Below are 72,089 nucleotides of genomic sequence, written 5' to 3' on the forward strand. Positions count from 1 at the left end.
CATTAACTGTTTCTCCTTTTTTATCACAATACTTCGTTTTTCTTCACACACATCCCATCTTTAGACATAGTTTGTGCGAGAGTATGTAAGTAGAATGAAAAAGAATATTATTTGTTATTAAATTTTACGTAATACTTATTATTCTAATTTATGGATTATATTTTTTAAGTAATCATTTTATGGGAAAACACTTTTGAAAGATTGTGCATCAATCTAATATAGTTATTTCTAAAAAATTGCATATATTGACAAAAAAAATTATTGATGTTATAATTAAAATTATTGTTGGATCGGTCCTAGAAATGATTTTTTAATCAGTTTCTTTTTTTTTTTATCGGTCATATATATTTTTTTTACCATTCAACGGTACTTCAGTCCTACGGTCCTTTTTATTTTCTTCCCTCCTACCTAGGGTTGAAGAATATAAAAACGAAGAAAATAATGGAGGATAGCTAGAAGGTATAATACTTATAGCCACATATATCCTACTTCAAACTTCAGGTATCTTGTCTCTGAAAAAAACTATGCTGAAGAGCTGAAATGAAGTAGTTAGTAATTAGTTATTTCAGCTGTTGTAGTTTCTATAAAAGACTCATAAGGACAGGTCCAAGGGCTAACAAATTTTATTAGCACCGAATTGATAAGACTCCAAATTTGTTGGGCTTTTTTAAAACCATCCCAAAACTATCCATAATACATTTATATTTACATATTTAATTACCTTTTCTCCCCAAAAACATGTTAATAGAAGTCAACAAAATCTGCTTGCTCCAAAATATTTAAAATTTCTTATTGAATTCTAGTAGTACTTGATGTATCTATAATTAATTTTTTTTTATGAAATCTGTTTTTTTTATTATTATTATTTTTTTTTTTTTAAATATTTTTATAGGTTTAATCCAACTGGGGAGTAGGAACTACATCAGTAATCCACATAAAAGTTAGTTTAGTCTTTGCTAAATTCTCTGTTCACTTTCAAAGTGTGTTTATATTTTTATATGTAATCATCCAATCCGGATAAAATACCATGTAAAGGTTAAAAGCCACCTGATTTTAAGGCTTTTGCTTGAAAAAGAAATAACTTTAAGGTTATCAAAAAAAAAAAAAAAAATACACGAAGTGAGTTCATTCGAAGCAAAAATTATTAAGTTTTCAAATGCAGAAGAGTACTTGGTTATGAAAAGTCAAGTTAAGCTGAAATACTGGTTTGTTTTCATTATTATTGAGGACATAATCAATAAGAGGTTTCCTTTTTTAGACAATATTATATCGTAATATTAAAAACTCGAACAGTTAAACTAGAAGAAAAATTTCTGCTTCAGTGCAACAACATCTGACCAATAAAAGGAACATTAAAATATACTTATATTACCACTAGAATGGAATATGGAATTAAAAAGATTTTTTTTGTTGCCTTGTTTAATCGAACAAAGCCAATGTAGGACATTTTAAGAGTATCAGTGGTTTAGGTAGTTAAGACGATATTTATTTTTTTTCAATTAACTAAAACTTGTCCAAAATATCTTTTCAAAACTCGACATAGTTTGAACTGGAAGTACGCAAACTCAAAATATTTATGTTAGTCTCGAGCAGTCAAGAACCAAGTTATTTTATTTCGATATCAAGGAATATCTCATTATTCCTGCAAAATACAAATTTATGATTACTATTTGTAATTAAGGATACTGTTGAAGACAAATTCTCAAATATTTTGTATCTAATTATTCATAACAAAGGATTATAATGTCACCATAACCTACAAATTATAAGAATGATACCACTTATACTAGTTGTTAGGCTCGCTACACTCTTAAGGCGGTTAACACATCTATCGTGCGTGTACACGTCTAAATGTATATATTATATAAAGGATATCGGGAGAAGAGTTGCTCTCACAAAAATATCATTAATATCGCCGATTTTTGGAAACTTGATGTAAAATATGAATAAAATCGAACTCAACTCAACATGATTTCAATCATCAAAATATCGAACTTGACTGAACTCGAGACTTATAACTCGAATCTAACTCTAGTGATTACATATATACATAAATAAAAGAAAGAAAAATGTGCCCTTGGTCGTTCATGAACAAGCTTCATGGACCAGATTATGATGTGAAAGCATTTGTTGAAAAATATGTAACACACTTACTAATATTTTTTTTATGTAATACTTAAGTAGGGCTACCACATTTATCATGTATGAACACGTATATGTGTATAGGCAATTTATTTTTAAACCAATTGCATATAGTTAAATTCAAACATCAACAACTCCCCTACCACAATGAGAGGTGTTGTGATTTAAAAGTGTCTTGTTTGTAGGAGTGAAAATACCATTAAGTTTTGGGAGAACTAAAATTTCAGGGGTGGCATAACCACGCCTGAAATAAAACTTATCTTGGGTTTTTTATCTAATGTAATCACCAGAGAGGCAAACTTTGTGATGCACTATTTATAAGAAGTACATAAGTAGTAACATATTCATTCATTAATGTCATTGTCAGTAATTTGTGATATAAACATTCTCTTCCTACAAAAATTCAATAACAATCTATATTTAGTTCCCTCCTTTCTTATGATGCTATTTCTGATAATTTTCTTGAATACTAATATGATACAGATATTACATATTTTGCCTGATATATCGGTTTTCCCATTTCGATCCAATATATCAACCCACTTCCAGTCATTATTATTTAGCTTATGAGTAGTAACCTCCCTTTTCTATGACATTTAATTATCTTTTAAATCTGTTTGAACGTTCGTGTGTGCTCATAAAAGATGCAGATTAACCTTGAAGATTTGTCGCAGAGTTATAGATTGTGAGTCCTTGTTGGACTCAGAGTATAATTGAGGATTGACATCGGAATCATTCTTGCGAATGTTCTTGTTCATTTACTTATCCCCTCCTCTATTGGCACAGCTGATGTAATGAAACGCCTTGACATACACAGTATTTTCATCACTATATGAATAGTTACAATTTCCAAAATAGGGAGGAATAATTAATAAGATCACTCATAATTTGCTAGGTGACTATACTAACAAATACTTTTAATAATTATTACTATAATGTTCTTATCTTACTCTCTATATTTATTTATTTTTATGCTCACTGCAATGTAGCCAATATTCACATCCCTAGTAAAACAATACCCGTGAGTTCAAGTGTTTTTAAGGCAGTGCAACTTTTGTAATAGTATTTAGTGGGGCTGGTATGGTACAGGCTTGTACTGGGGTTCGGTTTGGTACATTTTTATCCTTGGCGCAGTACGTATATGCATAATCATATATTAAATATTTTATATAATAAAATATTGCCTATTTCTTTATTATTATTGATTAGATCTATAAAGGAGAAGAGGCTACTTGATTACATTCCACCAGTTCCCACAAGATGCATTATATAAAAGTATAAATAATTGAAAAAATCACTCCAAATACGAAAGTGATGAGATTGACCAGAGAGGAAAAGTGGATTCGGGAATTCAACACCAAGAGAGCAGAATTAAATAGAAAATCGTGGAAAAACTAGAACCACTATTGTATATCCTTTTTATTTTCTTAATTAAAATATTTAATTGTCAGATTATGTATTTCTTTTATTTATAATTATTATAATCTGTTACAATTGAAAAGGCTCCTAAGAAGGAGTGAAATATTTTTGCAATCTGAAAAAAATGTGTTTTTTCTACTAAGCCCAACTAGGAGAATTGATGGTTGTCTTACTCAAAAATTAATCTCGAGTTTTTTTATTATTATTCTTTATTTTGTTTATATTTCATATATATATATATATAAACCGGAGTAATTGCGTTGGTTATTATTTTTTTACGAAATCGAACATATATTTTGCGTCATAAATATGAATATGATACCTACAAATCTGAGTCAAAAGAAATAAAACATTATCCAAAGGAAATAAAAAAAAAGGGAATGACTTACAAAATGATAAAAGGCATCACAATTGTCAAAACACCATGATATGGTGAGGGAAAAATTTAGATAAATTTCCCAATGTTTCAATATTAGCTTCACGATACCTTGCAACTAGAGGTGGATCAATGATGAGAAAAAAAAAATTTCGACAGCTGGCGATATCATGACTACAAATTATTCTGGGTTATTACCGGAAAATCTACATAAGCTTATCTCTTTGTAAAAAAAATTATAAATACATTAATAATGGTATTATATAACCTCAGTATATTTTATATCAACCTTAGTTTGTTAAATAAGTTTAGGAATAATATACATATATCTACAGAAAAAAAATTATTACAGAACAAAATATCGAAAAAACTTGAAAAACAACATTCATTCTATTAAAAAAAATATTACTATACCATAATGAACCGCTTACAGTCAAGTAAGTACCATGGTTCATGCCAAACCATGTATTTAGCGTACCAACCCAGCCTTAGTACTTAGTGCGCAGGTTGAATTTGTTTACTTGTTGCATTTATATTCAAATTCTGCTTATTTTATTCATTGAACATGCAACAATGTGTTGTATTTATAAAAAGTATGGAAACTTAAAAGCGTTAAAACTATGAAAAATCTACCCAGCAGGTTATAGTCTTTTACAGTATATTTAAAACCAAAGCATACTTTTGGCCCAAAATGTATTTTTTTATTCATTTTTTGGTAAAGTCTATTATTGCGTAGGAAAATATTTATCTGAGCACTCTTGTCTTTTTCCTATTTTCAAAATATTTTTTGCGGGGCTACGGCGAAGGGTACATCCTCTCCCTCCCAAATTGTGAATTAATGTAACTTTTACATATAAGGTTGAAAAATATATTTTGATCTTAACCCCACCAATCTAAAAGCTTGTTCTTAAAATTGTCAGAAGTAAGTCACGTATTTTGTTTACTTCAAATGGAAACATTTTCAATATTCAGTTATTTTGATTATAAAACGCAAACTCAATGGATTACTTTAATATTAAGATTAGCTCCCTTTAATTAATTTTAACTTAATGACGATATGCACAGGGTTTGGATGCAAAAAATGTACTGAATTACTGATTTTAGAAAAATTTCAATAAATTTATTTCTTGAGAAATAATTTTGAAATTTTTTGACAAAACTTTGAAACACGACCTTTGTGAACATGTTCACTTAATATGGTCGCCTGCAGAAGCAATCACAGTCACCACACGGCGGTGGAAAGCCTTACAGGAGTTGATGAACAACTTCTCCGACAAGTTGTTCCACTCCTTCACAATGGCGGCCTTCAGGGAGTCCACGTTCGAATGAGATGTCCTTTAGGTCTCCCTTTCCAAAGTGCCCCACACAACAAAGTCCAACGGGCTCAAATCCGGTGAAAATAATGGTCACATGACCTTGGGACAAAAATTAGCCATGTTGTAGGCACAGAACTTTTGGCATTCGGCGATATGTGAGAGGGTGCACCATCTTGGGGCCACACATAGTTGTCCTCTGGGTAGGTAGCCTTAAGCCATGGTAGTATGGTGAACCTCACCACCTTGTAGTAGGCCTCCTGACCAATTTTCTCTCCAGCTTTAAAAAAGAAGGGAAGCATCTTCTTGCCATCGGACGCCACGACCCCCAGGACCATTGTTTGGACCAGATATTTTGTACAGAACATCCCCATGACCCCCTTTGGTGATTTCCCAAGCCAACGGTCGTTCCAACGGTTTAAGACCTGGTCCATAGTCAAAAACTTCTCGTCAGAACTTTTTTTTTACTTTGGATGTATTTCCCTTGATCCACGCGCGAACTTTCATGCACCTCTGCAGTCTCCTTTCCTTCAGAGTGTCCGTCAGCAGGTAGCATGGGGTCCTTGTGTAAGAGGACAGCCCAAGTCCTCCTTCACATCCCTCCTTATTGTCTCCTCGTCCACCACAAACTCGTTATAGAAGCGATTCAGGGATTTTGTGGGGTTCTCCTTGGTCTTCTTCTTCAGGTCCATAGAAACTCAGAATCCCTTTTCAAGTTGTTTCCTCTACTTCCTTCTTTGCTTGAGAGGTGTCTTTTCTATCCTTTTTCATTTTGGCTACCTTGAAAATGAGACTCCTGGAGCACTTCCCAAATGTCCATAATCTCTGCCACCTCAATTTTGGCATCCAGAAGGTCTGAGATCCTCTACTTTTTTGCTTCTTGCTTACTCAGGATGAAACATTTGAGAAATGTTTATTTTTGTTTACTTATGGAGAAAAGACAGGAGATTCGGAACATGCAGGAAAAAAATCAAAAAAACTTTCTATTTTAGTTACATAATTAATATTTATTAACAGTCCACGTTTTGCTTCCAAACCCTGTAATATTTAACAAAACTATTAAATATTTTACATCATTAAAGCACCTTTGCATATTCTAATTACACTCAAATATTGTAAATCCAGAACTGCAAAAAATATGCCACTTTTTGTAGTGGCAACCTGAAGAGTAATATTTATTTTCAAATTATCTTATCATTATTTTTTATTCTTAAAGAGAGAGTAAATCCAAGTATACAATAATCTGTAGGGCGTGAAAGACGGAGAGTATCACTGAAAATTTGTTGGGAAGTTATTAAAGTATGTCTTTGTTGGTCTTAGAGTAGTATTGAGGATCAAAGACAATCTACTGAAACGTCATGAAATCTTATTTTCTCTCCTCCAAAAGCAATATTCAAACTGTCAGGATTACCATTTTGATTTACGATTTCTTTTATTAGTCAATTTTTCTACAACTCTACGCTTAATCTTTTAAAAACTTTTCGATTCATGTTACGACATAGTGCAATTAATGAAGATAAAAGCAAGTACATTGAACTCATATTTGATGTCAACATGAACGATAGAGAACGTCTCCTCATACCAATTAATGATGTGTGAGGGTAAAGACTCCATAATGGTACAGCGAGCATAATGAACTAACTAAGTGCTTTAAGCATTAACAAAAATCAAGTATCATTAATATTTATATTGATATGTGTATTTATGGATGATTGATGAATGATTCGTTTTTAATGAGTGTTGAAGTAAGAGATATGATCAATTTGGCTGTTTATATATACTTAGTTATCTGTCATTGACAAGATTAACATGCATTAAGCTATAAAAAATGTATTTAGGGATCCAATTATATTTTTATTTGATGAAAAATTGCATTTACAGTACTTAAATCTTTCCATATGAAGTATGACCAGTGATACTCATGCGTAGAATTTTGGCATGTTAAAAAAATAAACCGAAAAACAACATGGTCACTTTTACTATTTGAAGAATATTTTGAAGGAGAACAGCTTAGCCGTCTTTACATCTTAACAATGACCAATTTCCTCCTTTATCACAAAATTCGCCAACAATGTTCCCTATTAATGGCTGTGAAACGAAGACTAAATAATGTGGCGTCCTCAAACTTGCAATATATGTATTTTAGATTTGCAGTAATTTTTAAAACAACTGCATGCTAAATTACCTCCTTCGAAATTTTTTTTCAGACACGTATTCCCTACAAAGTTCAAACTTTTTCTATTTGTAGTAAATGTATATATTTTTTTGTAAATCTCACCTACCTCCTGGAGATTCTCCACGTACCATTTGAGAATCACTTTCCTATAGACAACTAAAATTGGTTCTACATAATTTGTATAACCCCACCAATAAATAAAGAATAAAAAAGTATATTGGAAGGACACAATTAATAAATAACTTTTTCATTTATTCTTATGTTGCATGTCTTATATATCATTATTGCTTATTTAAAGATATACCTCTTCAAATACATCCAGGTTAGGATAATAAAGTATGAAGATATATTTCAAGTGTCTAAAGCTAGTAAAAATAAATAAATTTATAATAATCAAATAATTTTATTTTGTTTTAATGCCAAAAATCTGTTCGAATTAAAAACTGATTATCAAGAGATAATTTATTTCAATATTTGTGTGGTGGGATAGAATAGCTTCAAATATTCTTGCAATTTTCCTCTTTTTGAAAGTGTTTGGGACTTAAGCAAGGCTCATCTGCAAGATATGAAGATGTGATCATGTGCGTTTTATGGCATAAGATGAAATCTAAATCCTTAATATAAAAAAGAACCTTTTGTGGCAGGAATAAGTAAAATTGTAGCTATTTATGTCATAAATATCTACCAAACAGCTTCAATCCGTAACAGCTGTGGAAAAAGAGTAGAAGATCAGATAGATAATCATTTCAACAAGCAATTACCAAGAAAAGATTGATTCATTTATGAATGATTCACATACTATGTTTGATATGTCATCCTACAAATCTATAAATTTGTATCATGTTAATGTCCATTGACTAAGAAAATTCCTTTTATGGCACAATGCTTCCTTCCGATCAAAGAAAGAAAAGAAAAATGTTTATTAGTGTCGTAGACAAGAAAGCAACCGTTACTCTGCAAGAAAGAGATAATTAAGAAAAAATGACAAATAATGACAAAATAAAATCTTTATCTTCATATACAGAACCCTATGGCACGGTAAGTGTGTCAGATAGAGGGGCTTTATTACTAGTACGTCTCTTTTAGATTTTAATGGACGATAAATGCAACGCAAAAAATATCATGGACAATGAGAATTAGAAGAAGAGAAGAATGTGCTGCAAATATTCCTTTGACATTTGCAGGTATTTATTTTGATTCAAAATGAGATTATTCATTTAATAATTTAAAATTAGCTGATAAGCTCTACTAAAGAAAATAAATAGAAAAACATGTATCCTTAATTTTGGAATAGATTAACAAGTATTTAGAATATTTTAGTCCAAATACTGGAAAAGCTCGTTGATTGACTGGACCAAAGTAGAGGGAGCCCCCATTACAAAATATTTATCCAATTCGTAAATTGAGAACAATATCATAAGTTTACTTTGATTTATTCTCATCAAAAGACATGTCGTCAGGCCTGGTCTTACATTGAGTGGAACCTTAAATAAAGATAAGATGCGAGGCTCCTATAGTATCTGTAAAAGTACGAGGCCTAAGGAAAGTGTTCCTTAAAACCGGCACTCGATGTAGTAATTCTTGTTAAAAAATAACTCAAATTCTTCTTGTCAAAACAAATACAGGGTTTACAATATAAAGTCAGAAATTTATTCATTTTCGGATTTATTTTGGTTTAAAACCTCTATCGTTTTTTATTATATTTGTTACTCAAATAAAACAATTTTATATCAAACTACTTATCAATATGATTAGAAATAAGTCCTGCAGTGTCCGTCATCCAAACACCTAGACCCTAAAGCCACAGTCAACCAGCGCTGGAACACCATGACAGGATACTTCATCCAAACTGGGAGCTAAACCTTCCACCGACGCCTGGAATCCATCATTGCCGCCAAGGGTGGATACTAGAATGATTGAAAGGTATATCTATTTATAGTATTAATTTTATGGATTTTTTTTTTTATTCATAAATAATATCATGTCGAAGTTCAAGCTTAAAAATGTTCAAATTTTAATAGACCACTCGGTAAGCATCTTCAATCTACATAAATTTAATGATTTTTTCATTCATTTTAATCTTATAATGCGAAAAAATAACACTAAATCATGTAATGTTGTAAAAACATATTTTTCAAAAAGAATACTGTTAAGGAAATACAAGCCGATAATTTAGATTAATAAGGTAAAGAAACCCCAATCACATACATCCTATCTAAATCCAAGAAAAAAAAGTTGAAATTTAATGGACAAGTTTAATTGGACATTAGAATTAAAAAATTTTGACCCATAGTTTAAATCATATACGGTATAAGTCGTATCATTTTTATTTTTTTTACGTACTCTTTTCTAATTTTAAATCTTTAATGTATTACCCAAAATAATTTGGAAGACTTAATATTTTGCCAATCTAATCTGTCGATTGTTTTTAGGAATAGTGCAGTAAGAAAATACTCTAATAGTAAGTTTACCACATCTATCACTCATGTACATATATTATATTTCTAAGAACTTTGTATAATATAATCTTTAAGCCTCTATAATTCTTCCTGCAAAAGATAAAAGTTCTGTGATTCAAAATGGTTCTTATTTTAGTATGAGTTCTCCCCAATAAGTATTAGAAATCACACAAACTCTTTATTTTGAAAGGGATAATTGTTGACGTTGGAGGATTATATTATGTAAAGCTCTTAAAAATAAATTGTATATTTTGCCAGTTTCAAAATTATACACGTTTTTAGAGTGATTCAAACAATATGAAAGGAAATTAAGTATGCTAAGCAAAAAAAAATTAACGTGGTCATCCTAACAATTTAAAAAATGATTGGTAAAGAGAGCATTTTAACTGTCATGACGTTTCATTAAATAAGCTGCGAGAAGATATGAGATGAAGGACATACACTCAACCCCCACTCCTTATCTAGCAATGATATAGGCAGGAATTACAGCGATGTCGATCCTCAATTCTACTCTAAGTACTTATACTTATAGCTCCGCAACAAATCCTCAGAGTTACTCTTCGTCTTTTACGCAATAGTGATTATTTGATATTTATTGTTCTCCCATCAAAAATCAAAAAATAATGACTACAGATTTCTTTAATAAAACAATATTTTCATATAGCAATTACATAAAAGAGTGATCTTCAAATTTCAGACTCTTTTTACTCCTTCGTATGTAGAGGGTGCCAATTAAAGATTGTCAGTTTGGAAAAAGCAGTGTATTTCATTGAGAACAAAGCATGGAAAGGCAGTTCATCAACCAATGAATCCTCCTTTATTATTTATGACTTCCTTCAACCAACTTGGTATGTCGGTAGCAATATTCTAAAGGAATCTGAAGGCAATGAAACAATTTTCAGGGTCAGAATTGTTTCCCTGGAGCTCGAACGAGTCATGGCAGGCAGAGAAAACTTCCAAAAATCTTGGTCTGATAATAGACAATATCAATCTTCTTCTTACTGCCCACTACATGAATATTACTCATTCCTAGAGCTCCCAAAGCTCTTCATACCCTGATTTTTAGAGTGTGCTTGGTTTGGCGTATTTTCCCAAGACTCAATTAGATTACTTGCTTGGCAATTGGGGAGATTGAAGGGGGACGACCTGAAATTGGCTTGTCTTCTTGGCTCTCTCCTCGCTTGTGAGATGCCCACCATCTCTGAACAGACCTTAAACTTACTCCAAGTTCATTAGCAACAGCTTGCTGTATCCAACCACCAAGTAGATTGGCTACCGTAGCCAGCCTGACCTCCAAATGTGTAGACATGGGTATGAAAGAAGGTAAATATCCGAGGAATTTGTCACTTTTTTCAGTGGCAAGTAACAACACTGACACAACTTTTTCAAACAATTTTTTGACGAGAATATAGTGTAAACAGTACTGTAACAACAATTTCTTTCGGTAATTTTGGATTAACAAAACATATCAAGCAGTAAATGAAAAAGAGTGAGAAATTGGAACCCGAAAATCTTTAATTTTCTCACTCTGCGTATACAGTAAATGAATGAGAAAAGTGATAACTGATAACCAAAGAAGGGATCTGTGTAAAGAAAAATTCCATGTTTAGAAACTAAAAAAAGGAAAAACGGCTGTTGCGTTTGCTCATTCTTCTGTTTTGTTCATTATTTAATCGGTAGAGATTTTCATAGCATCTCCCTCTGAATTATGCATGATCGCCTATCCTTGGTGTAAATTGTTTTAAAAATGCATATTAAAATAGATATATATGAATTGAAATATAATTATAATATTTTCTCTGCGCTAATGCTATTTTAAATGAAGAGGGTTCTCCTCTGTTTAGCAGTAATTCATTTTTTCTCCCCAAAATCATATAGCAGGCAGCAGATATTAGCATGGGTTTAATTCTGTAATACCATAAGTCAAATTGCTCTCACCTTCTCCTCACGCTCTTACAAAAATTATATCTCTACAGATAACCCACTTTAGGAAGGGGGTTATCTGTAGTGTAAGCATACATTGATTAATAACATCCTATTGTTGAATAGTTCTACTTTTCAAAGGGTGGAATACATGTGTAAGTATAAACCTTTTATTCAATACGAGAATCAAAGAAATATAAATGTAAGCAGACCATTTATCCCTAGGGATATGAACTTTAATTTTTTTCAACAAACGTGATAGAATATTCCCTTGAGGCTTCACATCTTCTCCCTAGAAATATAACATTATATTTAAAGTTTAGAATAGTTCCACTATTTTTCAAAAAAAAAAAAGTGTCTGACTTGATTATGAGGCACGACAATAAACGTATGAAGAAATGATATTTTTAACGAACCCTGCGAAATCTGTAAGACAATTCTGATATTCCACATATTTAAAAAAAAAATCTACTTTTTTTACCCTTGCATTGAATAGTTGTCTTCCTGAGTGAAATTGAGTCCAATCCAAAAAATCATAGTTTTTGGTAAAGTGAAGACACACAGCTTCATATTTTAAAAAAAACCCTCAAAAAATTAATGTTTTAAATTATTTTAGATTTATTTATTTAAAAAATATATGGCTACATTGTATCAGTTTTCCAGCACGTCATATTTTCTCTTTATATCTGAAAATTGGAGACAACAACAGCGGATACTTGAAATTCAATTATCGCAAACATTTAATCGTCTTAATCAATCTTTTTATCTCGACTAAATCGATTACGATTACTCGGATAATTTTACAAGTAGGATTAGACAATCATAGGAGTTTGTACTGTATATTTCTATTTCTTATTATAATTTTCTGTTTAGTAGCTAATGGATTTGATGACATAGAAGTTCCTCTTCATAATACTTATTACGGTCATCTTGTAATTATACTGTAATGTTTCATGGTAGATCATACAAGGAAATGTTTCAGTGATTTACTTAATGAGATGTGATCTCCTTCCACCTCATCTTTCAGTCCCCGGATCGACATTCACAACCTCCTCCATATAATGAGACCTCCTATTTACTTTTATATTAATTATCCAAATATCTTGAACAAGTCCATATCCCTCTCCTCTTACTCGAATAATATATAATTTTTACTAAGACGTTGCCATAATTGAGTTCCGCTCTAGCAGTCTCTAATTTTGAGATAGAAAGAGAAAATATGACGTCCTGGCAAACTTATATAAAGTACCCAAATATAGTTGTATATTTATTAAGATATCAAAGTTTATTGAGAATATATGAAATGTTGCTCTTTGGAGGCCAAAAACTATACATTTTGGTTATAAACGTCATTTTCATGCTTATCGACGTAAAAACAATCAGGAACACACTATCACTATCCAAGGGTAAAAATTTGTTACTAGTGGTATTCTATGAAAAGAAAATATATATTCTTCTAAATCTTAATTCCTTTGTATCGTTCCAGTCTTTTTGTTGTTAGTAACCTGAGCATTGTTTTATAAATTTTTCAAATTTTAATCATTATTCTTTAATTATGGAGGAGAGAACAGCTAAGTAATTACTGTGTAGATGTCCTTTCTCCCTCATTATGCTTCTTGCAGCTATCTTTTTTATAATAATAATATTTATTTCAAAACAATAACTATGTACATATATAATAGGGGAAGTTAAAAGTTCTGATCATTTTTTCGCTTTATTTTGACAATAAAATTAACAGAGTTAGGATTATCCAATTTAGATCAAATAACATAAGTGCCGTTTTGTTGGATAACTTTTGTTCATTTTATAGGCAATTTCATAATTCCGCGATTGAAGAAGTCTTCATCCCTATTGATAAAAAACTTCACCGGCTCATTTTCAAAACCCTCTCTTTGAGGCCAGATTTGTACCATCAATTTACAAAAAAAAATGTTTGAAAACGTAATAATCGCTCGGTGCCAGGTCTGGACTATACGGCGGGTGCAATAAAACCTCCCATCCAAGCTCTTAGAGCTTCTGGTGCGTCGTTAAAGATATGTGCGGCCTGGTGTTGTCTTGATAGAATACAAAACCCTTTTTATTGGCCAATTCTGGCCGCTTCTCGTCGATCACCTGCTTCAATCTGTCCAGTTGTTGACAATATAAGTATAAATTGAGTGTTTTTCCCCGATTTATTCACAAAAGGGACGACGTTGTCATTATGTACTGAAACCCCTTCTCCTTCAAATTCATGAAGGGGTTTCTAATTCTTGCAGCTAATTTAATGAAACGTCATTATAGATAAGCTATTATCTTTCAAAACATTTTTCAAATTGTTAGGGTTAACAGATTTTTTTTGTTTTTGTTTTTACATACGACATGGTTTGAGATTCGACCCCGGTTTCACTTCAAACATTGGGAAAATATCAAGTTTCGAATTCTTATAAGTTATATATATTTTCTAAACTCAATTTTTACAATCTGAAATCCAAAAAATGCAATGGTTCTTTAGATATACTCATTTTTGTAAAAGTACGTCTAATTTGATAGAAATAAAAATATCTCTTCAGCATTTTCAAGTTCTACAAATGTATCAATTAGTCAACTATCTATGGTTTTGAGAACCTGTAGTTGTGATAAATTGAACCTTGATTTAGTCGATATCAAGTAGCTACTGGTCATATGATTGTACGTTCATACGTTCCGAAATAAGGATATTTTGCTCAAAAATCAAGTTTCTATTGCTTCGTTAAAAAAATCAGAAATATTAAGTAGTTTGATTCAAATATCGCTCATTCCGTATTTTTGTTGCGGCCTCTCGTAATGCAAATTTGCGTAAAATTTTAAATGTGCAAATCATTAAAAAAAAATCGGAAATACTACAGCTAGTAGGAGAAAAATAAACACATAAGCTCAAGGTTAATAGAAATACAAGGTTATACTGTAACGCTTGTACGGCTGATGTTTGACTTCCACCACACTTTTAATATTGACGTCATAGTAGATGAGTAGTTACGTGTTTTGTCGAAATCTGTTTTTCTTGCCCAGCAGTCGGCGGGATATATTAAATTGAAAATTCTAGCAATAGTGACGCCAGAGACTATATGTGGCTGTGTGTTTTGTCAAAATCTGCCTGTGTTGCCCAGCAGTCAATACAATATATCAGATTGAAATTTATGGCAAGCCCGATTACATGATGGTCTAAGCTTGTATTTCTATTAACCTTGCATTACCCTAAAATATACTATTTCAGGTACAGACGATCAAATTTTCAAGTTTATAGCTCCAAACGTTTTTACATACCATAACATACCATGCATTTTAATGTCCAATGGTATTTTTTAGACACGTCAATAAAATTAGGGAGTAGGCGGAATATCAATTATGTTTATACCTCAACTATAATATTTATCTATAAGTTTCGTATGTTTTATATGTATATACCCACTTAGTGATGAAATGTTCTGAAATCATAATAAATCATAGTGACATATTAGTGATACTTGTGTTATGTATTAGTGATACATTACAAAACTCCGCCTTAAGTTATTGTCTGTTGCAAAAAAGATATATTTTCCTTTCTTTTGATGCTGATTCGTGACTAAAGATAGAACCGATCCACATTTTCTCCGATTTGGGTCGGCTCAGATCTTTAGACATAAATGTTTGAGTAAATTTCGGTTACCCGAGTTTTAGATCCAGATCCGAAATCAAAATTAGACGGAAAGTTGACAGTTGTCTTGAATTTTATAAGCAAAATGAGCGACTCATCTTTCAACTGGTGACTACAACATAAATACTTCTTCTACTTGTTTTTTTTTATAACATAGATATAAAATAAAATATCAGCTGACGGTTGACTCACCTTTTCTTTGGCTATTGAGTATCCATTTATAATATAGATAGGTCGGTGATCGAATTACTGTCGTGTTTGTTTATTATTTAAATTTATTTAAAGTACTACAACTTTAAAAATTTGTACTACATAATACTGTGTTGTGTTCGGGAACAGGCATCCCCCCCCGTCCAACCACCCCACGTCGTTCTTTGAACCCCAACCAACTAACCCTGGACTCTTTTGTGTTTTTATTTTTGAAAATAATATTGAGAAGTACATTTAGTGAATGATAGAGGGCCGAAGTATCCTATATATAAGGTATTGGCAGTTCAGTCAACACTACTAACCAGACAGATGACGTCACGAAAGGGATAAAAATCAAAATAAACTCAGTATACTTCATACTTTACTTGACTGAGAATTAAATAAATTACTTTTCAATATAATTATAAAAAATCCTTTGGATCTAAATAATAATGGACTTGAATCTACATGGAGAGAAGGTAACCAACGATATGAAAGACATTTTTGTTAGAGTTTTACTATCAATAATTCATTATTTAGGTGGAACCTCCTGAGTCCAACCCCATAAAAAAAAATTGTCATAAAATATGTGCAATCTTCGGTTGCTAAAGTCCTGATGGCGTCATATACCACAATTTTCCAAAGAACATGGTTCGACAGAAGATTTGGAAGAATCTTTGCAAGAGGAAGGATACATTTAAAGAAGAAAATGCACAAGTGTGTAGTATGCACTTTAATGAGGGAAGCTATAAGTGGGACTTGGAACATGAGCTTCTTCATTTGACTCCCAGAAAGAGGCTAAAAACAGATGCAGTACCCATTCTGCCACTTTCTACTTCCACTGTTCCTAAGCCTGAGGATCAATGTGATAAAAAGTTCCCGAAAAATTTGCATGAATCAACATTCTCTCAAACTCTCAGCAGTGTCGATAATCAAGGTAAAGACCAAGTAGATTTTATTTCACCTCGTTCCAGGATAGAAATGAGGAGGCAAAACAAACAAATAGTAAACTTTATTGATAAAGGAACCGGAGCAACAGAATAAGGATATTGGGATACAGACAGAACATTCCCTTTTTCTGGAAAATACTGATCATCTCAAAGCAGAATTAAAGAAAACGAAAGCTGATTTATGTAAACAAAAAGTCAAGGTAAACATTCTCACAAAGAAACTCGAGTGACTTGGAGGTCATTGGGAGGGGAAATAAGAGTCAATTACCATGGCAGAGAGGTATGCGAGTTTCAATCAAATCAACTCGAGCCTTGTACCATGATTTGATTTCTAATGGTCCTCTTTCTTTCATTTTGATGTCCAGAACTAATCAAGATTGCCTTGAAATTTTTTTACCCGTTTGAGAAGTGCTGGTGGAGATGATGATCACCCTGGAGCCATTGGAGCAATGAAAAGGATGATAATTCTGGAATTTGGAAAAAATTGTGAAACTTTGATGAGCAATCCGGCCCCTTCAGATTGAAAAATAATATGACATTTATAGAATTGAGGATGAAGAGGAAAAATCATCCGTAACAAAGCAAATCACTGGAGACATCTTAGATATCACAATTGGTGAAAAAAGCTGTTCAGAATTTGAATTTACGTTTGATATCCCTCATTAAGTTCATGTGGATTTTGCAATAAACCATCAACTTGATCGGTTCAGAAAATGAGATCTCAACTTTCAGGGGCTCAGTTATGTATCGGGTTTTATTGCCCACAAGATGAAACTTTTATATCCGGATTCGGGGAAAAAGAGAAGTGACATATATTTGAATGGTCATAGACTGACACCATGGATATATCATTTGTCTAGAGGAGGACTGAGGGTGCCATCTGATTATTTTTCAAAATATTGTGTAGTTTATTCTTTAAAAGATTGTGAAGTTTTCGCCCAGAAGCTCAAAGAATTCAATTTACCTCTATTAGATCGTCATCCCAAAGTAATCGAACGTTTTTGCCAAGTTTTGGAAGACTCTTTTGGAGGTAAGTATGGCAAGCCTGTTCTGAATCTCTTCGCCAAGACAAGGACAATGATACGAATAAGATACATCAATGCACAATTAGAATTTAATACTGGAGGGAGTGAAAAATAAGAGGAAAAAAGCAAATCTGCCAATTTCAAGTTTAATTATAATTTAACCAAATATTCAATATAATATTAATTATCACCAAATAGATTATTTTATATATTTATAGTATATAACTTATCTACGGCAAAAACCAATTCTTATTATTTCCTATGTTCTGCATTATAAATTTATCCTTCAATAAAAAGTGAAGCACATCTGCTGTTTTATGTAATCGTTAGTATAATACACAAGCCTCTAAATTTGATATTAGTGATATATTGGTTATAGTTGATGGAACTGGGGAGTCGAGGGGGCCCAGGCCCTCCCAAGAATTTCATAGTAATATTTATTACTTGTAACTATTAAGAAGCCAATAAAGGTGACACAGGAAATTTGAAATCCTTAAAATGGCTAGTAACCCTTCGCCAAGGAGAATCTTGACACCTTCCCCAGATTTGTTACTTCGTCTCCCTAATATTTTTTAACTTATTGCACCTTTGTCATAATGGGATCGTGCTTGAAAAGTAGAAAAATGTCACAGAAATAGAACAATAATTTATATACTTAGTACGTTTAAACAATATAGCTTTATCCCTTCCGTGACATCACAATTTTTTTATAAATTTTTGTTTCCATAGAAATACCCCCACCCTATATATAGTCACCTTGAGAGGGCCAAAGTAATAAATGAACATTATGACTGCTTGGATCGGTTGTTGAGCTATAAAACTTTCAAGTTCGAATCGGAAAGTAATTATGAGTTCTATAAATCACCAAAGTTTAAAACTAAAATAAATAAAAAATTCAATTAAAATAAATACTTAGCCTGATTGTATAACCATAGGCATGATATATAAGATACAATAAATATTTATAATAATTCCTAATCTAATTTCCTTAATCCCATGACAAAAAGTTGGTAAAAAATTGAATTTTAGTATGTTATTAAGATATACAAAGAATTTAGGGATCGATTATATTAAACGAGAATGTACATGATGTTACTTATAATAAATATCTGAGAAGGATTTTTTGGATAACTCCTTAAATACGGTGAAATAAAGTCATCCATATCCAAAATAAATAGTTTAATTATATCTAATTTTTAACTTCAACATTACAAAAGTCAAATAGAATTATCCCAAATCATCTCAAGTAGTATCCACACCATACTTGTAATGTAAAGTTATAAATACTGACTTATATGCATATCATTCTCGATAATAACTTATACTTGGTAAATCCATATGAATTTTGTAGAATTATAATATTTGGCGTAGTTGAAATTTTGTCTCAACGTCACATGGTATTTTAACCAACTTTTCCATTTTTTTACTTATAATTCCAATGAACTAATAATAAGGGTGCATTAGTTATTTACTCACGGGGTCGTTTTGAAACACAGAAAATATGAATATTTATCATTGATTTGGAGTCGCAAATTTTAAAATACCTGCAGATTTAGAGCTTTCTCTAAATATGATAAATCCAACCTCAAGAAACTATTGGAATCATACTCTAGAAATTAAATTTAACTTTTTAGTCCCTAAAATAACAAATCAATTTAAACAAGTTTATTAAAAATACACATATCTATATAATAAATTATTCTTAATTCATAGTATGTAATAATTTTTTGTAATCTTGGTTTTGAATCCCTAAATTTCAATTATACGGCTCTAAATCCATTTGACTAATTATATAAATATACTGACTTTATGAATTAATCCCATTAGTATTGAAAGATCAATCGAATAATAATATTTCATATTAATTAGTTATTTGAATGAAACTTACTACATAACATATAAAAACAAGGTCAATTGTGTATATTAGTCTTCTTCCACCCTTATTGATGGTGAAGAGGAAAATTTGCAAGTTTTAACTTATTGGTATACGAGACATTAGAAGAATTCAATTCCTCAATTTTGGTAATCATCTTTTTTGGTTCTACATAGACTTTTTATCTTTCAAATAAGGTATGACGTTATGAATTCCATCAACAGTCTTAACTTTATTTGACCTCACAATATACACAATCATTGAAACTGGAACCTTCTTATGATTTAGATAAGGATAAAAAGTCAGATCTTGCTCTAAAAATAATCTTAATTGGATATTTGAGAAATTTGGAAAAGTGACACGCTTCTATTTGTTCATTTAATCATTAGAATGATTTCTTGTATCTTGCTTCTGAAGATACCCTATTCGTATTTCACCTTTAGCAAGATTAAGGAGTGTATTTCGGGTACAAATATAGATGGAACTAAATTTATCTTTTTTATTTTGCTTCCTTTTATTGTTTCATGACATGTAAAACGATATGAGTTGTTTTTGAATAGGTTCTACTTCAAAGACCTTATTCGAAAATGTTATGAGCCCACACTTGAATTCTAGTCGGTGTCTAATCATTTCTTCATATATCTTTAGCCCATAGCTTCCAAAGATTTCTGAATACTGTTTCCACTTTTGCAGCTTACGACACAGCATTAATCAGAGTTGGGAAAAAGTCCTGCAAGTTCACGTAAAATATCAAGTCATATCCAAGTACTTCATCGAATCCTCAAATTTCATTCAAGTCCATAACTATAATACGGGATCCATACTGTTAAGGTTTTTCTTGAGAGCACAATATATTAGCTGTGGCGCCCAGTCTAGTTGCAAGACCTAGCTATGGAGTTTAAGTCAAATCTCGAGCCTTTGATTGTGAGATGGTATTCAAAATATGGACTCAACTCCAAGTCGAGTCGCAAGCCTTGTGTTCAAGTTACCATCTCTGGTAATAATTCACCATTATATCTTAAATTATACATATATTATTAAACTATTAATCATTATAATAACAATTAATAAATAAATGTATAGTTAATTTAATACTCTTCTTTAATTTTCATGAGGTGACAGGTGATCAGGTCAAGAGAAGTCCGAAACAACACTAATACTTACGTTATTAAGTTAAGTCAATGAATTAAATTAATAATTACGTTTTGTATGGTTGTTAAAAGATTGAATTTTTGGTCGTATGGTTGCTATTTATTCTATAGGGGACAAAATGCTACGGGGTAAAAAGTGGTGATTTGTGGGGTTTAAAAGACGGAGGGGGGGGTAAATCCCTACAACATATGACATAAATTATAGCTTATTATGTCCCAAATAACCTTCGGCGAAACGTCTGTTTGGGAAAACGTTCTTTGGTAAAATGTTCTTCGGCAAAAATGTTTTCGGCTAATTGTACAAGAGTAGGTCATCAAATATGATATCAATGGGTCATGTATCTCACTTGTTACATAAGTATCAACTTTAGGGTGTTGCCATTTAGCAATTACATGTTAGTTTGTATCTTGCTGCAATTATCTTGACCATAGAAAAAGATTTTATTTAGCTTAATTTTTATCCCCACATTCAACGGAATTAATGTTATGTTCCCCCTGTATCTGGTAAGAAGTTTTCAAAAACAGGTTTACTGTTTCAAAAAAAAATCGAAATTGCCTGTGTTTTTATTCAAACTTGAACCAAGTTGAAGTTATTGCAATCCAGGACCATAATAACCAGAGACCATTAGGGCTGCCCCCAAATAATTTTTCTAGTAGTAGTATTTATCAGTCTATTAATGGTGAGTCATTCATAGTCACTCCGATCAGCCTCCCCCAATAACAATAAAAAACCGTGATTACGGCAGTGCAGTATGCAGCTTATGAAGGAGATCTTCTTTCGAGAATAAAAAGGAGTAGGAATGAGTCCACCATTTAAAAGTGATGATTTTTGGCACGGGTGACAAAAAGAGCGATAAAAGTCAATAAAATTGGTGCAAAAACAAGGACTTAGGTAACAGGGAGTATATATATTGATTGCCTTAATGGATTGAATTTTATATCTTGGATTATTTTTCAATGACTAATTCATTCCAAAAGATGCATTGCAGTGTTACTTCTCCGTCTATGATTTAAAAAAAAAAAAATCAAAATTTGATTTATTGCAAGGGATTATAAATCCATATAAATATGATTAATTCAGATGGAACAATAAAATATAACATGCATGGAAATTCAGATTGAATGTATATATATTTATTCAAGACCTTTTTAGATTTTGAGGAATTAATCCATCACGAATAGGATATATATATAATATATATAAATATGTTAAAATTAAACAAATCGAATCAAGAAATTCAGCACACTCTTTTCATAAGTAAAAGAACAACGTACTCACTTCGCGGTAAAAGGTAACTTGACTATGAAGATAAAAATAGTAATTATAATTCGTTAACTATTTCATTTTACTTTTTTAATAAATAAAAATTAATTATAATACTACTACTAATGCCTTTTATGGGGGGGTATCAACAGTTGAAAATTACAATCAATCAATACCCAGTACCAACATAACTACATTGCGTAAATAACTCCATATTTAAACAAATTACATTAAGAGTAACTAATAAAAATTATTAGTGAATTGTTTAACACAAAATTTAAATTATTTTTTTTTCTAAATATTCTCAAACATCTGACCTATCAATTGAATTATCTTATTATTTAGTTATTCTCAAGTAAACTGTCTCCTTACCATAGAATCAGCATTGAATAATTAATGTTGATTGCATTTAAAAAAGAAAGGTTTCTCAGTAAATTTGTTTCAAAAAACATTTTTAAAAGATTCCTCAAAATGAATATACTACTGTTAACTTTCCTGAGATGGAAAGAGCAAAGTGAAATTTCCTGTAATCGAATCGAAATGTTTAATAAATAGAATGGTTCATCAAAGTATCAAATATTAATATATATGTAAATATAAATAAATAAACATGATAAATAAAAGGAAAAAATATATGTAAATAGAGAATGTTTAAATTTACAAATAAAACAATAAATATATGAATATAATATACAATACATACTTTTTCAGTACAATTTCATTTCCTTTTTTGACTAAATTTTTAACTATTTTTTAGACTTCATTCAACAATGAGACTTAGTAGATAAAAATATTTTTCTATTTAGTGACTATAAAGTAATAATAATAAAATTAAACCCATTATTATAAAAAAACAATAAGTTATTTGAATGCATAAGTTAAACAAGGGAGAATGAATGTAGTTTGACAACGCTTTGAGGCATGGATATTCAGAAAGAAAGTTAAAATGAATGTCCATTGAAATATTTAAAAGAATAACAATTCAAATATGATAAATAAAAGTAAATACTAAAAAGTTTTTTTTCTTGTTTATAAGAAACTTCATGCCTTTGTGGCAGAATCGGATGCAAAAGTAAAACTAATGGCGGGTTGTGGTAGACTAGGAAAGGCTTCAGTCACAACAACAATACCCCCATTTGTTACCACTGCAGCAGCACTATCTGTCTTACTTTTTGAAACTTCTGGTGTGTCTTTTTCTTTTTCCTTCATTTCTTTTGTATCCTCTTTGAGAGGATCAGATAAAGTGTCACCATCAATCATGGGGATTAACTCGAGCGATCCATTTTTTCGAGAATTTTTTACTATTACAGCTTGTTCTTCAAAATGTTTCTTTAAAAAAAAAAAGATAATTAATAATAGCTATCACTTGAGTATTTGACATAATTATAATATCTAGCTCACCAGTTTGGATTTGAGTTCAACAATAGTAGAAGCAACTTCATTGGTATTCACTGGTGGATTAATACTTAATGACAGAAATTGTGCAAATGTTTCGGGGTTATGTGTGAAAGGTTTGTTTGTTCTATTAAAAGAGTTCCGCTTTTTATTTTTCTTACTAGATTTTTTGCTCATCCCCATTGACATCAAATTTTCATCATTACTAGACTTTTTATAAACAAAACAACCATCTTCAATTGGAGTGGTCACTGGGGTTACACCAATGGGTGTAGAATAGACTGAATCTCCATCAGGATTGTCAGAACCTCGACGACTATTATTAGAATTCCTACGACTCCCAGAACCATTGGGAACGCTAAGTAAATTAGTTATATTGACATTAATTGTGGGAGAGGGGGTTGTTTGAGAACTGTTAAGGTTTACATCGAATTTTTCACAGTATGTAATTAAATTAGTACATAAATGACGCTGTTCTTCATATGGCTCAGCATTCGCCTGCATTTCCTCGCTAATAAATACAATTTTTACATGTGTTAGTTCATAAATATAGACATTAAATATGTTATTTCAAAACTTGATAAACTCCTCAAAAGGGGGAAAAAATACACTAATATAGTTTATCATCAAAACTGAGTCAAATAATAAAAAAACTTACAGTTCTCTATGTTTTTGCTCTTCAAACGCAGCTTTGTCTTCCTTCCGTTTTTGTCGTTGTTCTTCACGTCTTTCATATAAGAGCTGTCTATGTTTAGCTTCAAGAGCTCTAAACTCATTAACTAGTTCCTTTTTTTCAAGCCACATTCTATCTATTTCAGTTTTAAGATTGTCCACTTTTTCTTTCGTTTCTCGTGAATCCTTTTTTAAGCCATCTTCAACCCTTTTGACTTCACCTCTTTCTTTAAAAAGCTCATCACGTTTTTCTCTAATTTCTTTCTGACGAGTACGAAGAGCATCAAGTTCAGACTGTAAATGAATTAAGCAAAAATATAATATTAGTAAGAAATACAAAAATATTCTTCCTCATTAAATTCACTAATACTTATTTCTATAAAACGATACATGTCACATAAATTATACATAAAATGTAACTATGGTATAGAGAGTAAGTAATGAGTTAAAATACAAATACTTGTCCATTTCAAGAATATAACTACCAAAATTATATATTTTAAAAGATAACATAACATTTTGTATATATAATATAATTTTGTATAAAAGTTGTATAAAAATGTCTTAAAATTATATATAACAATAAAGAAACCGTAAATGAACGTACTAATCTTGACAATTTAAAGAATGCTTTGGAGAGGAGGTTCTCTCATCAAGAATTATGATAACAGCTTTAGATGGAAATTAAAAAACCCTGTTCAGGTTACAACAAGCAGCACTCGCTCTTGATAATATTTTATACAACTCTACACACATAAAATAATTATTATTTTTGTAGATTTACTCATACTCCAAAATATAAACATTTTCTATCGAGATGTATACCTTATAAAAATTAAATTCTTTTAGAAGATTTTTGGACCTTTTTAGACGATTAATTTCTAAAATAATTTTTTTCTCTTCTGAGGGTTTGAAATTATTTTTCGTCAATTGTATTTCCAACTTTTGAATTTGATCTAAAATAATTTCTTCATTCTGATACAGCATTCCACTTCGAACCTTTTGAACTTGTTCTCTCTTATCGAAAACCTATACAAAAAAAAAGAACAATGAATGAATGAAAAAATCATTAGGTTATTAATTTTAAATAATAAAGTTTAGAATTTTGCCTGCACTTCATATTTTTTCTTTCTATCTCGAAATTGGAGACACTGAGAGCGGAAAGTTGAATTTTCAATTTATCCCAACCTTTTCATAATGAGGAAAGAACTTCGCCAAGCGAAGCCACCCGAATGATAAATAGTTGAAGGAGAGGGATCTCGACTCTTTCGAGTTATTCCAACAATTACCACTCGAAGTTGATCCGTACACCACTAAAAGAAGATTCTTGAAGAAATCACATCTAGTTATGTAAGAGTTAAGACACTACGACTCTTTTATGTATCTACTATGAATCAGGATAACATCATTATTTTAAGCCTTCAGGGATATCTCCTATATACTTTGAATCATAAAAAGTGGCAATTGCCAGAATAACTCGAAAAAGTTGAGATCCCTCTCCTACGTAGTTACCTTATTTGTATTACTCAACCTTTGATCGTCAAAACAAGACTAAAAAAGGGCCAATATTAGTTTGTAGGTAGTCAATTCATCCGACTTTGGAATTATAACAACGTTTTCACGTGATGTTAGCCATTTTGGAGGCTTTAACAACCAAGTTTTATAACAATGAACCCCCTTTTTTTTATTAATATTAAGGAATATGTTGAACTATTGTATATCAAAATGGGACCAAAACATAAAATAACTAACTGTCTATCAAAGTTTTATCCTTCTATTGCCAAGTTTTATTTATATCAGACCCTAATATATGTTTTTACATCTTTATACCGAATTATTTCCATATTTCAGATAAAAATTAAATATGACTTTGGAAAGAATAAAATATTTTTCTCATATTATCCTACTTTTCTTATCTCTAATAGATAAAAAAATGTAAAACAATTGTACAAATCTTGGCATTTTTATGGAATTTTTGTGAATATTAATTTGATTTAATTCAAATATCATCGTTTATCTTTGGCATTAAGTAGTATTCGATGCAATTATTTTAGTCTTTTTTTGTTCAAGTAAATTGATTATTAAATTATGATTTATTTGAAAATTTGTACATTTAATTAGTAAAAATATCAACTTTGAGCCCCATGATGCCATCTATTTCAATTATTAAGCCATTTACGACGTCAGTAAAAGTACTCAATCGTCGGAGCTTAAAAAGAGCTAATTTTAATTCAACTGATAAACATTCAAAACACTGTAAACATTTACATCTGACAATAAAGTACACGCTAAATTTTTGTGTTAGCGGGTAAGCGTTTTCACAGACGTTTAAATTTCATCATAATCTTGGGGCTCAAAGTTGATATTTCTGCATCATAAAATGGAAAAATTTCCAATAAATCTTTATTAGTGATATTTGGACTAAATCAAAGTAATGTGTATTAAAAATCCCTAAGAAATTTCTAAATTTGTATATTTATTTATTTATTTTTATCAATTAGGGACGAGAAAAGTAGGACAATATAAGAAAAATATCATATTCTTTTCATTTTAATAGTCTAATGTAATGTCTACGATATGAAAATAAAATTGTATAGTGATAAAATAGCATATTTTAATACATGATAGACAGTAAGGTTGAAGTCCTTTTGTTGGTCCAACTTTGACGTATAATATTACACTATTTTTCTTAATGTTAATGAAAAGAGGCTTTTCAATGTTATAAAACATGGTTGTTTAGGCCCCCAAAATAGCCGACATTAACAATTCTGACATCACGTAAAAACTCTATATATTTTCCTCGCGCCAATTTATTTCCTTATTATTAAGAGGTTGCAATGATTGAATTTCAACTTTCCAATTTCGCTGTCTCCAATTTCGAAAAAGAAAGTGCAAATATGACGTACTCGCAAAATTGTAAACCATATTACCAAAGCACATTTTTACCCTTTTATTAATATCAGTCAATTGATCATCCACCATCGTCCGTTGCTCACCAATCATGTCCCTCTGACTACGTATTTCACCGAGACGATCCCGGATCTTTCGCAGGTTGTCCTGAAGAACAGATCTCTCATCTTCTCTGGAATTGATATGATGCTGAATCTGCTCCAACTGCTGTTCATGAGCTTTACGGTTGAGAGGCTTGAGACCTCCATTTTTACCCAAGGGCACTGTGAAAAATGTTAACTTTTTCATTGTCATAATAATACTTATACATTACGTAATAATCACTTTAAAAATTATTTTAACAAATTATATTTGTTATTATAATATTGTAGAAGTATTTTAATGATAAGAGGAGTAGTAAAAAGGGGAGAATATAACAGAAGAAGAAAAGAAAAAGGAACTATAATATGATTCCATTCCATGGGTAGCTGAGTTGAGAGGGGGGATAGATGAGATATGAAACGTACAGCACTCACTGTATTATTCAGATTTCATGCTGTTGCATCATGAGATCTTATGTAATAAAAATGACTCATACCTTGAATGTCCGTTTCATTATAAACGCCGGCATTGGATGTGGGATCCATCCTATCAACTTCAGTCAAAAAAATTCCACTGGTTCATTGCTTAGGTTGGTTTCAATAAATAAAAAAGAAAGAGGGAAGAGGTTTTTCTCTTCATTTTGGTCCCTGAGAAAGCATATTGATATACATAGATTCGATCATCCTTCTTATATTTTGCCTATATTTGGCAGACTCGGCTTATTCAATAATAACTTAAAAGGCATTTTTGAATGAAGAAAGGATACCATGATACATTCTTATACTTTTTAAACTAACGTTTTATAGCAAAATACCTTTATATTTTGCGTGAGTAAGCTTAGTTTAAGAAAAGATTATATCTCTAACATGCCACACGAAGCATGCTTACTCAGCTTATTCCAATCTTATGTCATTTCTCATGAAGGGTAGAATGGTATAAATCTACGGTTAACTTACAGAGCTGAAGGACTCTGAGTAAGAAACTTCATTAAGTTTACATAAAAACTCTTTTATAATTGATAGAAACATTATCAGCATATTTATTTTGTTATTCCTTACACTATGAACCATAAGGAATCAACAAAAATATGACCATTGGTAATGGTTATTAAGACATGAAAGGTTTCGTTCACGAGGGAGAATGTTTCGGGTTTGTTTTTTTAAGCACAAAATGTTATGTTACTTTCTCAAGAGTATCATCATAATTCATATGCAGGAGGCGGGTACCCCATTAAAAAAATTACTATTATTATATGGGTAGGATGTTCATATTATAATTTCCAAATAAAGGGCATGTGGCCTAATAAGGGTCGGTTATATGGGAGAGTAAATATTATTAATCTAGCTAAAATTTAAAGTTAAATTTTGATTTTTTTATAGAGCGTTTCGAAGTGATGTTACACTTTTGATGTTGGACATTTTGATGGGTCTAAACAATCAAGTTTTATAACAGTGAAACACCTTTTTTCATTAATATTTAGAAAACTATTGAACTATTAGATGTCAAAATGAGGCCATCAAATGGAAGGACTTAAACCTTACTCTCTATCAAAATTTATCCCGCTAATACAGGGGTCGGGTAACTTTTTTAGCATTACCCCAAAATTACTTGTAAAATTAATTTACCCCAAACTAGTGCAGAGGCGTCTGCAGGGTTATGCATATTTAATTTTTTTACTATGTTTTCTCAGGATATTTTTTTTTTTCACATCAATAGTTTTTCAAAGCCCCTCTATCCCCCCCGCAGACGCCCCTGTGGTGGCATGATATTTATTTAATTTAACACTAGGAAGTAGGTGCTCTATTGCCTAGTTTTGTTATATATCTTACCCAAAAATTTATTAAAAACATGTTATTATATAATTAGATAATCTTAATTCCATAGTGTAGACAATGAATTAACTATTACAATGGAAAGAATAAGATATTTGACTCTAATTATTCCTCTTTTCCCGTCCTTAACCAATCAAAAAAAGAAAAAAATTGTTCACATATAAATATTTTTAGGGATTTCATTAGATATTACTTTGATTTAATTCAAATAGGTATCAGTGTATCATTAACATCAAGAAGTATTCAATAAAGGTTTTAAGTCTTTTTTCTATTCATAAAACCATTTGATGGAGTTTTATTAAGGTTTATTAGAATTTGTCCATTATATCTAGTAAAAATATCAACTTTGAGGCCCAAAAATGTTGTTTCCTTCAATTATGATGCAATTTATGACGTCAGTGAAAACTTTCTATATTATTTTAATTTTTTTTTAATATGAAAAAAAATTGATGTCGATCTTTTTTTATTTTGAAATAGATTTTTGTTTTATATTTTTTTATTATTAAAGAAAATCCCTATTTGGTATTAAATTAAAGAGACCAATTGTTTTCTTTAGCACAAACATGCCCCTTTTTTGCATACTGATGATCGATTTAGCCCATAAAAAACCAAACATTTCATTAATTTATAAAAACTCCCCGCGATCATGATTTAAAAGGAGGACATGCTCAGGCAAATGAGGACAGTTGATCGCACAATAATATAGCAGCAAAAAAAAAAAAAAAATGATAAATTATAAAAAGGGTCGGTCTAGTTCTACATTTGGAATAAACGATGACCCCATTCGGATCCTGAACAAATGCATTGTGACAATTTTTTTTTGTTTTATTTAACAGCATAGATGGTAATAGTATATTCATTTTCAATATTGTCCTCAATTACTGTCTCAATTCTCTAGTGCTAGGCAGAGTTTGACGATGTCCGCAGATGGTGGCTTTGAGGGACTTAGAGGCTTTTTGTTGTCCTGAACGTGACTAGGGCGTCTCTTTTCTTGTTAGCCAGTCATTATGTCGATTTCTGGATTGAACAATCATAAAAAAAATATCATTTGAGATAATTTGAGGCTTGGTGTTGATATAGACTATTCAAAATCTTCCTGCACCTCTCTTACCTTATCTCCTTCATAGCCGATGTCCAGAGGTGGGTCTTCACCCTCTTGTTTGAGTAACTGATCCATGTTTTTGACAGCCCCGATGATAGTGGAACGATGCACTGAGTATTTTTCTTTTTTTGGTAGCACAGACATTGGGGTACCTTGATTTCAAATTCATTTTTTCCCTATATACCTATTATATCTAATAGATAATGGTAAAAAATACATTTTGATACCAAAAAAAATGTATCTAGCTTCAATATTAAGGCAGTGATGACCAATTATTTTCAACTTTTTTTTTACTTTATATCTTAAAACCTAGACTAAAATCTGTGATCTAATATAATATGATATTTCAATAAAACAACGCAACTTTCTTAAAGATCAAGAGAATTGAATGAAATTTTCACTAATTACAGAGTACAATATTTTGCAAAAGAAGCTACTTTTAAAATACCTGTAATTAAACGGTATAATAGGATATTCGAGTAAATCATAGTTATTGAAAAAAAGGGGAGCTTAAAATTAAGAAAAAGTACATTCATATTGGTAGTAATAAAGATTGAAGGTGCTAATGTCCGGTCAAAATTTCGGTACTTCGCATAGACAAAATTGGTCAAAAACTTTTCAGAATATGAGATAAAGAAATGTTTTAACGTCCATTATAGCTTTCATTTGATCCATTACACTTTATTTCTAATTTTGAAGGCTATCTTGAGATTACTTATTTTCTAGCGAATGGTGCGATTAAACTAAATAAAGTATTGAAAAAGAAATGCTATACTTGAAACTTGAAATTTTCCCAATTTTGGCAGTGAAACCGGGGTACACTCTCTAACCATCTCATAAATTCCTTAGTGGCATACTCAGAAAAAGTATATGTTGCGTTATCCAATTAATTATAATCCACTGGCCTCTGAGTGTTTAAGACTAATATTAATCCGTATCTTTATTCGGGTATTAACGTGTTTTATACATTTCACGTATTGGTCTATGTCATTATAATGGGATAATTATTAATTATAATTAATATTTGTTAATCGGCGCAACTAGATTATACGTTCAGAGTCAGACCCTTTATATCAACTTTTATTACTTACAAAAGAATTAAAAGGGAATTTCTGCTTTTCTTGATTTTTGTTGCAGATCGGAATTTTTTTGTAAGTGTAAATTTCGAGAAATCTTGTTGCTTTATTATTTTGCAGAAAGCGGAAGTAAATACTACAATTGGGGAAAATATTCATTGTTTTCAAAATATTTTTTAACTAAATAAGTGAAATCTTTTTCATAACTTTCTAACTAAAATACTTAAGTATTAATTAGTACTATTTTTTAAATCAAGTATTAAAAGTGTTGTCAGTTATTATTTATTCGGTCCAGTCCAGTCTTAGGACGGGTCCTTTCAGTTTTTTCGGACGGTTAGTACCAGAACTGATGAAAAAAAGAAAAGAAATAAAGTTTAGTGACGTCATCAAGGATCGAATTTTATAAGTTTCATGACTGATATGTAGGACTAAACTGAACTAGGTGGAACTGCAATCTTCAGTCCTAAATAAAAACGGACACAACACCAAGTATCAGCAATCGTTAAATAAGTATAAGTTCTACATTATTGACTGAAAGAAACTTTAATATAAGTACCAATGTACTTGACCCAATACCTGCTACTAACACGAATAAATACGTGAGGATGTTAGCCGTAAAATTAAAAATACAGGGATCTCATTAGGGGAAATTTCAGGGAACTAGTCCTTCCACAATTAGTGACATATAACACTAGGATAGCAAAAATATAATTACGATACATCACTAGTAGGAAGTTTTTTTAATTACTTTGTTGTTTAGGTAAAGTGTTCCCAGAATAAAACATAAAATGTTATATTGTTATTTAATTGATTTATAAAAGAGTGTCATCTTCTTGTCTAATCTTAAGAAGTAATTTTGAGCTAAAATGTTCATTTATATTATAACTTCATTGGACGCATTGCTGAAAAATAATAATAACAAACCCCAAAGTTAAAACTTTATACTAAAATACAAAAGGTAAATATTTGTTTCTTAAAGTTAGTCGAAAAATATGATAACTAAGAAATTCCTATTGCAAAACACAATTCAAAAACATACATTAAACAGAATCATTATTTAATATAATTGACATTTTAACAAAGCGATATTGAAAACTATTATTATCTCGAATGAGTAATATCCGATCTTTGTTAAGATATTTAAGAGAAGGATACACTACATATCCGAGTCCAATAGAATTACCTTTTCTCAGTGAAAAATTTGAAATAATTACATATCCACAAACAGACCTCGTGGAAGAGTCTTTAAATTTCGTACTTTCTGTATCATCAATCCACAAGGTTCGCATTTTAATTTCATATTCCAAAATTTCCTTATTTCGTAGAGTTTTGAGTTCTTCTAAGGATGTTTGATAAATCTGAATTTCTTTGTCATGGGTTTTTTCGGTTAGATTTTTTTGTCTCAGATATAATAACTTATCTTTAACTTTCTTCCATTTGCGTCTTAAATTAATCTTTTTTGCTGTATGCTCTGTTTTCAAAGAATTTCGAATGCACATCTCTGCTCTATCATCTTGAACAGGCTCGGTTAGGAGATGCCAATTATCTTGATCCCCATGAAATAATTCTAAGTCCTTTACACTTGGCACAAATACTCCTGCGTTTTTCGAAATGGTTCCTTTACCAATTATTTTAAAATGTACTGGAATTAAGCAATTAGGATCAGGTATTGTTACATTTGGATTTTCTGAAAGTTTACTAAGAAGATCACTGTCCCTGAGAACATAAAATTTAGAAATCATCGTATCGTTTTGCTTAAGTTTATTTTTAGACTCTCGAATCAAAGGATTTTCATCTTTGATCCAGTCATTTATGAGAAATTTCCATTTTGGAAGATACGGGGAGTCAAATCCGGTTTTTCGAAAATTACATCGTTTATCAGGAGGATAACGAAAGTATAATTCTTTATCTAACTCAGCAGTCTCTTCAGCTTCTTTTCTACCTGCTTGAGAGTCGGGAGAAGATCCGAGAACGCTTAAATGCCCCTTTTCAAAATCTGCGTTACGTATTTCTGTTTGTCCTCCCGTTCTAGCTCCATTCATGACAAAACACATCCAGAATGGCATGCCCCATCCTCCAGGAGATATGAAATCCCATCCCTGTCCATATCCTTCAGTGTTATATTTTCGACGCATCAGTAGAATTGGTACTCTAGATTCAGTGTCTGTTAAAGGAATTTTAGAACCTGGTATAATGAGTTTTGATCGCTTTTCGTTAATTATATGATCTGGACATTTAGAAAAGGACACCTTATCTCTAACATCTGAATTGCACAATGGTGAACAAATAAGATCATTCAAAACATCCTCAGGACAAATCATGGTGTTAGCACTTTCTTCCTTCTCATCATGAATAACACTCCTTTTCGGAGGCAACAAAACTCTAGGATCCCTTGTTGTGAGACTAATGACATCAACATTATCAGGAATAGTTTTGCCCAGTTCATTTTCCCAAAACCCTTTTTGACTTTTGAAAATGGATAAACTTTTTTCACAATCAAAAAAATTACTCCACCATCCATTTTCTTGAGTTTCCACACTAGAAGGAAGCAAAGTTGCCTTGAAAATTCGATCCCCATGAGGACCAATTATTCTATAACGATTTATTGTGTAGGATAAATCATTTAAACATACTGTTGGCCCTATATACTTTGGAGTTCTTTCGAAAGGTATATTTCTAGGCGCTAATTTCATTTCATTGACATCTAGCTTAACCTTTTTGCGAACTGGCGATGATTCAGGAGTTTTATCTCCCGTATGCTCAGTTTTTAATACTAAATCACTTTTAGATGAAATTTCCTTATCCATAACTTCATTTACATTTGATATGGATTCATTTGTTTCAATTTCCGTCGTTTCATTCCTTTGAGTTGAATCACTCATCCTTTGAGATAAGCAAAATTCTGATTGCAATAGATCCAACACTTTATCACTATAAGAGGGATGCACCCAGATCCAATACAACTTTGTAGTTTTCAGGGATTGAACAGCGTGAACTGAAACGGGGCCAACATACCCATATGGATAAGAATCAGGTTCATATAAATGTAGATGGGTGTATGCATAAGATAGGGATGAGTCTTTTATGACTTGATATGGAGGTAACAGATGATTCAGTCCCTTTATGAGTGGTTCTTCTGAATTGGACGTGAGTTCAAAAAGTTTGTAATAGCTAATGTCAAACATTATGGCTTTATTTTGAGTGGCTCTGTAGGCAAGGCGGTACCCTTTATCATTGGGTGTATCTGGCAGACGCATACCCCATTTCTTTGCTGTCATACTAAATCTTTTGGCATGCCATATATGCGTTTCCAGCCAAATACCACTGTTGGATTGTCTCCGATTGTATTCGGATAACAGCTGCGTTGGACGCCTTCGAAATCTTCGATGAGGCCTCTTTGGCTTCGAACCATCTATTCCTCCCCCTCCACCAGCGATTCTTTCTTTGGTGTGCTTATCGCGAAGTCTCCGAGGAAGGCGATTAGGGTTATGACTCACTGCTCGGCGACGCATATGATGAGGAACACGTTGACTTGGTAATTGTCCACGACGTTTTTTCACCTTCTCTTTTAAATCGTTCATTTCCTTGAGTCGTCCTTTGGAGAAACGTTCGAGCCATAGCTCATTCCTTCCTTTGGATTCCTCCGCCATTTCTCTGTCTGTGTGATAATCGTCAATTACAATTATTAATTAAACTGACATTAGCATCACTTACGGAACTCACATGGACTTGATTTGAATTCGAACAGCGTGAGTTTGTTATTATTCAAAAACGATGACGTCAGCAATGGCGTCATATTGACGAAATAACTACTTTGCTAGGGAACTCTGAAATAGTTATGGATGTGAAAATTGTCCAAGTCCTCGTGAGCATACATTTAAAAAAATGTATATTATTTATGGATAATAAAAGGTTTCTTTTTTTTACATGCCCATTCTACACTGGATTATCATCATCATTAATGAAGATAATCTACAAGATATTAGTGCTTTTATTAATTATTTCTCCCTACTTTGAAAATTCAAACGTTTTAGTGAGTTAGGTACACACATAGAGATACATTATTTAGTCATATTTTCAGTAGATATATCGTCTATCAAAATTGCCAACACATAATTTATACTCACGAGGATTTAGATGATTTTCCTAATTTTGGAAATGATTAATGAATATGCAACGCTCTCTTTATTATGTTTGACAGGAGTGCAAAATAACTTTATCATTCTACATAAATAAAGCAAAGTTTGTCTTTCTGTATGTATGAAAAACAGTAGCAGGATAGTGCTCTCTAAAATATATCATATACCAATACAGTATTTTTTTAATATAGCATGATATACAGGGAGCACTGTCAGGTTTGTCTGTAGAGTGGGCCTAGAGGAGTTGAGCTCACTTCCTTCCTAGATCAAAGAATTTCTGTCTTTATGAGGGAAAAAGGATAGGCTTGTTGGAAAAATAATTATTGGTGCCATCTGGAAATATATTTTAAGCTCTCCTCCCTCCCCCAAAAAAAAAAAATCCGGCAAATGCCCTTTACTATGTAAAATGAATTAAATCTTGCAGGCGTTTAGTTCAACTCATATGAATAAACGAACGTACCTAAACGAATAAATTATCATGTTTAACAACGAGGTAAAGGACTCTGGCTGTTCAGATCATATTTAAAAAAAATCAAGTTTTTATTATTATTATTGAGGAAAGATCGAACGTCCAACTATTGAGTGAGTAGCTACGTGTGAGTGTGCTTATGAAATCCCTAGAGTAACACTAAAGGACTCTAGGGAACGAGCGGTCAAACTAAAGTGACTAATTACATCTTAGACATCATATTCCGAAATAAAATTGCCCGAAATAATTTCCCAAATAAAATAGATTATTTATTTCTTTATGAAGGAATTAATTCATTTTATATAAATGTCTCATATTATAAATATAGAAGGCGAAAAATGGAACCTATCCACAATTCAATAGAAATTCAACTTAGAATTTTTTTTTCTATTGGGTCCGAATTGATTTTACGAAAAAAATGAATTTGATCCTCTTTTTACCCACAAATAATTAGATAAATGAGCAAATCCAGTTGAAATTTGATAAGATGCAAGAAACATGCCAGAAGATCGACCACCTCCATGTTTCTTAGCGTGTTCCTCCTAGCATTTAATCAATTCAGCAAAGTTCATTAAAAAATGGATTTGCTCTCTTAAATTATCAGATTTGGGGTTTGAAGAAGTATCCCTCATTTGGATATACATGGAATTAGAGTTAATGTTGACACAGTTCCAAAAAAGTTTCACCATATATACAACTTGTGCCGTTTCTTTGAAATTTATAAATTTTTAATCCTGTGAAGTATAATGATTGAGGGCGTTAAGAGTAGATTCTTGGAAAAACCTCACTGACAAATCTACATATTTTTTCCTTTTGATTGAAAATATATGTGGAGCAGTTCCATTTTCAAGTTCATAAGCATAGAACTTACGATTTGCTGAATGTACATCAACAATTGTTGCAACTGTTTCAAAGCCAACTTAAGTAACTATGTACTTTAAGAGCCTTCATTTAATTTTCTTTAATAATGGATGACTTAATGCAATTTATAGGCACCATAGCTACCATATCACTGCAGTTTCCTAGAATACCTTTAATCATGAAACAAAGCAAAGTTATAAAGTAATTTCTACCATGTTCACATCCAAAAAAATTGCCATAACTGAATTGTACTCACTGCGATGAATAAAATTCGTCAATTACTTATTATTGACACAAATGTATCTTTTTCAGTAAATGATTCAAGTCTTGATTGAAATAATCAATTGTAGAATTTGCAACACCTCTATGAACTTGTTAGTCCTTTAATATGGGTTATTGATTTTCAAATATCTATCCAGACTCCTTAATTTGTTTGTATAGGGCAGGGCAAGTACCATGCCACAGCGTTGAAATTCCAAATAATGTTGCAGATTATTTTTTTCTACTGACACCCACAGATAATAATTGGAGTTCTTCAATAATGAATCCAAGATAAATGAGGAAATGCGATTCTTGCTCATTAAAATAGTATTCCTAAAGTTTAATTCCATAATTTAGACTTGATGGCGGTTTAGCTTACCTGATCTAGACTTCAAATTAGCCAAAATGTTGCCAACAGCAGGATATTTGAGGAATAAATATGGCTCACTTCGATGTTAGATAAAGGGGAACCATTGGCAAAAATCGAGTAAGAAAAGTCGTTTTCCACTTTCTAGCCATATAAAATGGATGGAACAAGATCTTCTTTAGATAGAGCAACATAAATTATGTATTCTTCATTTGATATTTCATGAAGACCTTCTGGAAAGATGATTTTGTCCATCCTCTCATTAATATTCTTGATTTTCGTGATAACGTCTTCTTTTGAAAATTGGTGAATTCGATTATTAAGACGACTTTTATCTCGTTCAAATCTATAAACAAAAATATTAATGGTAATCATATTTGTGAAGTTTCTGAAATACAATAAAACTAAATTTATATAAAAACAACAACTTTTAGTTTCACTTATGTATATTCAAATAATCTTCATATACGATAAATATGGCATGAAGGAAGTTTTTTGACAATTGCACTTTTTTTTTCTTAATATCATTGATGGATAAAAACCAAAGTTAAACACTTCTTATTTATTTATTTACATATACTTTAATCAAACTTTTTTTATTGCATTATGAATGCATTTGTCTCAAGTATTTCATACTTTTTGTAAATATTTTTACTATTAGATAACTTTTCCAGTCTTTTTTGTAGCTTTCCTCATAATAATAAATGTTTTAATATATAAGAAAACTGCAATTCAATTTATTGTTTGAAAATAAATAGTGGAAGGAAAAATATGTTTAGTACTTCAGATTTAAATTATTCAATAAGTATTTATGCAGGAATCAATCAAAACACTGAATCTTTTTGAATAGTATACAAGCTTTGAAACGAATGGTTTCCATCAGTTCTATAAAAAATGTCCTTGCAGGAGCATCAAAGACGATGGGCCATCACTATGCTCCTCGCTCAAATACCTCCCCCCCCCAATAAAAAAAAATCCTCATTGTTGATGTATGCATTTGACCGTGACATGAATTTTCAAGACGAATGGATCCGGACGACATTACAAAACGGGTCTCAGGTTCAGCTCGTAAGAAGATGATGGCCAGTTTAAAGAAAGTAATTTTGAACATAGCTAAAAGTTCGTCTTCTACCTCAATGCGTCAAATGACAGTGGCTATAAAGGTGACTCCCTGAACTATTCCGGTAAAAACGTAGTTTGTAGGACTCAGGAGCTACGTAAGGTCTTATATACACCTATATAATTTTATAACATAATAGTTCAATCCTGAAAATTCAGAAAAATAGATTTTCACTATAGAGCAGCATGAAACCTCCAAAATCACCATGGGCTTTCAAAATCAGGAAAAAACAACATAAAAATTAGCAATTTTCATCCTTAAAAATTAAAATGAAAAAGGGTTAGAATAAAATTCCCTACATTAATATTAATATATATGTCATGACGTACAGAAAAAATTATTTGTTTTATGCTCTAAGTTTGACAAAATAATGGATTGGATATTTTCACCATGATTACTTACCAAGGATTTTGTACATACTCGTTTAAAATCAATTAATTATTTTTTTTTCTCCTTTGAATGTAAAATTACACCACTATTTCTATAAACCATGCTTGAACCATTTGCACATTTCAAAACTAATTATAAAATTACTAATACCATATTTTCTTCATATACTTAGTGCATATTTTTGAAACCAAATTATCCAATAAGTCAACCCCTCTATAGTGTTATTGTATATTTTGCAGAAATGTGGGTGATTTACTTCATTTCTCCTCTTTTCATTTTCATTGATTATTTTTTGTTTACTCCATGGAAATTGAATGGAGTAGTCTATTCGATCTAACAATACTAAATAATCCAACTTTTTTTATTTCTCAAGTTATCGATGAGGTCAAAACTAATATAAATGTTATCTATGAACACCTTACAATCTTTGTATATTTGTTCTTTTTCAATTAGTACATAAACAACATCTCTCCTTATCCCAATTCATCAACATTTTTTTGTGTTTTGGGTCCCTCATAAGGAATGCAATTTTAAAAGCTCGCCGGAAGATGTAGCTTAAAACCAAAATGTTAGACTCAAGTGTTAGCTTTGATTTGGCGTATTTTGGGGTCTAAAGTACTTGACCATCGATTCATCCACACAAATATATTCAAACGTTTCCACATATTTTTTTGCAGTTCCGTTTATCGTTTCAAAAATCATTAAACTTTCCAAAAACTTTCCAGATTCGGATTTTTGTTGTTGGCAAAATGTGTGTACAGTAGAAATTCATCAAGTCTATTTTGGGACATCGCTTTTTTTTATTAAGATATTAATTGAGTCTTCCTGTCTTTGCCAAACATATTTTTTTGTTTCGCTTTGAGATAATCACTTACGTACATAATGACATCACTCGCTCAAATTTTATCACTCTTCACCTTGTCCCTAAATATTTGATTGTTTGTGCGGCAGGCATATCGATTCGTCTCCACTTAAATTTTGTTCTAAACAAGAATCCAGTATGTATAATTTTAAGAAGTCGTAAGTAGCTGTGGTTAAATCGGTATCAAATGAAATTTTTAAGTTATTCCATTTTTAAATTTGATATGGTGAAATTTTACTTTGGATGCTATATTTGGACGGGGACTGTTTTCTCATAACATTTTAATTCTTTTTAGCTTTTAACTATCAGTTGAAAGATTCCTGAATATCATTTTGCTACGCCTGAAAAGATCTTGGCCTGAATCTTTTAGACCACCGTTTGTTTATAAGGTATAATAATTCCTTTTTCAAAGAATCAATGACGTCATACTTTTATTTTCTGTTCCATATTTATATATTCCAAATAAAGAAATGGAAATATTTAAAAAAAATAGATAGTGAATTATAATTTATTATGCTTTATTAAAATATTGATTAATTAATAAAAATATTGTCGGTTACATTAAATTAAAATATGACTTATTAGGAATATATTCTTTTTGAGATCGTATTTTTATGATTGATTTCGTACCAATATACGTTAAACACCTAAAATGACAAATCAAACAACATGCAATATTATAAATTGAAAAAAATAAGCGTATTTGTAAGATCGAAAAGTCATAAACTCATTTATTTATGTTTATAAATATGTAAATATTAATTCCTAGTTAGTTGTTACATTCTGATATCTTAAATATATTTAGCTCTCATGAGTATATATTGATTACCTTTATTGTATATATTCTCATATTTTGTCCCGAAACCAGACACCTCGTAGCCCAGTTTAGACAGAAGCCCGACATTTCTTATCCCAATCCACCTCTACTATAAACACAATATAAAAATTGCAGCACTCTATGTTTGGAACAGATTGCATGAAAAAAGAAAAACAACACAAAACTAAGATATAATATAAAATACAACCACAATGACGAAATATATAACTCTAGTATTTCAGTAGTAATGGACTCAGCTGATTGGGGATCCTCTTCCACTGTCTAGCCAATTTTTTTATAACTACAATTTTATAACTGTAAAGTACTTCAATTTAAAGTAGTTAATTATTTGCTATTGTTATATATTATTATTGATTCAATATTTGCTATGTATTCTTATTGACTATACGTTAGACTTATGTTGTACAAAAACCAACCTAAAGTGGAGTACTTTACAAATACATTATTAATTATAATCGAACAATTTAGTTAGTTCATGCTTACAACTGGAGTAAGAAATATGGTATACTTTATAAAAACGAGAAGATGCGGTCTAAAGCTTGTGAATGACTGCAACCACATCTATACAGTAGAATATATAACATCTCACAAGACTTATTAGAGATGCGAGCGAGATGGTTGTACAGGTCGAGTTCTCATTATTATGGAAAATGAAACTCCTATTATAGTAAAGAGGCATGGGGAATTTATACAATATATATACATATATTATGTATATTGTTTATTCTATTATTTGTGTTAAACGCAATAATAGTATGGCCAATCTAAATAATATCTAGGTAATAGCAATAAAAGACTCAAGAACAAGTAAAATTAAAGTCATCCCTGTAGCAACAGCAATTCAATCAAAACATTGCTGTAATAGCAATAAATTTCCTGAAGGAGATCGGTATACTGAAAGGCGGTTTCCATGATCCCACCTCTTTCGGTCCGGTACTGATAGTTCATTTTCAAAGAATATGCAAAATAAAACCACCATAAAATATGAGATTTTATATTTATATTATATTTTAACGAGGTATTATTCGTCCCAATACAAAATCTTAGACTTAGTTCAGAGTATAATGAATAATTCTGGTTAATATCGTAAAAAACCTCTCGTTGACAGGTTTATGGAGTTTTTCCCAAGCACGACCATACATTAATGTATAAAATCCCTTGCGGTATACTCAAAAACGTCTCTGTTACGTTATCCAATGCCCATGTAAGCTTAGGGCTACGGTCGACCCTGATCTTAATCTGTCTTGAGATAAGATGACTAAAAAAGCTGAAAAAAGGTACCATGATTTAGCTGCAAAATGTTAGAAATTAAATATTTTATATTTATTACCAAGGATAAGTCAAAGGGATTCTGATGATGATCATTGTAAGTCTCATACTATTTAATTTCCTCATTTCAAGCCCAAAAAGTTATTAACAAGCAATAAATTATTACAAATACTCAAAAATATATGTTAAAAAGTGAAACAACTTCTTGAGTAAAAGACTAAAAACATAAAATTAAAGTCCTTCCTGTAGCAATACTTACTATATCTATGTGCATTCAAAATTATTCATTTGTGTTCCTTCTTCCTTTTTTCCCTCAGCTTCAGTACACCGGTAAAAAAACGATTTGAATGCATTATAGTAAGAAACAACAATTATTTCATATTAACTTCTCAAATGCCATAATTTCATAATTAACTACAAAGGACTTCAAGTTTAAGTAAAGGAAGACCTTAAATTATATGTGGAAGATACATTTATGCTAGAATATATGTATGAGCACGTAACTTCCACAGGGCAAAACTTCTACTGAGCGAAACTTTCCAGGGCAGAACTTCCTAGGGCGAAACTGCACAGGTTGTAACTTCCGATTACGATCTATGTATATGGTGATCATAAATTATACTCCAAGTCTAACAACGACTTACAATTGTAACTCCATAACATTTTTCAGGGTTACTCTCCGTTTCTTATCAACACACGTAAATGTTCAATCCGGTATAGTAAATATCTATGATATGTTGTATGTGGGAGAAAGGAAAGTTCATTCGTCAGGAACTCACCAATAATAAGAACATATTTGGAAAAGAAAATTCATCCTTCAGTTTGCCAACTCCAATCAAACGGGAGAGCTAAACTATAGTCCTGATTAATATCACTAACAACTTTAGCTTGCCTGCTTTTTTGGAGTGGGAGTGAATTTTCTTATCTTAAGCTGCTATCGCTATTATTTAGTTCTTGTAGAGTAAACTTTTTTAATACTACATACATGCTATCATTGATGCCTATTCACGAAACCACATTGAAAAATATCGTGTGCTGATAATAAACGGTGAGTACCCTCGATAATTTGTTATAGAGTTATAATTGTAACTTCTTGTGGCACTCAAAGTAGAATTGAGGATCGACATTTGAGCCATTTTTGCCTATTTTCATGTTTAATTCATTTTCATCCTCCCTTTCATCATAGCTGTCTGTACCTACCAGCCTTCAAAACATTATTATAATTGTCAGGGTTACCATGCTAATTTTCAGTTTCATTTTTAAAACATGGAAAAAATACTATCAATTATCATCAAAATAATCAAGAATATTCAATGGTAAAATAATACATATCAAACAAAAATTGTACGCGAAACAATGTAAATTTGTATTTTTTCAAAAAACACAAAATATCGTTATATAACTTTTTCGATGCAACAATACCTATGCAATAAGTTGAAATATGCATATAAGCAAAATGGTCGAATAAACTATCCTAAATTTTAAGAAATAAGACGTATAAAATAACCAAGCATATTCCTATCAAGTTTAATAGAAATACAAGGTTAATAGAAATACAAGGTTAATAGAAGTACAAGGTTAATAGAAATACAAGGTTAATAGAAATACAAGGTTATACCATAACTTGTGTACGACAGATGTTTGACTTCCACCACGCTGTTAAAATTTACGTTATATTAGATGAATGGTTGTATGTTTTGTCAAAATCTGTTTTTCTTCCCCAGCAGTCGGTGGGATACATTAAATTGGAAATTTTAGCAATAGTAACGTCATAGACTATGAGTGGTTGTGTGATTTATTAGACCTGCCTGTGTTGCCCAATAGTCGGTGCAATACATCAGATTGAAATTGCTAGCAAGGCAGATTACATGATGGTCTAACCTTGTATTTCTATACACCTTGGTACCTATCATTTTTTTAAAATTTATTTTTGTCTCAAAGGTCATTAATAGCTTATTTTTGACTGATTAAACCCTCCTTCTTTCTGTCTCTTCCCTCTGATCTTCTTCCTCTGTGTCTTTCTACATCCCTCTATTGGTCAATTTTCTTCTACTTTCATTATTTTTTTCTTTCCCTTCTATTGAGCCCTACAACATAGGTACCCTCTGCAAGTATTTATATTAAATAAATCTATTTATGTAAGTAATTATACAACGCTGCTGATCATTGTTGGGGCTAAGCTAACTCGGCCCCCGCCCGCCGATGATAAAAGCTAGCAATGCCCTTCTCTTAACTAATACACAATCAAAAGAACACTTATTAAACTAGACTAATTGTATCCTAAATTTATGTAATTAGGTGCACACGAATATTTAAAGTGCCATACTGCACTTCTTTAAATGAAAGAAAAAAAAAGATTTTATCATTAAGAAGATGAAACAAAGTTTGATTGATTTTTTTTATAACATACCTAGATTTGTATGCTACATATTATAATTATTATTTTTCTGTAAAACAACGTATATATAATCTCCTCCTATATCAATTTAAATATTGATTAATTTGGTTAAAATGGAGCTTGAAAACTTATGTATTCTCTTTCAATAAGTTAAAGCTTTCATTTTTTTTCTTTCAAGGTACAAGTATTAACATATATCTGATAGAAAACACTGCAATGTTTTTAAAACAATAGTCACGGGGACTTAATTTTTTTCATAGGGGGAGGGGAGGATTTTGAGAAATCTTTGACAATTTTCGTAAAATGTTTTTTTACGACTTTTTTTTAGATAAGTAAAATTTTACAAATAACTTTAGTTTAATTTTCAACTAAAAATCTATTCTTTTTTTTACAAAATACATTCTTTTTTAGAAAAACAAGATTTCAGTCAATGGTAGTCAAGGGCCTAAATGCTAGATTTCTTTTTTTCAGACTAAAAAAATCCCATATATGAGTAGCAAATTTACTTCATTCGAGTTGGTTAAGAATTTTGATGTAGAGAATCTTAAAAAAGATTCTTAAAATAGAAAATTTACACTTTTATGATTTTTAAATCTGATTTGAATAAAATTTGATATGTCAAATAAACTATAATTTTGAAATTCAAAAATGAATATCAGGCCTGTAACTTAATCTAGCTCTGAGTTCTGAACTCCTTTTATTGATGAATTTGATCATAAATCGTTTTTGCGTGACCTTCACCATAATTTTTGATATTAAATATCTCAAAGTTAATCTAATTAATTATATAGGTTAGTTGATTTCCGTAAAATGTAACAGGATGCCTTGGTCTCTGCAGACTAGGACGGTCGCTACTTCTTTAAAAAATCGAATTTGAGTTAAAAAATTGACTAAATAATACTTTTTGAGTATTAAACAACTAGATAGTTCAATGTGTTGCAGTATTATTATGTTGTAACCGACTTTTGGCTATATCTAACTTAATCTGTATTCTATAATGATTTAATAATAATAATAATAATTCTAACAAAGTAAGCATAAACGATAATGATTAATATAAATATGAACAACCTTTATTGTATTAAAAGCAGATGGTCCCCCAATGTGTATGCCACTTGTGTTTATCTAGGTAATATATTATATACGTATCATATAGATAATAAACAACAAAACCCTTTCAATATTTATCATAGCATATTATACATCGCCCATCAATATTATATATGGGAGAAATTAACTTATATAAGCCTCATCAAGGCCTTTTCCCGCCTAACAAACATAATTGATGTGAAGTGTAAATATCAAGTGGTCAATTAAAATCTCTACACATTGAATTTTGAATTTCAACAAGACATAATATATTAATTAACTATATAATTTCAACGAAATTAGTACTTAAGGTAAATTTATGTCTGAGATCTCATAATCATTAACTTAGCCATCCTTAGTGGTAATGATGGTTCCAGTAGGGGGCAGAAGACCTGGCGCCCGATGCAGATGTAGACACGTACCACGGTATCCCATTATTGGCTGACAGTGGCTTTCAGGTGCTTGGTGTTTGAATAAGGTACACCGTAGACCTTCTCCTTGACATGCACCAAAAAGTTGTAGTTGAGGCGGTTAGCATTATGACTATTAGGGGGTAAACATCTCAAAAAAGAGTTAAAAAAAAACTCAAGAAACTCTTCAAAAGAGTCTTGCAACGGAAGATGTGTTTTTTTTTCTCTGCTGGTGTCACAAATGGCCTCCCCGCCTTAACAAGACTCTTTCCATCGGCTTTTATTATAGCTATGTGGACAGTCTAATGTCAAACTCCGAAATTTCTTCTGTGGTCGCTCAGGAATTTGAGGTGTTTGGCCTATATTGTTTCGTTTACTCATCAGGATCCAGTTTGGCTTTATTAACCTTATTATTCTTCCTCTCCAACGTTTCAGACATGCTGATAGCGTAGACGGTGGTCCTAGAGACACCTAAGTGTTTGAAGTGCACGAATGGAAATTAGTCAAACACGTTCAAGTGTTATTTTCTCGACTTGTACTTAAGCTGGAGAACTCAAATAGGTTTTTTTAACTATTTGTTTATGCTTTAATATATATAAATATTAAATAATTTCAATCATTCAACCTACATTCATTATTAAATTAGTAAGTAATTTCAATGGACCACCTTGTATATAAAATAATAATGAATATGAGGAAAATTGAAGCAATTGTTGTGACTGATCACTTTTTACTGAGTGAACCACAATGTCTCAAGCTTACATTGAAATTATATCAACTGTTTTTAAAAGAATCATTGATTCAAATGGTATTGAGTAAGAGCAAAAACAATGAAATACTGATTGTATTATTACAATAATATTTTTTCTTCAAAAACGATTTTGCTTTTAGCTCTATTACTCGGACCAGTGTCATGTAAATGGTTGGTAATCTGTTCCATACTGGTATAAATATTTCATATTTGGTGATTTTAAAACAGTATGAGAGGGGACAATTCATGTCTCTTTTTATATATATATATAAAAAGGAACATTGAGTCTTGCGATGCACGAGTAGACTTTTAGCCTGTAGGTCGGGTTATGTATTTCACAATTATACAACCCAAAGCTCCACCAAAAATTAAATCGTTCATTTATTATTATTTAACTATTATTTTTTGTTGTGGGTTAATGAATTTAAAAAGTAGAACCCTTGGGATAAAAACAAACAAACACACCCTGTACACTATTAGTGATAATGATACTAATGAAAATTTTAGAACATATGGGTAAGACCATCTTAAATTGTATTTTTTCTTCTTAAAATATCTGCAAAAATACTTAAGCTTAAGAGTATTCTTCCGGGATTCCGAAATTCTAAGAAACTCCAAGCAAAAGAAAAGCTCCTTATCTAAATCCAACGACAAAAATGGTTGAAATTTTATTGACTAATGTAATCAATTCATGAAAATAGAGGAAACAAATTATGTAAATAAAGATCTGGGTAATGATATTTTCGCACAAAAAAGTAGCTAGATTTACAGAACACACCCATTTAAAATGCAAAAGTAAATGTACATATTAAATGGACCAATGGTAAATTAATAAAAGATAAAATATTTTTATAGAATGATTTGCACATTGTATAAGTTAATGTTTTGTATCAGTTTTAAAAAATGAACACGAGAACAGTTTTTTTACACCCAAACCAATTATGAAATAGGATATAAGTAGATATATTTAAAAAAAAAAATTCAGCATTTAATAACTAATGGAAGTTAGAGGTCAAAAAAATAATATCCCTAGCAGGTAGAGATTTTTATTAATTTTAGCTCAAACTATATATTTAAAGATTTGTTTTTAAATAACTTATAACTATATTTATGCTTCAATATACCTTTTTTTTTATTTGAAGCGTCTTTGGTGTAAAAAAATAAATACGTCCATTTACTCCTAATACTTTTGGTTTAAATATTAGGAAATGTGTGTATAACATTTGAAATAGTTTTTATAATTGTAAAAAAAAAAGGTTTTATTGCAAGGCAAATAGAGCCGTTTCTCAAGAAAAGAATTGGAACCCATCAGAAAGTCTTCACAAAAAAAGAAAGGATATATTATTGCTATTATTGTAATTAATTTCAAAAAGGAATATGATTCTATTTATCATCCACAAATTCTTTTTTCTGTCAAACACTTACTACCCACATGAGTTTTTTTTAAACCAATAAGGGTGTTATTATTAAATGTGACTACTGCAATCCCCTTGGAAGGTATTGAATGAGCTTCAACTTATATTAAAAGGAGCTGCAGACCAAGATGCCAGTAGCTACTATTCTTTTTATTGTTTTATATCGAGTAATTTAACCAAGATGTAAGACGCAAGTACTCTGGGTTTTGAATTAATTTTGGAAAATACAAACATGACGTTGATGTCGTTTTTATAATTTTACTCTTTATTTGTTATATTGATAATTTTAATAAAAACCTAATTAAAAACTACGCCTATTTGCTCGTAATAAATTTATTTTGAAATTTTAGAAAATGTATGTACGAGATAGGAAAGTAATTTTATTACTAAATACAATTATTAATATACAATATTTCTAATCAATTTTTTTTCAAGAGTAAGCCATGAAATATTTACTAAAATTAAATAAAAACCGAGATTTTGTTAATAAATCAGCAATTTGTATAATATATATATACGTTTTTAAGAATCATATCTTCTGTATCTACATATATTCTATTCATTCATGATAATTTATCGTAGATGTTTTGAAATATAAAGAAATGCTTTCTCCCAAATTTATGCTCAAAATAGTGTTGTAAATAAATTAGAAATGAAGGAATCGACTCAAATTTTGAGTCCAGTCTACCTATATTTACATTGGGCCTTGTCTATCTGAGCCATTGCTCGTAATTGTTGAGTACCAGGTGGTCTATTAAAATCTAAGCACTTGCTCATTCAATATTTATTGATGTTTGAGCGATTGAAATTAATTCATATTTAGATATGACAATTAGTTACGAAAGAAAAAATATCAGAAGCCTTACGTACAATTCGAGTAAATAACACGTGAAAGTGATTGGCGGATTTCCATTTGTGCAATTCAAACAGTTAAGCGTCTCCAAGACCACCGTCTACACATTTCTGCAAGTCTGAACCATTGGAGAGGAAGAAGGGCTTTGTCAAAAAGTTCAAACTAGATCCGGAGGAGTTAAAGAAAACACCCCAGGCCAATTCCCTCAAGTCCATGAAGGCCCATACAAGAGATATCGGTGTTTCATACCAGACTGTCCAGTGAGTATGCTCTAGTAGAATACTTTTTGGAATTAGTCTTTCGAGTTCTTATGAACTTTTTTTACACCCCCTACAGCCCTGATGCCAACACATTTAACTACACCTTTTGGGTTCATGTTTGATATAAACAAATTCAACAATATAGGTTTGGGGTGTGAATTAGATATAATTTGTTATTCCTAAAATACAAAAATTACAATTTTATTTTTTGATAAAACTTTATATGAAATATTCCATTACTTTGTACGAATTTTGGGAATCAAATGAGTACCCATCAGTTTTGATGATGTTACGTGTATTATACAAAATAATACACAGAGTGTTATAATTTTATAACTACCTATGTACGCCCCAGTCCTTACATTGAAAGCAAACAAAATTAATATTGCATTTTCTCTCCCGAAACAAGAAATATTTAATTCCACATAACTTCATTTTGAAAGAAAGAGTTGTTGAGGTTGGAAAATTAAAATATAAAAAGTCCTTAGAAATAAATTGCGTGTACAGCGTATGTGCAAGATAGATATGGTAAGTACTGTTGTGTCATCTTTATTTAGGATAGAAGTCTGCAGTCCCATCCAGTTCAGCCTCGGACCGCTGCAGTTCACTCCTAAAACTAATAAAGTTCAGTTTTTATTACTTGACTCAACTTTATTTCTTCTTCTGTTAATCAGCTCTATTAATAACAGTACGAAGGACCAACAATCTTAAGAGACAGTTCCAAGCACTAATGGGATCATTCCTAAGACTGAAATGGACAAGACCGAATAAAGAAAGACTGATAGAACATGCATGCACGTAAGTGTATTTTTTTTAGTTATGCAAACAAGAGGTATCAAAATTTGCATAATTTTACAGAGATTCCAAAAATAGTAAAAGAAAATTGTGCATCCTTTGAAGGGCTCTACCGCTTTTCAAAGTTTTGTAAAAATTTATGTCTTTTCAGATTTAAACTGTTTGTCCAAAATAAATTTAAAAAAAAACTAAAATGAATTATGAGGGTTATTTTGTCATTAAAACATGAATGGGCACTCAGTAGAGTGCAAAACCTCCACTTATGGTCATTTTTGGTAGTACATTGACCTTGGACGTTGACCTTGGCCTCTCAAAATGGAATGGTCTCTTACTGTGCCCATATTTAATCTTAGTACCAATTTTGATCCAAATCGATCCTTAACTTTTATTATTATATTTTATTATTAAAATCTATTAATCTAAAATTTTGCATCATTTGGAGGGCTCTAGCGGTCTCCGGATTTTTGTAAAAATTTATATTTTTCCATAATTTAACTGATTGCCTAAAATAATACAAAACTGAATCTTGAAAGTTATATTATTATTAAAGTCAATGAGCCAAAATATAGAAAAATAATATAAATAAATTAGAGCTTTTAATTCACCACAAAACTCAGAATTTAAACTTATTTTTGTTATCAAAATGTGTTATTTCTGCTCGAGATTGCAATCTATTTCTTATAAAACTATCTCTAGAACTAGTGTTAGTTCCACTTTGTGAACCATCTGTTAGCAGATTAACACATCTTTCCACTGATTGCGTGTGACAATCAAAATTAACAATTTCTGATTTTTAGGCATGATTTGAAGATCCTTATTATAAATATTTTGGAGAACCGATGGTGCTGTAACTTGACATTCTTACCACCCAATAATCTTGATGTAGTTTCTAGCATAAAAGTTTACTTTTGGTGGTTTAAATATTCTGCTTTTAGTGCTAATTTCAGTCAATTGAGTTTTATTATTCTTTGCAATGCCAACTTCTGAATGTGGTCCTTCTCATCAAACAGCATACTGACAAGTAGGTTTTCTGGTTGTGAAAAAAAACAACATTTCTTTCAATAACAGGGTCCACAACTGACCTAATATTTTCTTGTAAAAATCTAGAGTGAACTAGTCGGTTCAAAAATTTGCTTAGAGCCATCCTTAAAAGATGTTTTTGCTTGATTAGGAACCACACTGGAGCCAAGTCTTTAAGCACGTAGTTATGAAGCACTTGTAAGTTTTTTGATGGATTATTAGTACTTTCATAAAGTATGAGTAAACGATTAGCTGTTGTAAGTCATCTTGAGTCTGCCAATTTTCCAAATTTACAGTTTGCCTGCTCAGGTGTACAGGAAATAGTTGAAACGGCTTCACATATTTTATACAGATATTTTTTATCTGTACTTAGTTGATCGATCACATTACTGGGCAAGTTAGGCAAATTTCCAGTGGCCGCAGAAAAAACTCCTTTAAAAGCTTTTGAAGCTTTAACGCGAGCTTTAGATACAACTCTGTGAATCTTGTTTTTATCAATATACAGAGTTGAATTTTTGATAGAAACTAAGCCAAAGTAAGCTAAAACTGCAGATGCAACAACAACAACAGATCGTGTAGATAAACCGTATCTTATGAAATACCTTTACAAATGTTGGCAACGACAAATCATTTCGTTTTGCAATTGAAGTCGATGGTGTATCTGTCGGGGAAGCCTTTATTATTGGACAATGTTTCCCAAAAAAATATACTTTCTCAACCATTATGGAAATTAAAAAAAAAAAATTATCTCCTTAAGTGAAACATAAATGTTTTTGCTTTCTCATTGACTTTTCGTCCTACCTCCGGCGTTATATATGCTCACAATAAGAGACTATTACATTTTAAGAGGTCAAGCTTAGCGTCCAAGGTCAAGGTCACACCAAAAATGCCCATAGGTGGAGGTTTTGCGCTTTAAAGAGTCTCCATTCTTGTTTAAATGATAAAAAGCTCAAAATTCCTTTTTGTATTATTTTAAAAACACGGTTTAAATCTGTGAAGACGTAAATTTTTACAAAACATTGAAGAGCCATAGAGCCCTCCAAATGATTCACAATTTTTTTTACTATTTCCGTCATTTTTGGAAAATTACGCAAATTTTAATACCTCTTGCGTTTGCATGGCTCAAAAAATACATCAACGGGACACCCTAATGTACACTATATACTAGACCAGGGATGTCCAACCCATTGCCAACTACTCTTTCTCACTTCAAGTATTTTTTAGCAAAATTGTAAAAATGCCATCAAAATATGTAGAACACGTATGATACGTACAAAAACGGAAAAATATTTCCCAAATAAAGGAATATTTTGAAAAATTATCAATCTTGGGGAAAAATTTAATGAAAAAAAAAATTAGGTAATTCGGTCAGATTATGCAGCGGAGCTGTATTTAATAGTTTTGTTGAACAAAGCCATGAAATTTAATTTAATAGGCTCTGTGGTCCATTATATTATTTCAGTGGCAATGCAGCCCATCATATAAAAAGGTTTGACATCATTGCATTAGACTGTACCATAATGACAAAAGTTCAGAATTTTTTATCACAGGATATATATATTTTTTTTAATAATATTATTATTTATGTCATCAGAGTAATCATTTAGAAAGACTATAATCAACTATTAACTGATATCTCTAACTAAACGGTTATTATTTAATCACTACATTCACGTATTAAAAAATAAGGGATGGAAAATCAAACAAAGACATGAGCGGGGAAAAAAGAACCTCGTAGATCCATAGAGGATCTCGAGCACGTTCTAAAAAAGAGGTATTAGAGACGTCTTAGAATGGCCACCTACATGAGGGACAAACTCCTCAGCCGGAGACAGCAGAGAGCCACAGATACAACATAGGAAAAAGATTCTATCTTAATTTGAGACATAACTTCAACCGTCTTTTCTTGCAATCTTAAAAAATATTCTTTAGTTCTACAATTTTTTGATGTTATCTCATTAGATTCAGAAACAAAAAAAGTCATGCAAATTTTTGTAAATGTTCAAAAATTCGATCTTTTAAAATGGCAAGTGCGCTCCCACTGAAGAATTTTAAGCGCCGCTCACTAATGCTATGGTACCACTACCCTGCACAACATTAACCGTCACATGCATTTATAGTCTAATTGAAATATGAATAATATCAATATATTCATGTATGTAAATATATTTGAGTAAAGGCATGCACAGTGTACGTATGTAAAATACATATGATATAGGAGTGCAAAAAAGATATGCACAAAAATATCATTTACATATTAATATTGGGTTATTCCTATATATGTGCATACAAACTGGTTTACACTAGATACACATTTGAGACCAAAAGAAAAATATATAAATGACCTGGTTAATTTAGTTCTTAAAAAATACATAAAGTCCGAATCGGACCGTCGAGTACTACCGGGGGGTCCATTGTAATCTGATCACTTACTAATTAAATAATTAATTAAGGTTGAGTGATTGAAATTAATTCATATTCAGATATATTAAAGCATAAACAATTACTTACAAAAGAAAAACAAATCTGAGCTCTGTAGCTTAAGTACAACTCGAGAAGATGACACTCAAACGTGATAGACGAATTTCCATTCGGCACTCCGAGCAGTTGGGGTGTTTCCACGTTCTATTAAAGTTACACCCCTTTCTCACTGAAAAAAATGTTGATGTCAAATTTGTTAAAAACTGAACCTTTTTGTTTAATAATTATGGTATGTTGTCAAAATTTTAATTTTGAAATAAATAATATTCATTCTGTTCAATATGTTTCTTTAAATTTATCAGCAAAAAAAAATGTCAATAAAAATATGATTTCTAAGAAAAACACATACTCTATACCAGCTATCACTAAAAATTATAGAGAAGAATATTAAATTTACTCCCGTAAACATTAGAACAAATTGAACTTTTCTTATTGCAGTATTTATTGTAAATCCAGTCAATCGTGGTTAGACGTGAATAAACGCGGCTATTAAAGCAAATACAGCACCTATAATGGAAATGGAGTATAAAACAATTCCCGTACATCCCCTACTATGAAAATGGAGAAGCCATAAATGAAGGGAGAGAGTAGGAAAGTGTACTAAAAAAGCTAAATTTATTATTTTTGTTATATAGTGAAAAAGGTGAATAAGAAGCCCAAAAGTGTGTTGAATGTTATACGGTATCCTCAACCGGAAAATTCAAAAAATAGAAATAAAGTTGAATTCAAACGCTACATTAAAGTAATGTTAAGAAAGGCAATAAAAATAAAAGATTTGAATAAAAAGAAAATGGATAAATTCGATTTTAATTCCCAATTCAAATCTAAGTCCAATAAGAACCTATTCAAATAATTCCGCTTAAATCCCCCGTGTTACTTTGTATGTTACATGTTACAAAGCCCCCTGATTCGTAACTACTGTATCCTTAGAGATTCTCTTCTCTAGAATTAAAGTGTAATTATAAAAGCTTTGGAAATAAGTATCATACTCGTCTAATGTCATACTGTTTACAATTCTCAAATGATACATTATGATGTTAGTGAAGTAATTTCAAAATTTTTTTTTTTACAATTTACCGACAATTTGTTACAAAACATTTAGCCGAAAAATTACATTATATTAAATTGATGTTTTTCTTTTGAACATTTCTTTTAGTCAGACATAACTGTATACTAAGCTACAATAATTATATTGTAACCATCATTATTTCTCTATTTAGCCCCACATAAGTTATTTATTGTATTGATGTCAAATCTTTAACCAATTAAGCCCGCAATGAACCTTTTTGGTTTATTCAATGACATAAAATACAAATTATAAGCATGGTTGTATGAAAAGAAAGGAATAATGGTTATTAGAGTGGAGCTTATTTTTTTAATTTTTGAAGTATTGGTGACGTCATTAGTTAAAATATCAAATTCTGTCAATAATATCATTAGCAAATTATCTATTTATCATATATTGAAGTATCCTAATCATGAAATGAATCAAAAATTGGTATCTAATTATTCAATACACTGGATAGAAATACATATTTATTTTTCTTCAAAATAGAAACAACTTAAATGGGAATCATAAATGTTTATCAAAACTCCATTCATCATAATCCAATTTATTTTGTATTTCGCGGAGAAATTGCTTCTGGCAATTTATAATATAACTATTATTTTATCATAATTATGTTATTAGTATTTGACATTTCATAATCTTGTTTAGACTAGTGTTTCTCAAGTGGTAGTTCGCAAACCTTTTATATATACGTCACGGAGAGTGGATCAAAAAGCTAATCATCTTAATTTTTTAGCCAGTAGAAATGAGAGTACTACAACAACGCGTAACCCCTCATAGTCTATAACGTCACTATTGCTAGAATTTTCCATTTAATGACGTCAATATTAAAAGTGTGGTGGAAGTCAAACATCAGTCGTACACGCTTTATGGTATAACCTTGTATTTCTATTAACCTTTCTATAAGCCATATTTTTATTTATTACTTGAAAGCTATATTATAATGATTGCGGATACAGAAATCCTCAGCACTAGAGTTCGCTCACAGCAGACCTTTTTTGGTGCCCTTTCCTCATGGAGGAAAGTTTAGTTTTTTTTTCTCGAAAAGTTATAAATACACCCTAAGTAAACTCTCCAGCTACTCGTACATAACACTAATGTTACTCTTGATGGATATATCAAACAAGAATGATATGCCTTTAATGCAACTCTGTATATTTCATAAAATATATCTGACAATCTGACACTGACAAATTTGACTCTTGCTGATATAAATATATGCAAAAAATCAGATAAATCAAACACAAATATCAACATATTATGCAAGAATACCAACTAGGAGTAAATAAGGATTTTGATGTTATGGCCCGAGTAAATATAAATAAATGCACAATGGCCACACATGACCAACTCTTATTTCGTCAATTTTTTGCATTCATGTTTCTACGACTAGGTGTCACATTTGAGAGAATATATAGGAAATTCCAAAAACATATTATGACGTTTGATGCACCCTAGTGTACATTGCACACTACAGAAAGTATTTTTTAATACTGCTGCATATAGTAACTATTCCCAAGAAGTAGAGTTACAAAAATGCATATAAATAAATAATTATATTTTTAATTCCCTCTTTTGATGATAACTATATCTCATCAATAAACAACTCTGATGAAAATGAAACCGTTATTCTCTATTCAGAATTCAATTGTCCTTAGATTCTCTAAGTACCTTTTTATTTTGTTGTTCCACACGTCCACAACGTATATTGACCATATCAGCTATTTTACAATGTTAGTTTATTTTTGCAGGCTAAAAGGTAAAGCATTTTTGGTGCATGAAAAGAAAAAATCAATAAAGGAAAAATACTTTAAAACTTGTGAAAGATTATGGATTTTTCTAAAATAGTTATTTTTATAATATACAGGGCGGTTCAGGAAAATCCAGACTACCTTTCACTGCATCCTGATCAATAAGGTAAGCAAGTAAAGGTTTGAAATTTTATTTACAAGTTCTAATATTACAAAAAAATTGAGTCATTGAATATTTGTGCCATTTTCGCCTATCATTCGCTTAATACGACCCCTAAAGGATTTGCAGGCCTTGGCCATGTCTGTAGGGATACTTTTCCCCAGTAATTAATGATTGAGGCCTTCAAGGAGTCGATTCTGTTCTATTAATTGGTAGAGACTTTCCTCTCTAACTCTCCCTTAAATAAGTTATCCATAGAATTCATATAGGGAAGTTAGAGTCTCAGGTTAGGTTGTGTCAAAATGACCCTTATCTTCTTTAAACAAGTTTTGGGTGTTGTGGGTCTTGTGAGAGGGGGCCAAGTCTTGTTGAAACCTGATAGGATATCATATAGGATCTGTCAAAAGTCAATTGTTTCTCATCGGAATAAAAAATAATTCAGTTACCCTGGGACTTCAAATCGTTCTGGAATTTTCTTCTATGGGCAGCCCGGGTGACCTTCATTTTGTCGATAAGGAGATATCTTTTGTAGACGTGGTACGCTTCCATCCTCAGGTAAGTGTTTATAGCCCTGTAGACTGTTGTGTGGCTTACTTGGCACTTTTTGGCTTGAGTGTTATTTAGAGTACCAGAAGATAACTTGAAGGAACGTTTCAGGCCAACGAGGAACATGGGAGTGCGTTTTTAATCACTCTAGAACTTGTGGACTTATGCCCCTCCTCCTATCGGTGGTTCTAGACTTCGGTCTTTAGATATCTGAGGAATCTTCTTTGATGTACACTAGACTGTGTCCAGTGAAACAAATTCGAAGGAGGTGTTCCTCCGTGTCTACATTGTAAATAATTGCTTTGTATTAAAAGTTGTGCAACTAAAGTAAAGCTAATGCTCAACCTCTCTCTTTAAAATTGAAATGAATAAATGGTATCCTTATTGTTCAGGATGTAGTTAAAGATGGTCCAGATTTACCTGAACGACCCTGTTTTGAACCCTTACTTATAATTGATATGCAATTGCAAATTTTTATTTAGTTATAAAAAAAAACATTTATATGATTAATGTTATATAGCTAAATTAATGAGAGTTTTTTGAAAAATAATATTATCTTTATAATTATATTAATTAATGGTCATTATATAAACACAACACATACGCTTGTGGTTCTAATGCTTTAATTAATAAAGAATATATTCTTTTAGTGTCCTTCGACGAAATAACGTAGGGCAAATTGTGTACTTCACGATTTTAAAGATAGTAGATTTAGGGAATAAGATCCAGACTATTTGAGAGCCACAACTGACATTTTGTTTCATAAGTCTTAAACCTTCATTATTTCTGTGAACCTCTGTCTCATCTTGTATCGGAAATCCTTAACAATGCTGTTAAGCACTCTTGTTTTGCGCATATTCAGTCTCCTTACATGCATAGTCATCAATCGTATCCTTGATCTACGATTCAATAAGTCACTTTTCCTTTTCTAAGCCTCAACCGTAGCCTTTCTATGGGGAAGTGGTTCTCAGGCTTTTTATCTCTATAAATAAAATTAATTAAAGCTTAACTTTTTTTATGCAATATTCACATTTTCTTCATAATATAATGGACCCCTTGCTTAAGAACTACAGATTTATGGAGTCAGAGATTACTTCACAGCCTCTTAATAACTTGTTGTGGTTTTTAATCAAGGTCAAGGGGATTTAAGTATCGTATAAAATGCCATCTATATACTAAAAAAAGAAAAATATATATTTTCTTAAAAAAACATGAAATTTTAAAAAAGGTATAAAATTTTTAAAGGCTCCTTTAAAACCATGGCAAAATGACATCATTCTTTGGACGTGCAATCGTATTATATTACACATCCCCTCATTTCGCTACATAAAATGCAATTTCTTATAAACCAGTAGCTCCATTGAAATAAGAACATTTACTAATTCATTAATTAATGAGGAATATGAATGAATAAATTAATTCTTATTTTGATATACTAAAGCATAAGCAATTACTTACAAAACACACCAAATTTGAGCTTTCTATCTTACCTAAAAGTCGAGAAAAGGACACTTGAACGTAGTCGACAAATTTCCACTCGCACACTCCAAGCAGTTGGGCGTCTTCAGGACCACCATGTACCCGTCAGCAAGTCTGAAACGTTGGAGAGGAAGACGGGTGTCTTAAAAAGGCCAAACTGAACCTAGAAGAGTTAAAGAAAACAGCCCAGGAAAATCCCCGCAAGTCCATAAGGGCACATGCAAGAGATCTCGGAGTTACAAGACAGACTGTCTAGATAGCTATCAAAAAAATGGGAAGATCCTTCTAAGAGTGGAGAGAACAATTTGATACCAGTAATGAAAGAAATCTATATCTTATGTTGCAAGGCTCTTTCTAATGAATCTTTTTGAAGTCTTGTGTGACAATTTTGGCCCCCATACAGCCCTGATGACAGCTCCCTTGGCTACACCTTTTGGGTGTATGTCAAGTGGAAGACCTGCGGTGTCCGTCACCCAAATACCGAGGTCCTCAAAGTCACAGTCAGCCAGCACTGTTACACAATGAGAGATGAATACATCCGCAGGGTTTGCCAGGCCTTCTGCTGCCCTCAGGAAGGCATCATTACCGCTAAGGCCGGCTACATAAATGATTAAGAGTGCTCCGGCACACATCTATTTATAGTATTAATTTAGTTGAAATTCTATTGTTAATTAATAAATTGTATTGTTTAAAAACTCAAAGTTTTAAAATTTTAATGGACCACTTGGTATAAAGGAATATTTATTCAGGGAAATTTAATAAAGTTAATAATTAGTGAGAACTAATTAATTAACTACTATATTTTATTACGGAAATCTCTATTTGTATATTATGCTGTGTTATAAAATTTGTATGATTTTCCTCTTTCTTTTCTAATAAAGAAAAGTAGAAAGTGTATACAATCAAACTTACATTAGGCAGTCAGGAATGGGCAATCAGAAAACGCAGCTGCTTTGTGCAAGGGGCATCTTAAAATAGGTTTCCTATTTTGTAGCATTTCTAAATAAAAAAGTGGATTAGGATTTTAGTGCGATGACACGTATAAGAAAGGTTGCCTTTAGACCAGGGTTGACTGTATATAAGGATGAAAAAATTGTATATATCCTTGTGAACGTAAATCAAAAAGGAAACTTTAATAGATAACATATTTGGTGGACAGAGATCCTTAATGTTGAAAAAAATATGACTAGAAGGTGTTATAGTCTTTTTGTAGTTGCAATTTGAGGCTAATTTTGTTTTTAATATGATATTATTATTTACTTATTGACAAAGGGATCTTCCAAATATAATGTAATAAATAAGGCGTGTCCCATAAAAATCGCGGGGGGTAACAATGAGGGATTGCTTGGGAATTATAAGTGTAAATTCTTTGTCGGCTCTAAGTAAAATTGAAAATTGAGTGAGTAATTCTAACTTATATGTCCTTACTATTTAAGAAGTGAGATTTGTATTTATTTCCTAATTGTCACAACTCCTTAATACTTATATAATAAAATATAATGACAGCTGATGTCATGTCCAGAATATGACGTCCAAAATCCAGGAATAATTCCAGAAATGTACAAAGGATACCGTCATCAAGACTGACTGCTGTTTTTGAGGAAGAATTGAGGGTGTTATTGACACAAAACGCGATTATATTGAATATTATTATGATTCAGCTTCCATTTGGCATTGATTTTTACTAAATCGGATGATTAGTTTAGGAGAAAATTAATTTAAAAATAAATCGTGTATCATAAAGTTCACTGCAAGAATAAAACGACTTGGTGAGATTGGATTCCCTTGCCAAAATCTGTCACTAACCTCAAATCGATTATTAATATTTTCGAAGAATGAGTGAAGATTGCTTATATAAAATTATTTCATCCTTTTGTAATAGTTTCCATATAATTTTTATAAGCAATTTTCACTGATACTCACCTATGATTTTGTTACCTACAAAATAGGATCTCAAATTTCTCTAAGCTGCTCTCAGGTCTGGTTCATTAAACTCGTGGGCCAAAATCTAATTACTATTAAGGATCTCAAAACTATGGCTTAAAACCAGTGGAACTTTTCTTAAGATAACCAACTTCTCTAAGCAAATTAATTTTGAAAATATAAATATATAAAGTTGTATTTACATAGTCACATAATTAGAAAAAGTTTTAAGAATAAAGATTTAACATACATGTAATAAAATAAAAGTTGTTATTCATTTAACCAAAAAAGTGTATATACACTTAGAAAAAATGCCATTTTGAGCATAAGAAAAAACCAAATTTATGGGCGCATAAAATATTTTAATTAATAAAAGTTCGGAACTAGGTTGTAGAAGTTACGAGTACATATATATTCATTTATGATATTCTCGGGATATTGTTTTATAGAGAGAAAACATGATTTATCTACTTTATATATGATAATATTGGCTTTGACTATATTTTTAAGATGTAGTAAAAAGAAACCCATTATTTTTAATGGTTTTTTTTTTTCATTAATGTTCATCCCCTTGGTAATCAAAACAGTGCTTACATGACGGTCATATCCGACGATTTCCATTATTTTATCCACATTTTCGACAATTGACATTTCAGAGCGGTGTACATCTTTGACATCAAAGTTAACAAAACAAAAATTAACTTAACTAAAATTGCACGTGATTGGATGTTAAAATATTAGGACCATAAACACTTTTAACATTTTTTGCAGTCTGGCTTACGTTTTCGCCTTGTTCAAAGAGAAACTGTAAAATATGGCGTATTTTCTATTTGTTGGTGTCAATTTTGATGCACGCTCAAACAATACTTAGAAAAACAATCACAAAAGTGTTTAAACAATAAAATTCGTACAAAATCTTATATTTCTAACACCATCTAGCTCAAAACGAATGCACTTATACAACGCACACCCATTACTAAATGCTAGTAATTGGAAAAATTATTAATTTCTTTTTACGACACCTATTGTATGCATATCGACAAAAATTAGAATTTACTGAAAAATTGGGGTTGAAGACATTCATATAACCAGCAAAATTTTGACTTTGTTATACCCATGATATTGATATATTTTGTATAAATATAATCAATTTTTGGTGAATACGGGCATTACTCTACTGACATGAACATAAAAAAAATAATATTTTTTGTGAATGGTAGATTTATCTTTTATTGGCAAGGTATCGTCAAAATATAAAGAAATCCTGACTTATTTTTTGTCTATTGTCAATTTTTTACTTGAATGATATAATCAAACTGTTAGGAAGAATGAACAAACTATCATATATATACACTCAACAGTATAACAGCTACCGATTTATTAATCAGGAAAATATTATTATTATTTTTTTTTTACGAAAAATAAAGTCCGTAAATATTATTGAAATTGGCCACAAGGTAAATGTGCACGCAGAGAAAATGACCACCTCATATTTTGAGCCTCATACTGAAATACAAAAGTCGGTGGGGGAAACAGTCAAAACTATTGAAGCCACTGTATATTTTTCCGGTTTAAAGATTAATCTTTAGAAAACTAATATTCTACCAAATTTAGAAAGCCCTTTTGATAAAAAAGGTAGAGAAATTTCTTTTGAACTTAACATAGTAGGTGTTAATATATCAATAAATTAATTATCTATTGAAAAAAAAACTGTTTAGACATGTACTATCCATCTTATTAGAAGAAGTTTACCTTTCAGAATCCTTGTGTATGTAGAACTTCTGAAAAAAAGTTATCCAACGTGTAATACCCTACAAAAACAACTCAATTTAAGGAAAAATTTGCTAAAAAAATTGTGTTGTCAGTTTCTATATTAGTAGATGAGAAATACTTTTAAAAAATATCGAAATTTATTACTCTTACTTACAGATATCGCCTAAAAGACTGGAAGAAGGTCATTCGGCGACGTGCAAAATCTGTGAACGATACTGAAGGTGCCCATATATAGTGATAAATTTTGTAAAAGTCTTGTTCACAAGTTTTGTAAAAAATTGTTTTTTTAATATCTTTGAAAATAAAAATATATTGAAGTATTTCCAATGTAACTTCTCAAATCCACATTTTACTGCACAACCCTATCAACCTATTCACTTATTCTTTATGTACATGAGTCGTTACCTAAATTAAATTAATTCTTTTTTACAAAAGTTAAATAAATGATTTATTCTGTTTTGGCCTATTTAGCCCACTTAATATGTTACTTATGTTTCATTTCATGACTAATTCTTTAAATTTTTTTTTGTAAAAGTTTAAGATTGTTAATCCTTTATTTTTCCCCCATTCAAATTTATATTTAACTATGTTTGTAAATACTCAATACTCTGTTTGAGATATAGGATTTAAAAATAAAGTTGTACTTCGCTATACAAAAAATCAAAAATTGTATTTTGTCGAATTTTTAGGAAGAATATACTTAGCACCTTTTAATTTGGTCAATAGTGTTAAAAAAAACGGAGAAATAGAATTGCTGTTGCTCCTAGACAACACGCTCAGCAGAAGTTATTCTCTTGAATTCAGTGTGAGTTCGTTCACGCCCAGGTTATTCCTAGCAAAAGAAAAATACTTTATGTGTATGGATTTCACCAAAAAATTCCTACTTTAGATAGAGTTAATGTAATTCTATAGTGTTTATTTATACTTAATCAGTGCAACTCTATCTAACCAATTAAATGCACATTAAAAAAATGGAGAATACATTAAATGCTTAAATAAGTTCCCATTATTTCAAGAAGAGATAAAGGCATTGAAAAAGTTATACTTATGATTCAAAGATGTAATAGAGATGTCCTCTCTAGACCTCCAAAATGTTATAATATTGCAGTTTTATTTGTAAACAATTTCTATAAAGAATTTTTGAAAAACGATATCCTTCGGAAATTAAATATAAATTTGGAAAGCAATCAATTTTTATTTGCTGCAGCTACTACTCAGCAAATAAACGTGGAAGGGTTGTAAAATATATCTAAGAAAAATGCACATTTGGTTTCCTTAACATAATAAATATAACTGCTGATGAAAATGCTCTCTATATTAATGAGAAACTGTATTACTAAACGAAAAATCATGTTTTGCAATGTAATAACTTTTTTATTGCTCTTTTGTGAGGAAAAATTGAGATATGTAATGCAAATCTTGAAGCCATTTTATGCTAGTATATATTAATGAAAGGGATTATTTAGGAGCTAGCCTTATTCATCCAGAATATTAACCATATTTTGTAATTTTTTATTACAAAATATGTTGTTTTTTTTCATTTAGTATAATGAAATACTACAAAAAAAATAGCTTTCACTGAATCAAAACAAATGAAAATAAATCATTCATAAGTGACAATTGACAACATTTATACTAATTAATTAATATGAAATATTTGAAACTTTAAGTTAATAATTTATAATATAGTTTGACTTATTCTTATATGTCATTTATAATTACCAAGCTTCAAAATCTAATTCAATTTTCGATTAATTACTTCACATACCCATTACTATCATCGTTGCTAATTAAAAGCTTTTTTTCTTTTTTATTATAGATAAAATTTATTTTATGTAACACACAAATTTGTACAAAAATCGATACTAAATATTACTAAAGACTATATAGAGCCTAATAGATTGAAATTTAAATACATTATACAAGTTTTCATTGAAAAAAAAATTGTATCAACTTCTTGATTTTTTAGGGGTCTGTAAAATATAATTCACACTCCAGTACTAAAGTACTCCCTGCATTAATAATGAATAATTATACAATTTAAAAGATTTTTTTTTCTATCTTTTCTCCCCTTCTCCTCCCAATTCCACTTTCCTTCCTAAATACATTTTCTTTCTTCTTCCAGGGAGTGTTTGGAATTCGTAAAGAGAAAGCCTATCGCAAATCGGTATTGAGACAGTTTTTGATGCAAGTATGTGGAGGGGTTATTTAAAATACGTTTTGCATTATTCAAAATGGAGTCGTTAAGAGCGCCCTGACTATGAAGTAACATTTTCTTCATCCATTATCTGGGGTTGTTATGCCTTAAACTCCTTGCTATTACAATTTTAACCGTTCTGCTGGGAACATTTCCAAATGCCAAGAAACAAGGAGTGTAGGGCTCACGACAGCTTTGCTTATCTTTAGAGCTCTTTCAAAGCTTTAATACGTGACCTCTTACCAGGAAATTGTAGGAGGTAAGAGTTGGTTATGGTCTGAGTTATCCGAAAGAGATAAGTCCGTCAGACTTGAGTAGTTCGTCTTGATATAATAATTTATTTTTGTAATTTAGGGATAGTGTGAACAGGATAAATATTGGGAGAATCTAGAATTAAGCTCCAAAAGTAAGTCATTATTCCATAAGAAGTCCTCTCGAATCCTGTTCATTTTTTTTGCAAATATCCTCTCTGAAAGGAGTGTACCTCATAAGGGGAATTATTTTTCAGATCATTATGGAGTTCCAGACCTTAATTTTATCTAAAGAACTCAGGCGAAGTGATGAATAAAAGTTCTTTAAGTTTTCTAGTTTTTACAAAAGTAATGACTCATTTATTTTTATAGTTCCCTCAGGTTTAGATGTTTCAATGTTGACACCAAGAAGCAAAGACGAAGTGGAGAACTTGAGATGCGAAAATTTTTCCTTAAGAGGTAACTTTTCGGACGAGAGGACCACTGTTTTTCGAGATTAACATTGAGTCTAAAGTTTTTAGTAAACCTCTCCAGTATGATAAATAATTTTTCAATGGAGCTTGTTAAGGTCTCTGTAGTGCCTTCCATAATAATTATGAAGTCATCTGCATACCAGAGTTATTAGTAAACTTTATTAATCTAATATGCTAATTAGTTTGAACATTTCAAAAAGTTATACATTAAATTTTGATGACAGTCATCTAATTTAATGAAATTTAGCTTATGGATTCTAGTACGTTATATTATCAATGTTTTGGTTTTCTTAAAAGGATCTAAAATGATCCATTTTACTAACCTATGTTTATTTGTCTACAAGCCTTCTTCTTTCTTTTGTAAGAATTATTTTTCTATTAGAAACCCCAAAAGTATGTACTTTGATGGATTATATGGTAAACTTAAACCCATTAAGAAATAAAAAGTCTGAAAAATACACTGGCAAATCTAGACATTGTAAAATAACCTTACAATTCTTATTTAGTAATATACACGTAAACATAATTAATAGCCATATTATTTGTTCTAAATTTATAAAATTAGACTCCGAAATTATCATCAAAAAGTGGATGTGTTTTAATACACAAATTTGCAACTTTTGTTTGTACATTTTTTTCAAAACAAAGTTCTTGCATTTAGTTATAACTTTTCTCGTAAACTATTGTGAAAATGATCAAAAAAGTTATTCGATAAATAATGTTTTTTTATTTTGAAAAGAAAAAGTTCTTTTTATGTCTTCTTCTATGTTCAGCCAAACAAAGAATATATATTGAAAGGGTTAGAAAAATCAAACATGGGTCCGTTACTATAACTTTAAACTTATCTGTATTTATATATACCTAAACACTAGGGACGATACGAAATGGTGGGGTTTCTATAGGTAGGTCTTCTATTTGTAATATTAGATCTATAGTGCTTGTATCATAAATGCAACTCCTTGGAAATTATCCCAAGATCTTGGGATATTAATGCCACACTACGGATGATTTTTATCAAAAAAAAGATGGAATTTTATACATAGAGCAATAATTTCGTTTGATGATATTTATTAGCTTTGTTTATTTAAAGCATTAAGAGTTTACTACTCATTTCCTTGTTTTCAACTTGTTTTCGTTTAATCTGATTTTAACTTCGACTAAATAATATATTAGAAAGAGAACTGAAACATGTTTGAGCTGGCAGTCTCCTATAGTCTTGATAACTAAACATGTACAGCAATGATCATAAACGATACAAAGATATGCTTAAAATGCATAAAAAAAGATTATTTACACATATCAGCAGATATTATTGAATGGGAAGAAGAATATAAAATATAACTGATTTAAGGTAAGTTGGCAAATCGTATTGATATTCTGTAAACTATTATTATTTTGTTAGGATTTCAGTGTTGATGCTTTTGATTTTTAGGTAAGAATATAGCGATATAATAAAATTCTGAGTGACAAGCCTGGTTTATATACATAACACTAATGTAATAATCGCGTTTTAACTTTGATTTCTTTATTGAATTAACTAATTAAATTCATATTCTGATTTACTTAGTTTGCTTGGTCGGGAACACGTATATGGAAGACTCATGATCGTTACGAGAGGAAAAAACGTCCTACAGACTTCCTTAATGTCTTGGGCAAAGGAAATGTGGCTTCCTCGCTTCGCTGGATCTGAACCCATTGGATTATAATTTGAGGGGAAAAGGTTCAATAAAAGTGCGCATAATACTACATAAATTGGTCAAGGAGTTCCTCATCACGGCCAGATCCAGTTTCAGGGCCAGTTTGTAAACTTGGAAAAAGTGGTTGGTTTGGATGATTTACCTCTCCATGGATCCCTAAATATAAGAACAATTTTGGGAAGTAAATTGTAATATACATTATCATTAAGTTTGCCGGATTGAAAATCCTCACCCTGTATCTATATATATAATTTGAAATTATATTTGGCATCTATATTCGAGGGATGAAAGGAAGCTATATCTTATTGCTCAAGTTTGAAGAACATATTATAGTTAAAGTACAAATAAGTAAGTTTTTTGCTAAATATTATGGTCATAAATTAAACTATATAACACGGCGTTACCTCACAAACATAAAAATATACAGGGTGCAGATCTACAACTTAGAATTTATTTAAAAATCTCCGTTAATATTCATCTTAGGTGGTTATTTTAATCAACATTTTTAAGTTACAATATTAAGTGTTTTCCATGTTCATGAAATTCACGTAAATTGGACAATGTCTCAACTAAATGAAAAAAAAATTACGTATGTCTAATTTGATCTGCACACAAGTGGTTCTAAAAACGGATGCATACATTGCTGGCGTGTCCTTATCCACAGTCTACAACACCAAAAAGTTCCTGGGTGATGATAAAGATATGAGAATACAGTCCGGATCTATGGATAAAATGAAAGTCCAAGAGTTTTGGGCCCGGAATATAACAGATTTCTGACCCTATAACTTCTGGGCCTAGTAATAGTCCGGTATTAATCCATTGGATATGGAGCGATTTGGTGCTCCAGCTCAATAGGACCTCTCACCCCAAATATGGAGTCTCTGAACTCTGCTATCACCAAGGAGTACGACAAACTTTCCAACAAGTTTCTCATGAATATTTGCTTAAACTCCATACCTTGTACAGGGAGCTGTCATTGAGGAAAAAGGGAGACATACTGAATAAAAGGTCTGCCTGAAGTATTCCTATATTTTTTTTATTTAAGTCATTTGCCTCTAAAATCGTTTATATATATATCAAAATTTTCCCTAACAATAAAAGTCTCAAAAAGTTTTGCTGCTACATAATGTGTTGTTATGCTGTTAACTGCACTTTTTTTAATACTTCGGGAAATTGTATTCCAATTCACTCTTATGAAGTTAGAATAATTGTTAAAAATTATATAATCGTAATGTAAAAGTTTTGAAGAATTGGCTACGTACCAATGGGCCATTATTTATGGATTATAAAAATCGGAAAAAAGGGAAGTTATTCGGAAAATTTGGATTATTTATGTGATTATATACTTGTAAAAAAAAAGAATGAAATGTCGTAAATATTACTTTCTAAAAAACGCCATTTAATGAAATATTGACTTAATGCAATGGATTTTTAAAAAGAGGGCATTATAATTTAAAAAATGAAAAATTATTTTCTTTTCAAGAAAAACCTTATTTGATACTTAAATAGTATTTAAATAATTTATCAAGAACGTGTAAAACATTTTTTAGGAAAAAAAAAGGGCTGCACTTTATTTTTTAAGAAAAAGGTATTTCATATTAAAGTTAGATATTGGATTATGTCAAATTATTTTTTGATATCCCTGAATGTAATTGTTTTGTTTGCAAATAGATTCATATCCTAAGGTTACAATATTAAAAAAAAAATTATAATTAAATATTTATTACTAATTTTTCAGTTACAAGACTTTTAGTAGGCTCTGGAATCTGACTGATCATTTTGGAGTAGTAATAACTCAAGAGCATGTTACTCATTCATATCACTGGATAATGTTTCTCTTGATCGAAAAGTCTGACATGTGAGAGACGAATTTATTTTTATAAAAAAATTATGTTATCAAGTACAGATCCATCAGTTTGATCCTGGTTCATTAATGTTAGTAAGATAAACGTAAAAAAATATTAGCGATTTAAATAAAAGACAAACTTTGACAAGCCTTGGTAATGAATCAATCTTATCTTGGAGTATTTACCTAATATAATGACCAACGAATAAAATTTGGTGTCACACTTATTTTATCTGTTTGCATTTTACAAAATATCGAATTTTCTAAAGAATTTCTCCGATATCGATATAATGTAGAATTTTGATATTTTGCCAAATATATCAATTTTCTAATTTAAATCCGATATATAAACCCATTTTTAACTCGAGTCGGAAAAAATGTGATGTAAGACAGCAAACTTATAAAAAATACTCCCCCCTAAAAAAATCCTCACAACAGCCCTGTAAGTTATTTCTTTTTTGGTTTCTTTCAGAAGGAAGGGTTGCGTGATGCAATAAAAATGTTTCTACAAATTTATTCAAATCCCTTGCATTCTGGGATTTTTTTTCTATTTATAATAATATTTTAATTAAATGCTGAACTTATACATTTAGATAAGAGTAAACAATAAGTATTATAATAAAACAAATAATCTATTGAATGTCGAATGATATATGATTTGTTCTACAAAATCCTATAAGCGATAATATTCGTGTTTTTTATCGTGCATATATTGTATAATGTAGGGCAGTAAGCCAAATGTTAGACGTTGCATTATTCACAATCAGATAACTTTGCCAGACACATTTATAGGTAAATAATAAAAAAACCTTCTAAATAATGAAAATCGTGTGTATTTTTCCCATGTTAAGAATAAATAATTAAAAAATCAACGTGGTAACTATGATAATTTGAAGAAGGTTTTAGTGGAGAACAGCTTAGCTTTTATGACATTTCGTAGATCAACTCTCATTAGCTATTACGGAATGTAGAAAGAAATAAACCAGGACATGTGCAAGAATGACTCAAATGTCAATCTTCAATTCTATTCACGTTCCGACAAGGACTTACAATTATCTGTAACAAATATTCAAGGTTACTTTAAGTCTTTTTTGAGCACATACAAATATTCAATCCGGCTTTAATTTTTTTATTAAATGTAGTAGAAAAATATGTTTACTCCTCAGGAATTAAATAATAATGACAACATTTCAGAATAAAAAAATTACTTTTCCGTTGTCCGACTCCAAGAAACGGTCCAGCTTAACAATAAACCGCATTTTCATCACTACGTAAAAATTAACTTCAGAATTTGGAGAGAGATATATCGTTTTTTATTTTTACACTTTTTCGGGGGCAGACGAAATATCATCTCGTCTGAAAAGGAAATATTAAGTAATGTTTAGAGTACTCATAAAAATAATCAATTGGTAACCTGCATGATGTTTTATTTCCTTTTTTTCTAACCTGAAGAAAACATCTAACTATTTAGTAGTAAAATATCATTTAAATTTTTAGCTACATAATTTGATGGAATGACTTTTTTTTAGAAATCAAATCCTTAATAAAAATTATATATCCCCTGTTTTGTCATTTAATTTTTTTTCTTCAAGAACTATAATTTTTCAAAGATTCCTTCAATTGGGGAGGGGGGTAATACTCTCCAGCCCCTCCCCCGCTTCGGACGCCCCTGCTACTACATTGGCTCATAGATAAACCTGCCTTTAACAGTCAATTTTTAAAACTTACATTGGCTGTTGCTCACTACAAAACAAAGAAGGAGTAAACGGCAATATACTTCTAATTAGGGATATGATTTTTGGGAAAACTCGAGGAAAAGGCAGAGTTAGACTTATAGTAGTACTCAAATGTTGATATCAGCTACCTACTATATGATTTTGGGTGGAGAAAATTAATTCATTTGATAATAACAGTCGCAAAATTAAAACCGACACTAAGACCAAGTCTTGATCCTGTAAGATGAAATTGGGGATAAGAGCCTAAGTAGAAAAAATATTGGTCTTGCCGTTGCTAGTTGATTTTTTCTTCCATTGTAATTATAATGTTTCTTTTGCTTATGTCCTATAAATCAAATAAAAACTGAAAACCTAAAGTTCCAGTTAAGAGACTGGAACTCCTTAATTTAACTCACTTAAGTTTATCAACGAATGTGATTGAAAATGATGTCCAGACTTTTTCCATCCTGGTATTTCTTTTCATCTTTTTATTTAATGATAATGGTATTTATGGACATGAAAAATTTATGATAAAAACATAATTAAATATTGAAATAATAGTGTTTTATTAGGTAAATGTGTCTAAAAAGAACAAAAATGACCCCTGGAGTGACCTACAAATACGTCAACGTAACTGTATTTCATGGGGGTTTTTTATATTCTCTTATTTTAGTTTTTTTTTTGTAGGGAAAATTGATCAGACTCTGTTTTTTTAATTTGTGGGTTATTGTGCTAAGTGTTGTGCTACTTACGTTATTTCCAAAACAAGGTGTAAAAAACAATTTTGTGTTGGGTTTTTACACTGCTTCTTGATAGCTTGAAAAGTATCATGGGGTTTCCCCTCTCTATAAAGGGGCGAATAAAAAATATTTATAATAATAATTTAAAAAAAGCCAATTAAGAACGAAAAAAAAGAGTTTTCGTTGTTAAGCCAGGGACTTTTCAGCCCATGCGTTATATATTTTTATTTAAGACCGCTAGTGCGAATTCGTACTGATTGGGTCATAAGGCGTCTAAAATAAAATAAAATCCCACGTTTAGGTATGGGAAGTTTGTGTTAAAATATGTATCGATAATTGGCTCTCGCCCCTAGCTATAAAATTTTATTGATAAAAAAGTATTAAAAACTACTGCCATTTCTCTTCCCTCTAACACATCTACAATAGTGTATTGGGTGAGAGCTTAAATGAATAAAACCCACGCTAGGGAATACATAAATTCACTTTAAAAAACAGAACATACAGAAATAAAATAAAATAAGAAGAATTATTTGTAACTTTTATATAACTTAATTTGAAATGTTAGTTACTTGTTCACCTAACTCCTTTCTTTGCCTGCTTGTGAATTTGGAAAAAGGGTTGGGCACTAAATGTACGTAAATCAGTTATTCTCAAACCCTGGCCTCTGCATCATATTATGATCAATTTTGTATAGAGCATGCGAGATTATAGGGACTTTTTTTATCCATTTTATGAACATTAAAGGGATACCCAGAACATTATTTAGGTCCTTCTAGGGCTGTTTAGAGATTACCCCCCACCTCATCTAGTTTATTACTACAGATATTACAATTATATCATTTAGTTTATAATTGTTAGCAAGTTCCAGATGCACAATTATTGATTTTTAAACTCGTCCAATAAGATGTCTTATGTTGAATAGCCCGCTATTTTGGTAGATGCCCCCTTTGAAGCTCTAACTTGTCTACATTTGACAGGTACAAACTACGCCATTAATAAAAATGGAACGATACACGCTTCAACAACACATTGAAATTATTAAAATTCACTATAAAAATGGGGTAAAATCTGGCAGAGACAGTTCGTAAAACTTGCTGATGAAAAATTCCATGAAAAGATACGGTCCAGTAAGATTAGTTGTGGCGGCTATTTGGCTGATGTTGTTTTCCAATATTAATGGAATACCTTTTCCTTTACATTGAAAAAAACATCCGATCATTGATCTCAAAAAATACAATTTTTCTTTGAATATCAAAATTAAACCTCTTATTGGAAAACCCTATACATGAATTTAAATAAAATTATAATATTTTACCTCCACAATGCTTCTTACAATAAAAAGGAAATTGATTGCAAATAATTGAACATGAAGACTTGAGATTAAACCCCTGACTAACTAAAGCCAACTGTTTGCAAATTGTTATCAGAGCTTTTCCCATCA

The 72,089-nt window shown here is 30.8% G+C and overlaps 2 protein-coding genes and 2 long non-coding RNA genes across 6 annotated transcripts; 1 reads left to right on the forward strand and 3 right to left on the reverse strand.

Moving 5' to 3' along the window:
- The first annotated feature begins 15,996 nt into the window (after window positions 1-15,996).
- LOC121121734 (uncharacterized) lies at window positions 15,997-17,866 on the forward strand. The gene is made up of 3 exons (XR_011781295.1): window positions 15,997-16,128; window positions 16,190-16,879; window positions 16,965-17,866. It is a non-coding gene; the product is annotated as an uncharacterized lncRNA (long non-coding RNA).
- A 3,900-nt stretch (window positions 17,867-21,766) lies between these two features.
- On the reverse strand, window positions 21,767-27,642 carry LOC121121706 (uncharacterized). 2 transcript variants are annotated; one of them, XM_040716673.2, is made up of 6 exons: window positions 27,467-27,642; window positions 26,926-27,152; window positions 24,805-25,008; window positions 23,966-24,273; window positions 23,314-23,818; window positions 21,767-23,241 (listed from the first exon to the last, which is right to left on the reverse strand). In XM_040716673.2, exons 1-6 carry the CDS (start codon window positions 27,513-27,515, stop codon window positions 22,954-22,956), a joined length of 1,581 nt encoding a protein of 526 aa, XP_040572607.1. In that variant the 5' UTR covers window positions 27,516-27,642; the 3' UTR covers window positions 21,767-22,953. The 2 variants fall into 2 exon arrangements, with proteins under 2 accessions (XP_040572607.1, XP_040572608.1); XM_040716674.2 differs by having other exon boundaries at window positions 27,214-27,488.
- Window positions 27,643-31,777: 4,135 nt separating this feature from the next.
- Pop1 (POP1 ribonuclease P/MRP subunit) lies at window positions 31,778-34,848 on the reverse strand. Of its 2 annotated transcripts, none has more exons than XM_040716404.2 (2): window positions 34,695-34,848; window positions 31,778-34,638 (listed from the first exon to the last, which is right to left on the reverse strand). In XM_040716404.2, the coding sequence occupies exons 1-2, from the start codon at window positions 34,774-34,776 to the stop codon at window positions 32,021-32,023; spliced, it is 2,700 nt and encodes an 899-aa protein (XP_040572338.1). In that variant the 5' UTR covers window positions 34,777-34,848; the 3' UTR covers window positions 31,778-32,020. The 2 variants fall into 2 exon arrangements, with proteins under 2 accessions (XP_040572338.1, XP_040572339.1); XM_040716405.2 differs by having other exon boundaries at window positions 34,704-34,841.
- Window positions 34,849-35,832: 984 nt separating this feature from the next.
- LOC121121723 (uncharacterized) lies at window positions 35,833-40,483 on the reverse strand. Its single transcript, XR_011781297.1, has 2 exons — window positions 40,279-40,483; window positions 35,833-37,423 (listed from the first exon to the last, which is right to left on the reverse strand). It is a non-coding gene; the product is annotated as an uncharacterized lncRNA (long non-coding RNA).
- Between the last annotated feature and the right edge of the window lie 31,606 nt (window positions 40,484-72,089).

Source organism: Lepeophtheirus salmonis, chromosome 7 (genome assembly GCF_016086655.4).
Source record: "Lepeophtheirus salmonis chromosome 7, UVic_Lsal_1.4, whole genome shotgun sequence".
NCBI classification, from domain to species: Eukaryota; Metazoa; Arthropoda; class Copepoda; order Siphonostomatoida; family Caligidae; genus Lepeophtheirus; species Lepeophtheirus salmonis.

What these genes read in the sequence shown, in the direction of transcription:
- Pop1 (XM_040716404.2), bottom strand. Translation starts at nt 34,776, where the DNA reads ATGACGCCATTGCTGACGTCATCGTTTTTGAATAATAACAAACTCACG. An exon ending in ATCAAGTCCATGTGAGTTCC is followed by an intron (nt 34,639 to 34,694) that starts GTAAGTGATGCT and finishes ATTATCACACAG; the next exon opens with ACAGAGAAATGGCGGAGGAA.
- LOC121121706 (XM_040716673.2), bottom strand. Translation starts at nt 27,515, where the DNA reads ATGGATCCCACATCCAATGCCGGCGTTTATAATGAAACGGACATTCAA. An exon ending in GAGCAAAAACATAGAGAACT is followed by an intron (nt 23,819 to 23,965) that starts GTAAGTTTTTTT and finishes TGTATTTATTAG; the next exon opens with CGAGGAAATGCAGGCGAATG. An exon ending in TTGAACTCAAATCCAAACTG is followed by an intron (nt 23,242 to 23,313) that starts GTGAGCTAGATA and finishes TTTTTTTTAAAG; the next exon opens with AAACATTTTGAAGAACAAGC.